General features: G+C 34.4%; 4 protein-coding genes, 2 long non-coding RNA genes and 1 other non-coding gene across 17 annotated transcripts in view; 1 reads left to right on the top strand and 6 right to left on the bottom strand.

Moving 5' to 3' along the window:
• Positions 1-620: 620 nt before the first annotated feature.
• Positions 621-2,454, bottom strand: LOC132178524 (uncharacterized). The gene is made up of 5 exons (XR_009439832.1): positions 2,191-2,454; positions 1,965-2,077; positions 1,755-1,844; positions 1,161-1,244; positions 621-1,025 (listed from the first exon to the last, which is right to left on the bottom strand). It is a non-coding gene; the product is annotated as an uncharacterized LOC132178524 (long non-coding RNA).
• A 6-nt stretch (positions 2,455-2,460) lies between these two features.
• Positions 2,461-5,701, bottom strand: LOC132171767 (putative disease resistance protein RGA3). The gene is made up of 2 exons (XM_059583168.1): positions 2,665-5,701; positions 2,461-2,594 (listed from the first exon to the last, which is right to left on the bottom strand). The coding sequence occupies exons 1-2, from the start codon at positions 5,699-5,701 to the stop codon at positions 2,461-2,463; spliced, it is 3,171 nt and encodes a 1,056-aa protein (XP_059439151.1).
• Positions 5,702-24,803: 19,102 nt separating this feature from the next.
• LOC132178463 (uncharacterized) lies at positions 24,804-34,630 on the bottom strand. Of its 11 annotated transcripts, none has more exons than XR_009439814.1 (19): positions 33,276-34,625; positions 33,061-33,163; positions 32,858-32,947; positions 32,576-32,631; positions 32,189-32,377; positions 31,764-31,863; positions 30,265-31,359; positions 29,713-29,829; positions 29,488-29,558; positions 29,253-29,351; positions 28,889-28,997; positions 28,547-28,787; positions 27,648-27,701; positions 26,965-27,052; positions 26,059-26,118; positions 25,890-25,960; positions 25,404-25,485; positions 25,243-25,302; positions 24,804-25,144 (listed from the first exon to the last, which is right to left on the bottom strand). It is a non-coding gene; the product is annotated as an uncharacterized LOC132178463 (long non-coding RNA). The 11 variants fall into 11 exon arrangements; XR_009439815.1 differs by having other exon boundaries at positions 31,251-31,359; positions 33,276-34,611; XR_009439819.1 differs by having other exon boundaries at positions 25,886-25,960; positions 29,713-31,359; positions 33,276-34,630.
• Positions 34,631-34,686: 56 nt separating this feature from the next.
• Positions 34,687-41,047, bottom strand: LOC132171760 (putative disease resistance protein RGA3). Its single transcript, XM_059583159.1, has 3 exons — positions 40,748-41,047; positions 34,882-36,481; positions 34,687-34,718 (listed from the first exon to the last, which is right to left on the bottom strand). The coding sequence occupies exons 1-3, from the start codon at positions 41,045-41,047 to the stop codon at positions 34,687-34,689; spliced, it is 1,932 nt and encodes a 643-aa protein (XP_059439142.1).
• A 3,945-nt stretch (positions 41,048-44,992) lies between these two features.
• Positions 44,993-49,524, top strand: LOC132187142 (mRNA cap guanine-N7 methyltransferase 2). Its single transcript, XM_059601342.1, has 10 exons — positions 44,993-45,237; positions 45,330-45,424; positions 46,513-46,584; positions 46,689-46,798; positions 47,501-47,623; positions 47,707-47,799; positions 48,311-48,379; positions 48,544-48,632; positions 48,749-48,846; positions 49,127-49,524. Exons 1-10 carry the CDS (start codon positions 45,057-45,059, stop codon positions 49,265-49,267), a joined length of 1,071 nt encoding a protein of 356 aa, XP_059457325.1. The 5' UTR covers positions 44,993-45,056; the 3' UTR covers positions 49,268-49,524.
• A 1,154-nt stretch (positions 49,525-50,678) lies between these two features.
• TRNAR-UCU (transfer RNA arginine (anticodon UCU)) lies at positions 50,679-50,751 on the bottom strand. Its single transcript has one exon. It is a non-coding gene; the product is annotated as a tRNA-Arg (tRNA).
• A 2,684-nt stretch (positions 50,752-53,435) lies between these two features.
• Positions 53,436-61,805, bottom strand: part of LOC132164024 (pyruvate kinase 1, cytosolic-like) — a 13,601-nt gene continuing 5,231 nt past the window's right edge. Inside the window, exons 10-16 of the mRNA XM_059574434.1 lie at positions 61,491-61,635; positions 61,177-61,265; positions 60,534-60,629; positions 59,934-60,001; positions 56,421-56,520; positions 55,287-55,346; positions 53,436-53,873 (exon numbers count right to left, since the gene is read on the bottom strand). Of these exons, the coding sequence (XP_059430417.1) occupies positions 53,721-53,873; positions 55,287-55,346; positions 56,421-56,520; positions 59,934-60,001; positions 60,534-60,629; positions 61,177-61,265; positions 61,491-61,635 (711 nt within the window). The 3' untranslated portion in view covers positions 53,436-53,720. The remainder of the gene's footprint in view (positions 53,874-55,286; positions 55,347-56,420; positions 56,521-59,933; positions 60,002-60,533; positions 60,630-61,176; positions 61,266-61,490; positions 61,636-61,805) is intronic.

Here is a 61,805-nt window from a genome sequence, read left to right as displayed (position 1 = left end):
AAATTTTTTTAAAAAATTCTGTTTTTTTTGTTGTTATAAAAAAATATTTTCTAATAACTTTTTAAAATAAAATTTTCTGTTTAAAAAAAAAAAACTAACAATTTTCGTTTAAGAAAATAAAAGATTTCGTTTCTAAAACATTTTTTTTTTTTAAATGTTTCTTTTTGTTTAGAGAAAAAATTGTTTTAAAAAAAATTCGTTTGTAAAAAAAAAAATTAAAAATTTTCGTTTATATATATATATATATATTTTTTTTTAAAAAAAAAAAAATCAAAAATTATTTCTTTATTTATTTTTTTGAATTTATAGGGGTATTTTTGTCTTATTGAAAAATACATAGGGGCATTTTTATATTTTTACTAGCCTTGGGGGGGACATTGACAATGTTTTGGTAGTTTGGGGAGGAAATTGTCACAATTAAAAGTTTGGGGAATACATTGTCAATTGGGTGATAGTTTGAGGAGGGTATGTGGGCTGTACCCTGTGTTTAATTTAGCGAATCACTTCAAAGATGAATGCAATAGCATGATTATGTTGTTAAAGCCCTTACCAAATGCCACCTTTAAACGTTTTAGTCTTAAGAGCCATCTCAATTGAGTAATCACATATTTTCCTGCAAAAACAGCTAATTAATCAGTCTAATATCAACAACTCATGTTCTTATTACATGAACTAATTAAAGGCCTTTATCACCAATTCATTCTCTTCCATGTTTGGATTTCACACAAAAGGGAAAGCTAATGAAAATAAGAACTTCACAAACTTGCTGAAATGATCAATTCACATGTCTAGTAGTTGTTCATTATTAAAATTATTGCAGTTGGAAAAGCATAAGATGAAAATAATTGAGAATTTGTTTTACAAGCATATTGAGAAAAATTAACACAATATTGATTCACAATATTTAAACGTGAACCTATGCTTCACAAGGAATCATATCCAAGAACTAGCTACGTTCTCCTTGATTTATGGTTCATTCCTTGATTTAGGCTGCTTTTGTACATGGCATTTCCTCTTTGAGTACTCTGTAGAAGTTTCAGTTATAAATCAGAACTCTACACACTATTTTGGTAAGTTAACCAAATCAGTGCTTCTCAAATTTTTTCATTGAGTCCTTTCCAAACCAATTAATGATATGCATGCGACAAGTTAATTCTTACCATTCAATTGCCAAATTTGACCCTCCCAAGAAAATGACATCACTCTGTTTTGATTCAAGAAGCCCCTGAATTCTCATGAGAAACCTAAACCATTCAAAGCCAAAGTGCCATGCAACAACTCAATTAACAGCACGATGTAAGGTAAAAATGAGAACAGAAATATAGGATATCCTTCAGAGCTCAATTGCATGCCTTCTCTGAAATCTTCTCGTGGAGTATTTTAGCCTCTAACTAAGATAATCTTAAATGGACTTTTTGATAAAAGAAAATGCCCAAAAATTTCAAATTTCATATTAAGAAGTACATAACAGAAGCAACTTATTAATACAATCATTGCACAAATCCCCCATAATTCTCGTACCCCATTCTGCTTTCATATGCATTTCCCTCTAAAATTCAGAAACTCAAGAGAATAAAAGAAACAATAGCTCAAAAATTATAATGCAAATAAAAAACTAAGCTAATTAACCAAAAATAGGCATTGATATTTAGAATGGAATTATTCAAGAGCCAAATATTTTAATTGAATATTTGTAGATAAAGTGACATGTGGATCTTCAATTATGTAACAAATAATTGAACCAAAATGAATACCAGTGCAGCAAGGCTGTTCTCCGAGTGTTGTTTACAGATTGGATCTTCCGTAAAATATTTGCTCGAGTTCATCAAGTGCTAGTTTTCACTCTGTTAAAACAATGAGAAATAAAGCAGTAAAGCACCAAGAATTCATCACCTCATCAACTCTGTTTCCACAAAACTATGTATCCATAGAAGTGAAGAAATGAAATAAAAATAATAATTTACCAACTATTTCTCCTAAAATGTGAAGAATCACGTATGCAGTGCCCTATATTTTTTTAACAACCTTCCAATCCCCTGTTTCGCCTATGCTTCAATTTGTTATACCGCTTCTGCATCTGAAAATTAACGACCAAGAAATATTGAGAGATAAAAATAAAGAAAACGAAGGTGTAGAAGGTGGGCACTTTAATTTCTATAAAGCATTCAAATAAAATGAAGAGTAATATACCTGAATCAGTCGAAAGTACATGGGTGATCAAATTTTCTTCTTGCTGAGGTGGATACTGTAAGTCTAACTCTGGAATGTGAGCGATCTTGGGCCAATCCTCACCTGTGTGTCTCTTGCATCTTTGCAATAGGATGGGACAATCTACAATTGTTAGCTTCTGCAAAGACGTTAGCCTACGCATTCCTTCGGGGAGTGATGCCAATCTGGAGCATCCACAAATTTCAAGCACTTGAAGTGATTCGCAGTTGTGGATCCACTCTGGTATAGCCGTCAAGCTTTCACAATTTGAAATCTTGAGCTTCTGTAGAGTGGTAGCATGTTGCAGCCCCGAGGGGAGAGACGCCAATTTTGGAAGACTTGAGAAGCAAAGGGAGAGGAGGCCTTGCCATTGCATCCCATCCTCACTGTTGGCTAGCTCAAGATTAGGACAATCCCCAAGATAAAGGTCTTGAAGGGAAATGAGATGTTGTATACCTAGGGAGAGAGACTTTAATCTATGGCAATCAGATATCGTCAAAGACTCAAGAGAAGTGAGATTTTGCAGTGACAAAGTTTCTAGATCGGGAATGAAAGTCAATTTTATATTCTTCAATTTTGAAAGAGGTGTGAATGAAGAGGAGTATGTTGCTGTTGACGTTGGGCTTTGCGGTGCTGCCATATTCATCATCATTGTCTGTTGCAGTGGCTTTGAGCTAGCTTTGTAAAGGAACAACTCTTCTTCAAGATGTGGAAACATTGGCATGGAAGTCAACATAGGGCAATTCCTGGCTTTTAATTCTGAAAGACGAGGAAAAGAAGGGAGTAAACGATGCTCCGTTATTTCAACGGAATTATCACTATCACTAATTACCTCCACAGCAGAATCCCTCCTCCTCCTCCACCCCTTGAGATTAGGGCATTTAGAGAGCCGGATATACTTGAGGGATGGGAAAAATGGTGTTGGTGCCATTGAAGAAGAATAGAACTCATTGCTATCACCGTCGTCTGATATGTACTCAATAGCCTCCAATTCTATAAGAGAAAGCTTCTTGAGGGAAGGCAGTTGACTCAATGGTGGCAGATATTGGCATCTATTACACCTAGTTAATTGAAATATAACAAGATTTTTGAGTAACAAAATCCAACTCGGAAGCTTTGAACCACGATAGCATTTTAAGAATAGATTTTTCAAATTTGGGTGTGGTTGGAAGCCTTTCAATGACGCTTCATCCTCAGCAACATCTGAATCATTGACACGTCCTTTAGCACTCCACCGTATACGCAAAGTATGAAGATGTTGTTTCTTATTTAGACTTGCAGCCTTACATTCTGATGCAACACCTTTCTCATGTCCTAGATTTACAATCTTTAGCTCTCCTCTCAGCTTATTTAATCCCTTTAGTTCTTGTAAACCACTGTTACCACTATGTCTGGAAAGAGAATCCGAATAGACAAAAAATGTGGATAATGTCTGAAGATTAGTTAGTTGCCCCAATCCAAGTGGCATATACGTTAAACCACATCCATCTATCTCAAGATGCCTAAGGTTGACTAATTTTTTAATATCTCTCGGCAATTCTTTTAGTGACAAACAATAGGAGAGTCTTAGTGTTTGCAAATTTTGCAAACTGGTTATAGAATCAGGCAACTTCTCCAGATTTCTGTTTTCAGAAAGATCGAGATATCTTAAATGCTTCAACTTCCTGATAAACCTTAAATTTTGAAACCTATCAAGAGGCTGCTCAAGACTAAAATCATAAAACTTTTTCAAATCCAACACGCGTAAGAACTTGGAACTTGAAAAAGTTGCATCACAATCAATATTATCCTCAAAGTATTGTCCAAAGCAAAGAAATGTTCGCATCCTACTTGCTTTACACAATAATGTTGAAACTCCACGTGAAATATTTATATTGTAAGCAACTGATACATGACGAGTTTTCTCACCAATGTTTCTCTTCTTATCATCTAATGTGGTGATCAACGTTCCTGCCACTGATATGGCAAGATCATGCATGAGGTCATGCATTTTGCATTCAATTACGTTACCAAACTCATCCATCTTAGCTTCCTGAAAGAATGATCTCAAAAGTAAATCCATAAAATATTCATTACCAACATCTTCCATTTTAGCTTCTTGATCATCACATGACTTGACAAACCCTTGCGCTATCCAAAGTTTAATCAGAGTTGATTTTTCAATCTCGTAATCCTTTGGAAACAAACTACAATATGCAAAGCAGTGCTTCAAATGTGAAGGAAGATGATTATAACTTAGCTTCAAAGTTGGTAAGATGCCATTTTCTTTTGGATATATTTTTGAGAGTTCATTATTCTTAAAAGACAACCACTCTGTTTCAGGATTTTTGGAGCCTAGTAAACTTCCGATTGTCCTTATGGCTAGAGGGACACCTAAACACTTTTGTAGGATCTCCCTCCCAAGTGCTACGATGCTCGAATTCTCCAGCTCTTGTCCATTCTTAAATGCCTTCTGCTTAAATAAAGACCATGACGCTTCTTCGTCTAAACCCCTTAAGGAATATGATTCAACTGTCCCAATAATCCTTGCAACGCTTTCCTGGCGGATGGTCCTTGCAACGATTTCATTGCGGGTAGTCACCAATATTCTACTGCCTCTTGTACCACCCATCAGCACTTTTTTCAAGCGACACCATTTTTCATCATCCTCATTCCACACATCATCCAACACGAGAAAGTATTTCTTACCATCGATTTCTTTTTTAAGATAACCTATCAATGTATCCATTTCAACGGTTTCTGGTTTCTTCTTTGTTGCAGATTCTAAGATTTTTTCAACAATATTTTTAACATCAAAGGTATCAGACACACACACCCACATTCTAAGCTCAAAATGCTTTTGGATTTTGTCATCGTTAAAAATGAGTTGAGCGAATGTGGTTTTTCCTAATCCACCAATGCCAACAATCGGAAGGATTGAAACATTCTCTTCAACGTTGGAGTTCATCAGACGGTGTACAACTGCATTCTTATCATCCTCTCGCCCAATAACTTCTTCCGCAAGTACAAAAGAATGAGTGTTATCCCTCACCCTGTTCCCAACTTGTGTCTCTATAGGGCGCACCTCCAAGTTGAATCTCTGCCTCTCGATGTCGATGGCAGCTAACCTCAGTCTCATGCCCTTAATCTTGTGGGCCATTTTATGACGAAAGGCAAACTGGTTTGATTCGGAAAAAAAAATGCGTACCTTTTTGGCCTTCTTATCACGGGTCATTATATCTCTTCGTAGAGCTTCAGTTGAAACCTCATCTAACAAGTCATCAGCATCGTACATGGCATCTTCTAGCCTTTCAAGCCAACGTGTGACAGCACGGTCTCCATCAGCCTGTTTGTCCTCCGCATCCAGAAGCACATCTTTGATTGTTGAAACGGTGTTGGTGAGGCTTTGAAGCTCATCTTTGACACCCCATAGCAGTCCGATCTCTTTGGCAGCCAGTGAGCCCAAAGTCCCAATGATTCGCTCGGCAACAACGGAGAGAAGCAGTTCCGCCATTTCCTGATGGTGAGTGAAAGAATGCTCAAACTCTTGAAGAAGCAGCTGAAGGGTAGAATGAAGAAATGGTTTGACAAGATATCGACAGGGGAGGTAAAACCAGAAATAAGATATGTTAAACAGTTTTTTTTTTTTTTTTTTTTTTTATGCCGTAGATGAGATAGGCCACATATTACGCATAATTAATTGATTTTTATTAGGCCTATAACGATAAGAACAATTTTGGACCGTCGTTTAAACTATTGGAAAGGCAAATCCATGATATTTTATTATTTTCGTTGAGAGGGGTGCGAGATCTCCACTATCTCTGCCAGATTTGATGCAAACAAATAACAGCTATGAAAACAAATAACAAATTTAATTCCACCGTCCAATCCTCGATTGTTAATCCTGGGAAACCTTGTTAATCATATTACAAGTGGTGCATACCTTCCACCGTCCTATCCTCCGTTGTTAACATCCACAAGGAACAAACTGCAGCAGGCCTAGAAAGCCCCTTGCAGTTCCAAGATAGAATTTTCATGATAGCTTGGGTGACATTTCATTGTCCCCTGAATCAGAGAATGTGCTGTGGGAAGGTAGAGCAACAGATGAGACCTGCTTGCCCTTGCGAGCTGCTTTGAAGAAATGGCAAGTTGATTGGTTAAGAGGGGGGCTAGGCAGAGTGGAGATGGAGTCATACTAGTATGAGGTGTCCATATCATCAGAATCCAATAGAGTAGGGTGAGAGGATCCTGGGCCTTAATACTAATTGCTTTTCTTTTTTTTTCTAAAAAAATCCCAACGTGAAACATTTTCACAGTTTTAGTTTTTATTTCACATTATTCACTTTTTATATCACATTATTTACTTTTTACTATTATTTTTAAAAAAATTACTACAAAACAAAACTTTTTCATTTTTTTATACCACTTTTTCACTTTTTTGTACTAAAAATTTTGACTCTTTTGTTTTTTTTTTTTTTTTGTTCCACATCAATTCACTTTAACTACGGTGTCTATGGAAAAAAAGGTTTAACAAACATACCCTTGGTTTTGGTATAGGAAGAAAAAGTATTTCATCATTCGGTTATTAATAACGTACAGTAGGTGTTATATTGGGATAGCCAAAATAACAAAAGAGTTATTTTTATTAGCTTTAATTATAACAAAAATTACTAAAAAAAACACAAAATTTTTTTTTCATCCGCCTAAGTTACTTTGGCTTAAAAATTGGCTAGTTACTGCGTACTGTGACTAGCAAATTTGTTGAGCAATTTAGCTCAACAATATTAAATTAATTTAATAAAAAAAATCAATTTGATTCTTTATCTTTTTCGAAAATAGTTAAAAAATATTTGTAATGAAATAGTGAGAGTAGAATAACTAAAATGCTGAGTGTAGCTAGTGGTATTTTTGTGATAACTGCAGGTCTCTCGAGTCTTGGGTAAAAAGTAAGTCACGTAATCTAATCGGGTATTAGAAGCATAAAATATAAGGTATAGAATTAGAAAGCTAGAAATATTTTACCATCACTTCCAATTACTGGTTGAATAACTTTGTTGCCTCTACCAACAGCTAGCAAGGATACCAGCCTGTAGGAAATGAACAAATTTATATCAGACACAATAGCAATAACGGATTGGAGGCTCGAGCAAGTCAACCTAAATTCGACATGCTAGCCCGTTTTGCCAATCTTTACCACTGATCATGGTCTTTTTGATGGCAAAGTTGGAGGTACAATCTTTTCTGTCCCACAAATTTATATGACAGATAAATAAGAGACAACAAATGAGATAGATATAACAATAAATTAATGCATCTACAAGAGTAAAGATAATAGATTAGATTAAGTACATGAACATGTATATGAATAAATAGTATATATATATATCAAAATCCAAACTTGAATTCTTCTCCTTGCATGTGTTTATCCTCCAAAGTTTCTTCTATACATAATTTGTGTAGTACTACACTTCTGGGTTATCGCAAAAACATAAAGTAGCAAATGGGCATGTGATATATATGCTACATTTTAATGTATGGTTATCTGCACATATTTTATGCAATAAAAGCTTTGCTTCCAACTCTGGACGTTTACAAAACAGTGGGCTTACAAAATCCTTTAGCTAGCCCATCCAACCAACTCTCTGGGGGAAATGACTAGCTAGATGATCTTTGAGTCAGAATTCGAATAATTTTTACCACGTTGACAAGCATCACATACTGAGTTTCTTTCATGGCAGACTGCTTTACGGCCTTGCTTTAAGCCCTTTGTAACCGAGATTTCACAGAATAAGAACTTGAGTTACTCAAGGCTAGTTTTTTTTTTTTTTTTTTTTTTGAGTTGTTATTTTTGTTAGAATATATGGAAAATATATAATATTTTTCGTATATTCCATAATTATGCTCATATCAAATATTTTCTATTTATGGGTTGATTGTAATCATATATTGAGATTGTAATCAAATCAAGGGGATTTGATTACCAAACTTGTATTTAGACATTACCCTATAAATAGGGACATTTATATTGTAGACAAATCAAGTTAATGAGCACAATGTAGGAGTATTCCGTGTGGTAGACGTAGGTGTCTAACACCGAACCACCCGTAAGTTCTTTGTGTTTATTTTCTATATTGCTTCCGCTTATATTCTCTCATATTTATTATTTCAACATGGTATCAGAGCTATTGGCTTATGCTAGTCTATCTAATGGTCCTGTGAATTATATATTTTTTCTTCAATTTATTGTCTATTTCCAAAAAAAAAAAAAAAAACAGATTTGCAGCACACACGGCTGCTTCCCATGTCTACACACACCATTCAGGAACGGGACGGGCACAATGACTAGGTCTCTCTTGCGTGCGCTTCTACCCCAACACGCTCCAGCCCACCATCATCATTCACCGGCCAGTCACTGTGTTGAGTGGCTTGCCGATCTTGTTCCTCCAGCTTCCGTCTTCGGGCAAATCTAGCCACCGCAACCAGCCACTCCGGGAGCAGCCCTAGCCTTTTCAATGGTTTCGTTCCATCTCTCTCCACAATAGACCATAGTCATCCTCTTCGGCGTCAACTTCTCCACCGTCTTCGTCTCCCTCAGATTTCATCTCCGTTCATGTGCCTTCTCCGGTTGTCAAAGCCCACCACCGGCGCGAGCAGCGTTTCCGTATGCCTCCGACTTCAAACAGCGTGTTCTGGCGTCCTACGAGACTGATGTACGTGGTAGGAGGCTAGGAGATGCGTTTGCTGGAAATTTGGGTAAGAAATTCAAGGAGTATGTTTGGTTACAGGTGTGAGTTATCTTACTTGAGTGCAAAGCTATTCCTATTCTAGTATAGGAATATGATATCTTAGTTTAGTTGTTATACCTGGAGTTGTTTGGTTACGGGAATAAGGTGATCCTTATCCCAACTTATATAGTACGAAAAAAAAAAAAAAAAAATGCTGCATGTGGCGTGGAGTGAGGAAAGAGAAAAGAAAGAAAAGAAAAGGGAGAAAAGAGATGGCGTCAGCCAACAGGAAGAAGAAATAGTCCAAGTGGACCACATCACGCGCCCCACGCGCCGGTCAGATTCGGTATGCCGATTTCAGAACCGCCCAAGTGGGCTCATTTTCTTTCTATTTTTGGCCCAAGTCGGCCCTTTTTGTTTTTGGCTCATAGTCAGCCCTGGCCCGTTGTCGGCCCTTTTTTAAGTTTGGCTCATTGTCAGCCTTGGCCCGTTGTCGGCCCCTTTCGAAGTTTGGCTCGTTGTCAGCCATGGCCCGTTGTCAGCCCATTTTGAAGTTTGACTCCTTGTTAGTCCTAGCCCGTTGTCGGCCCATTTTGAAGTTTGGCCTGTTGTCAGGCCTTTAGAATCTGCATTCACCAACCACCTACCGCCGTCTCTGGCCGCCCGCTAGCCTCTATCTCCTCCGGCAGTCGCCACCATCTACGGCTTGTTCTCGGCCTCTGCCATCGCCATCATCATTATTTTGGATCTAAAACTCAAGGTTCAAGAATATTCCACCTTGAGTTTGAGGGGGGATGTTAGAGTATATGGAAAATATATAATATTTTCCATAATTATGCTGATATCAAATATTCTCTATTTATGGGTTGATTGTAATCATATATTGAGATTGTAATCAAATCAAGGAGATTTGTTTACCAAACTTGTATTTAGACATTATCCTATAAATAGGGACCTTTGTATTGTAGACAAATCAAGTTAATGAGCACAATGTAGCCCTTAGGGGTATTTCTAGTGATGGATGTAGGTGTCTAACACCGAATCACCCGTAAGTTTTTTGTGCTCATTCTCTCTCTTGCTTCCGCTATTATTCCCACATTATCATTATTTTAACATGGTATCAAAGCTATTTAATAATTTTTATTTTATTAAGTGTATTTTCGAAATTGGAAAGCACGAGTAATGTAACATGTTGTAAGTGCATTTGTGAATGTAGAGTCTCACATTAAGAAAATATAAAAGAAAAAAGTAATTAATATACCTAAGTGAACCTTAGCCCATTAGCTTAAGCTTTTGGGCGAGAGCTATGTTCAACTATGTATATTAATGTACTCTGAGTAAAAACTTTATAACTACTTTATCTCCTAACAAGTGGTATTAAAGCCATGGTTAGTTTCCTAGGATGGGTGTACGGAAACACTCTTTGAAATGTAAAGAGACTCACAAGTGAGGGAGAGTTTGGTCAATGTGAAGAAACTCACAACTCACAAGTGAGGGGGAGTGATTGTGGTATTTTTGTGACCAAAAACATCAATTATAAAAATAATCACTCGCAATAGGACGAATCTTTGTAGGATACGGCTATAGAGAGGGTGTCGAACCTCAAGAACTGCAAGGGTTTTATTATCAAAATTCGAAAGATTAAAATTAACTTAATTAAAAAGAGAATTAATTTGATTTTCTTTAAAAGTAAAGTGCATGACAATAAAAGAGATTTAAAATAAGAGAGAGAGAGTGTAGGGTATTGATTTCACCTCTATCCGTACAACAATGGCTAATCATAATTAATCTCATAAATTCATTCTATGCATGTTATAAATAAACAAGAAATTACCTTATTAAAAAATAAGTATAATCTATCTTTGGTTGGCACAGATCGTTCACCTAACCACTAAGATGCGATACTACCCATCTTCCCTAGATATAAATTATCAAATTCTTTAACAAGATACATAAAATCAATGAATAAGTGTAACCCATCTTCGGTTGGCACGGACTGTCAACCTAAATTACACTAAACTAAGGTGTAGTACAACCCATCTTCCCTAGGCATGGCCTATCAAATCCTATTGATCATATATCAATTAAACCCATTGTATAACCATCATCCTTATAATCACAGAAAACAATAATGATTTGATTTCAATAAAAGTAAAATACTTTCTAAGACAAGATAAGAATTTCACAAATATTGATTTTGGAATTTAAGAACAATTTCATTTAATAATTAAGAACATAATCAAAAGGTAGCAATTCTTATAATTATGCAATCAACATGCATAAATTAAAAATCCGAAATTAAATACAATCAAACCATTATGCTTGGATAGGGTTACATCAACACCCCACGAAGGGGTTTAGCCATTCATGATCTTCTAAGCTCCAAAGACAATTTTTTGATTTCTAGCACTAGGAAGTGGTGTGTTCTTTTTCTCAATGCTTGGAGGCCTATTTATAGGGCTTAGGAGAGTCATACAAGCCCTAGTAATCCTAGAAATTTCGGAGATTTAAGTCCAAGTCCAATTAGAATAAAGAAAACCTAAGTCTAAATCGGAATAGGATTCACCCAAAATTGCATTCCTATCTTTCGGGGCGATTTTGGCATTGCGGTGCTCCGAATTAGGAAAATACTATTTCACAATGATTTGTAGAAATTTTAGTTATATTTCCAATACCGCTAGAATCACCTCAATCGGATATTTTAGCTGAAAGTTATGGCCAAAATACCGAGACATATGCATAATCCAAATTTGAATCCAATCCGATTTTAACTCCAATTTGAGAAATTTCAAATTAATCATTTTCTTTATTTGATTAAACTTAACCACAACATATAGGTCTTCTGTTATGATTGGCTAAGCGTAATCATCTCAAAATGTGCTTTTAAGCCCAAAATCAATGGAATTAATTGCCTCTTTATTTATAACTTGAAAACACAAAAACAAAACAAAATCAAACAAATAACAACGCTAAGGAATTAACATATGCAAATTAAGGGGCTTGAATGTGTAATATTTGGCACTTATCACACCCCCAAACTTACATATTGCTAGTCCCTTAGCAATACAAAACAGAAAATAAACTGAAAAACAAAAAGATAAGTCCATCTTTCGTGGGATGTACGATTGCATTTAGTGTATGCAACAAGCCTTTTAAACCCCTAGGCATTCCCTAGAGGACGAGTGAAGTCTCGTGAGGGTTTTCCAGAAATGTTACCCACAAACATCATGCAAGAGTTCATGTTATTTAAAACTTAAGGTATTACTCAAAACCATGATTTTTCATTCATTAGCAAACTTAAAAAGATAAACTCCATCTTCACAATGAATTGGAATTTTAAAATTTAATTACTTACAAAAGACATGATAAGTTATCACAAGTTCAAAACAATGTAAGGTGAACTAACACATAAATATGAAGCTTTCAAGTATTTCCAATGTGCAATGTCTCATATCTTAAAGTTCACTGAAATCTCTATTAGAAAGAACAACAATGGCATATTTGTCTCTTTTTTTTTTTTTTTATCAGGTTATGCAATGTTTGGTTCCCTTAAGCTTTCTAATTGACCCATGTAACGAGTGTTAAGTCAATGACTTCCAAACCAAATGGTTTTAGGGCTTTAGGTGTAGACACCCCTAGGACTTACTAACTCGAGTCAAAAAGGGTACGAAACGAAACTAACCATGACATCAATCAAATCAAAAAATTTCACCTTTTGACGTGAACACTCAATGCTTTGAGGCAAGAGGCCCAATTACTTAGTGAAAAGCTTATCAATGATTTCTTTTTTCTTTTTTTTATCACATATGTATATGCCAAAGTATCAATCTAATAAATAATCCAGTTTCACCCAAGACATAGAAACACACACATTAGACTTCATATCATACCACACAAATGATGTGCTAATGTGCTTGTATAAGATTAGATCAAACATGTGAATTTTCAACTGTCCTAAGCAAGTAACCAAACTGAAAAACTCAATTATCAGATCATGTGTTTAAAATTTTAAGCTGACCAATGAAATCAAATCACAATTTTTAAGATCAACCAAAATTTTAAGACAAACATGAAAATGCATATATTTTTTTCTTTTTGATTTTTCACAAATAAAAATAAAATAAAACTAGGACAAAGTGTGTGTAAAGTGTCCCCCATACCTCCAAACTTAAACTACACATTGTCCCCAATGTGTGTATAATATGGAAAGAATTTACCCGGGAGATGGACGAACTGTTTGAAATACCATGGCTCATTGCACACCCCCAAACTTGAATTGAAGCACACTTGTCCCTGCAAAACAAAGTGATACTCCAACCAAATACCAATCAAGTGCACACATTGTTGTAAAAATATAATCAAGGAAGGAAACAACAATGGATAAAGTAAACCTGGATGGAGATCATGTACCCTGGTGGAATGAGGAGTCGAGCGCACAGGGTCTGCGCTCGATCTTATGAAACTGACTCATCTAGTCAAAATATATGGAATCTGCTAAGTCAACGGAATCCACATCCTTGATTCATACAGTATTCTCTGACCCTTAAGTTTAAATTTGAAGCACCAATCTTTTCTTCTCTTGGACCAAAGAGAATAAATTTTACCCACAAATGGGTAATTCCAAATGTCAGCATATCGAGGTAAATCATTCTGAGTATTCCCAAACAATTTCTCATCCGAAAAGGAATCATGAATTGGAATAAAATGGGGAAAATACTTGGGGAGTTTTTCTACCTTGATGGTCTCTTTTTGCTTGTCTAACAGCCCTAACAGACTATCCTCCTGGCCTTTTGGTAAGTCATAAGAAAAAATGACCGGGATAGTGTCATCTGTCCCTAAAAATGAAGATTTCAGATTACCTGGAACAGGGGCTTGGGGCTCATATGGCATCTTGGAAATAGGAGATGATGGTGAAGAAGCCTTAGTGCTCGCTTCCTTGCTTTTTTCTCGATGTAGATCCTGTGGGACCTCAATTTGCTCCTCCTTCCTTTCTTCCATGTGGTTTTCGACCACCTCTCCACTCCTCAATGTAGTGATAACTTGCTCATGACAAGAAGTACTTTCTTCCTCCATGTAGTGTCCATTAGGATTGGCCATCGGCTGACTTTGAAACTCTTCTTCTTCCATCCTATTGAGGTGGTTGATGATTTGTTCAACATGAGCTTCCATCTTGGTGTCTATCTTGGCGAAGAATTGAGGGGTATAAAGTTTCTGTTGCGACTCCATAATCTGATTAGCTTCCTTCATTTTGCTAATAGCTTTCAACACTTTATTTTGAAAGTCAGCATCTGAGAGAGGAGGTGACTCCTCTTGGTATTGTTGTTGTGGAGGCCAATAGATGGGTGATGGCTCCTCTTCGTGAGCTTCTATCTTGGCAATGGATTGAGAGTTCACCATCTCCTAAACAACCTGACTCACCTCGCTCACAAGTTTCGACATCTTTTCTAAAAAAATTTCCTGAGAAGCGGACATTTTTTCTTGACAGTCAGAACCCATCGAAGGAGGTGGTTCGGTTTGGTATTTCTGCATTGGAGTTGCTTGATATTGAGAGGAATATGATTGATCATTGAACTGCGGATCGGCTTGATGGTGCAATTCATGAAATCATGAAGCATAATTTCCAAGAGCTTGAACATGCCACGAGAGATTAGACTGGTTGCTCCAAACCGGGTTATAGGGATCAGAATAAAGATCATTCCCCGGTCTAAAGAACGGTCTGTTCATATGCTCATAAGAATAATTAAAAAATTGTCCTGCTATAGGACAATCTCTAATATGTTGATAAGGACTATAGCAATATGAACATGGTCCATGGGGTGTTGGAATGCCTCCTCACATGAACTAAACTAATAGAATTAACATAAAATAACAACAAAAAAATAAAAATAAAAACTCACAAACGGCCCTTAGGTGCGCTGAAAATTTGGATGCCGACTACTACTAATGCGCTCGATCACACGGTAGGGTACGCTCGAGTGTACTGCCGTCGATGGGTGCGAGCGTAGGCGTGGAAGGATCGAGAGTAGAAAGTGGAGTGCGTACGTGGGTTCGATCGCACGCGGGCTGCGCTCAATCGCAGTCACAAAGATGGGCAGCTACAGACTTGTTTGAGAATTCTAAAAAATAAATAAATAAAAATAAAAATAAAACACAAAAAAAAAAAAAAAAAAAAAAAAAATTAAAGTTAGCAACGGAAAACGGGAAAATAGATTATTAAGCTAAAATTAATCCTTAAAATTTGACAATAAAAACGTTAAGCAGTCCCCGACAACGGCGCCAAAAATTGATGTGGTATTTTTGTGACCAAAAATATCAATTATAAAAATAACCACTCACAATAGGACGAATCTTTGTAGAATACGGCTATAGAGAGGGTGTCGAACCTCAAGGACTGTAAGGGTTTTACTATCAAAATTCGAAAGATTAAAATTAACTTAATTAAAAAGAGAATTGATTTGATTTTTTTTTAAAAGTAAAGTGTATGAAAATAAAAGAGATTTAAAATAAGAGAGAGAGTGTAGGGTATTGACTTCACATCTATCCGCACAACAATGGCTAATCATTATTAATCCCATAAATTCATTCTATGCATGTTATAAATAAACAATAAATTACCTTATTAAAGAATAAGCATAATCTATCTTTGGTTGGCACGGATCGTCCACCTAACCACTAAGATGCGGTACAACCCGTCTTCCCTAGGTATAAATTATCAAATTGTTTAACAGGATACATACAATCAATGAATAAGTGTAACCCATCTTCGGTTGGCACGGACTGTTTACCTAAATTACACTAAACTAGGGTGTAGGACAATTAATCTTTCCTAGGCATGGTCTATCAAATCCTATTGATCATATGTCAATTAAACCCATTGTATAACCATCATCTTCATAATCACAGAAAACAAAAATGATTTGATTTCAATAAAAGTAAAATACTTTCTAAGACAAAAGAAGAATTTCATAAATATTGATTTTGGAATTTAAAAACAATTGCATTTAATAATTAATAACAGAATCAAAGGGTAGCAATTCTCATAGTTATACAATCAACATGCATAAATTGAAAAATTTAGAAATTAAATACAATCAAACCATTATGCTTGGATAGAGTTACATCAACACCCCACGAAGGGGTTTAGGCACTCATGATCTTCTAAGTTCCAAAGACAATTTTCTGATTTCTAGTTCTAGGAAGCGGTGTGTCCTTTTTCTCCATGCTTAGAGGCCTATTTATAGGGCTTAAGAGAGTCATAGAAGCCCTAGTAATCCTAGAAATTTCGGAGATTTAAGTCCAAGTCCAATTAGGATAAAGAAAACCTAAGTCCAAATCGGAATTGGATTCGCCCAGAATTGCATTCCTATCTTGCAGGGCGATTTTGGCATTGCAGCGCTCCGAATTAGGAAAATGATATTTCACAATGATTTGTAGAAACTTGAGTTAGCTTTCCAATTCCGCTTGAATCACCTCAATCGGATATTTTAGCTGAAAGTTATGGCCAAAATACCGAGACTTATGCAGAATCCAAATTTGAATCCAATCTAATTTTGACTCCAATTTGAGAAATTCCGAATTAATCATTTTCTTTATTTGATTGAACTTAACCACAACATATAGGTCCTCTATTATGATTGGCCAAGCTTAATCATCTCAAAGTGTGCTTTTAAGCCCAAAATCAATGAAATTAATTGCATCTTTATTTATAACCTAAAAACACAAAAACAAAACAAAATCAAAGAAATAACAACGCTAAGGAATTAACATATGCAAATAAAGGGGCTTGAATATGCAACATTTGGCACTTATCATGGAGATTGTTGTGAATACATACACTCTCACTTTTTTCACATTCATTTTCACACTTTCTAGCTTTAAAAACTACCATTGAATTTAGAATGAATCTTTAATCCAATAACTTTAAAAGCCACCTAATTAAGTTGTTATAAAAATAATAGAAAGCAAGAAATAAAAATTACTCCTAAAGTGAGTTACAATGTCGGTTTCTTTAAGAAATTATTTGCCCCCACCATAATTGATATGCAAAGGGTTACTGCAAATATTTCTTCAAGATACAATAGAGTCCATAAATCTTTTGTAGTTTAGTTGCATTTTGCACAAACAAAGCTAAACCCAAACATTCAGATTTTTTATTTTAGCAAGAGACAGAGACTCAAATTTTAAGCATAGAAGGTGTTTGAAATGAAACAAAAGAATTGAAAATTGTCTTTTAATAGTGTTAAAATAGCAAGTATTCACGTTTGTTCACCAACAGTCACATAATTTCGAGACTGTTAGATTAAATAATTATCGTCCTAAATTGAATGGTCATATGGTCCTATCACTTCAAGGCTTCGAGCTCTGATGCTTCGTGCCAAATGCGTCATCAACGTGCCATAAAAGCACTACTAGCTAGCGCCCATTGTAACACACACAAGTGCAAATACCCAAGCATTGCTTTAAAGCTAATGCTTGAAGTATGCCAAGCATTTTAAATGCCAACTACGATTTCTCTTACTGCCAACTCATTTTACTAGTCGCCTCAAATTCTGCTTTGCAAATTGCAATTCAAATGAAAATTGCAAGACTGCCTATAAATATAAAGAATGAAAATTGTTCCACAAGGGACACTGCATATGTTAGACAACACGTATAACAAGCACTAATAAAGACTTGACTCAAAATGAGATGAATCATATTATCACTTACAAGAAATAACAACACTGATAAAACAAGACGCCAACACTGATAGCTAAGGGGGTGTATTTTCTTTCTCTTATGAATAACAATCTAAGACTAATAATATTTGCTCCATTTCCTCTGTTAGTATCTTGTTGGCTTAATTCGGTTCCAAAATACAGAGGTTGTTGTCCACGGGCTCAAACACTAGTAGAGAATGCTTAGAATCCAATCTCCACCATTCACAATGAGGATTCATGTGTCATGAACATACCTGCAAAGTTTCAGCACAATCAGACCACAAACGCCATCGATCAGAGCTATTGATCAAGGCCCGACAGAAGTTTTAGAATGCGATTTTCACTCTCTACAGGCCCTGTCTGGACATGCCTTCCCCCTGTTGGGACAGCAGTTCAATAAACTCAGTTTCTGCTCCGCAAGGCCCTGTCCGGACAGCCCATTAACCTATCCGGACACCCCGTAAGTTTTATGCCCAAAAATATGATTTTAAGTGTGCTAGGTCTAGGGTTTTGTCGGGGGTATATATACATCTTTATAGAGAGAGATGTATGAAATTCTACCCCAAATTTTGTGAGAGGATGTGCTTAGAAAGAAAATCTTTGTGAGCCTAATTCTTCCTCTTAAAGGATTATTGTTAGTTTCATGGTGCTTAATTGAAAAGTCTATCGGAAGGATTCGGTAAAGGAGAATCACATTGAAGAAGATTGTGAGTAAGGAGGCGAGTTGTAGGCTTGTCGATCTTACAAAGCCAAGGTCTTGCAAAGGGTTGTAAGTGTTCCTAGTGTCTGTAATTTCTGGATAATCTTTTGATAGTGATTTCATGGGTTTGGCTGCCCCGGAGAGGTTTTACTTTTAGATCGTTTTCTAAAAGGTTTCCTCTTCATCACCAAAATATTTGTGTTTGATTGCTGTATTGCTTTACTTATTTTTGGTGCTTGAATTGTTTGCATATTGATTAATATCTATTAATTCCGCATAAATTGGGGTTTTGGAGTCGTTAAGCATTTTTCAATTAGTATCAGAGCGGGTTCACTTTGTTTGGCTTAAATTCCTAAGTGAGATCCTTGACTCCTTTTAACTATGAATACATCTCAGTCTGACTCTTTTAGTTTTGATGATCTTAACAATGTGTACAAGATTATATTTGATGAGTATAGTCAACTGTCTTACAAATACAAAAAGATTTGTAAAAATTTTAAAACTGTAGAACGGGAAAAAGAATCCTTGATATTCAAATTGTTTGAATCACATCCCTTGATTGATTCTTTGAATTCTAAGATGTCTATGCTAGTTGAAAAGAATATATCACTTAAGAATGATTTGAAAGTTTTTAAAGGACTCTCACAAAAATCCTCTAGTGATAATCAGAATAGCTTTTTCTGTGTTGATAATAAGCATAGTATGATTGTTGATAATGTTGGTAGCTCTACTTCACATGCTTCTAAATTTGAAAGAAAGACCTTGTTTGTCAAGCCTGTGAATGTTAAAGAAGTCAAGGCTAATATTAGGGGTGCAAAGGCGGGCGGTTTTTAACCGCCCGCTAACCGCTAACCGCTATAACCGCCAACCGCCTAACCGCCTAACCGTCTAACCGCATTAACCGCTAACCGCCTAACCGCCATAACCGCCTAGCGGTTAGCGGTTAGCGGTTATTGGGTCTACTAACCGTAACCGCTAACCGCTAACCTTTTTATATAATATATTTTTATAATTATAATTATAAAAATATTTATACATATAACATAATCACTTGATCATTAAATCACAATTTTTTTTTAAAATAATTAAATCACAATTTGAGTATTAATATATTATCACTATAATTTATATGATTATATCATATAATCACTTGATCATTAAATCACAATTTTTTTTAAAAAATAATTAAATCACAATTTGAGTATTAATATATTATCACTATAATTTATATGATTATATCACATGAGATTGATTATTAAATCATTTGATTATATAATAACAAATTATACATATATAATATGACATAACTCATAAGTATACTAATTCATACTAATACAACAATTAAATATCTAGAGACTTATTTCCAATGTATGTTATAAACCTATAAGTCTATATAAGTCTACATATGTATATGAATAATATAAATGTATAATATCAATAGTTAATCATATGATTCAATGACAATTCAAATACTTTATTCAAGACTTCAAGTGAATCATATTATTAATGTACAATGATGATATGATTCGTATAATATCAAATTAAGTAATTGACATTGGATTAAACAATGACCAATGTGTTACTTATAAACATAATTTAAGTATTAATGTATTATCATTATAATTTTAGTAATTTATATATTATCACTATAATTGATATGATTATATCACATGATGACTTGATCATTAAATCATATGATTATATAATAATAAATAATACATATATAATATGACATAACTCATAAGTCATAAGTCTACAAGTTAATCATATGATTCATGTACAATGATAATCACAATTGATTCAATTGAATTAAACAATATGTTACTTATAACTACAAGTCTACAATTTAATTAAAGCATTATTAGATACTTTAGGAATTTAGGATTTAGGAGTTTGAACATTACCATTTACCATTAGATATTAAGTTCAATTCAAAGAAAAAAGATTATAAGTAAATATGATAAGAATTTAAATAATTAATCATATGAATCATATGATATAATTTAATGAGACTATATGATTATATAATATCAAATTAAGTAATTGACATTAGATTCAACAATGTGTTACTTATAATCACAATTGAAGTATTAATGTATTTTTTGAACATTTTTTAGAAAAAGAAATTTAACCATTTTTTGAAAGAAAAAAAAAAAGAAAATTAACAATTTTGAACAATTTTGAATTTTATATATATATATATATATATATATATATATAATTGCTTATAGTTATATTATATGCATATTGAATAATATAAATGTATAAGATAAATATTTAACTATATGATCCAATTACAATTCCAATACTTAATCAATTATTCATGTACAATGACAATGACAATGTGATTCATATAATATCAAATTAAGTAATTGACATTGGATTAAACAATGTGTTACTTATAACTACAATTGAAATATTTTTGTTTGTAAGTTTATAAGATCAAAACTTAATCATATGATCCAATGACAATTCAAATATTTATAGCAATTGGGCTCAAGAAGATATTAAAAATACAAGAAAAAAAAAATGAGGATAAAAAAAAGCCCAAAAAAATAAGCAAAAAAAAAAGCCCAATTTAAAAAAAGCGGTTAGCGGGCGGTTATCTATTTCACTAACCGCTAACCGGCCACTAACCGCTAACCGCTAACCGTTAGGCGGTTAGCGGTTGCGGTTAGTGAAATTTACTAACCGCTAGGGCGGTTACGGTTAGCGGTTATTGCCACTAACCGCTAACCGTAACCGCCTTTGCACCCCTAGCTAATATAGTCAGTTTGGATAAGGGCAAAACTTCGTGTTTGAATAATTGTATGAAGCCAAAATCCAAGACTTCTTCTAAGAAACAAACTCTAGTTAAGTTTGTTCCTATATGCCACCATTGTGGGATTATTGGTCACATCAGATCAAACTGTTTTCAGTTTAAATCCCAAAGACTTTGGAAAAACCCGACTGCCCCTAAGAAAGAAAAATGTGATATAGAGTCGTGCTTACCTAAATCAAAGTCTAAATATACCCCTACTCATAAAAGACAACATTCTCAAAGGTTTGTTCCCACCTCTCATCATTGTAGCAAAGTTGGTCATATTTGACCAAATTGTTTTAAATTGAGACCTCATATGTGTCATAAATCTGATCCTAAGATTGTACAAGAGTGGGTTAGGAAGGATGATACCCTTCACCCATTGAGGGGGAGTGATAGTGATCTCACCTTAATTTAGGTGAGTCAATAACATGCCTAGAATTGGTTGTTTTGTTTATTTTTGAATCCTAGAGCATGTTGTTTTTCTTTGCTTTGCAGTTTTTTGTTTTTGCTTTCTAGTTTATACATTGCAATTTCTTTTTCTTTTTTTTTTTTTGTTACACTTTTTGTGTGAAGAGTGTAGACATGTTTGTTTTGACATTTTTGTTATGAGGCATATTCATAAAGGACTTTTCAAGAAATTCATACGTTCTACTCTTTGAAAGGCTTATAGATGAGATGTTGAGTGCGAACTACCAAGATTTTTGTATATTTGCTAATCAAGTGTTTATGAATGTGTAATGTCTTGTGAAGACTTAAAAGTATTTATTAAACCAAATCATTATTTTGTAGTGGAACTTATAAGATGTGATGAAAGTTTAATGCTAAAGAATATTCATGTATTGCCTGTTGTAATCTCAATTCAAACATGTTGTTTTTCTTTGCTACCCTTCTTTGTGGTTTATTTGTGTTAATAAATTTTTTAGAAAGGAATTGGTGTTGCAAAGATGTTTGAAATTTTAAGATGGATATATGTTTTAATTGCTTAATTGGAAATCCTCTTAATTTATGTACCTATGGAATACACCTATCATACTTGAGTTGATTATCTTTATAATGAACTGTCATTGATCCATTCAAGTAAGTGTTATTGTGGTACATTTCATTTATGCTAACTCTATGCACTTAAGCTTCAAGAAGGAATGTCAATCAATAGCAAATTTGTTGTGTTGGACAAATCATATGCATAGGATGAATTTTTTTGTAGGTTAAGATTGAGCAAATGCTGGTTGAACCTAGAACCTATAAATTCTAGTTCAAACCCTTATGTCTTGTACTTTAATTTTTATGAAAGACACGTTCTCAAAGAGAAAATCTAAAGTGAAATGTGCAAAATGCCAAAATATTAAAAAAAAAATAGAATTTTCACTGTGTCAATTTTTTGTGCTTAGCTCATCCATAATTAAAATTCCAGATATAGTTTTGAACCTTGTGATAAGACTAAGGGGGAGAATATTGGATGAGGGTGACTAGGCCCTAGTAAGGTTTGACTTTTAACCTTAACCTAACAAGATATGAATTTCTTTCATATGGTTTAAAAGTTTTAATGTACCTTCTTTGTCAATATATGTTTATCCATTGCTTGACTCTTGACTGTGGCTTATCACACACAATACATATAGCATAAATAGTGATGGTACATAATGTCATGACATGAGTTACAACAATGATTTTGTTTATTCATCTTTTGATACTCTTGCATGCTTTGGATTTTTTTTTTTTTTTGGCACATTCAACAAGAGTTTCTCCTAATCTGCAATTTTTGATCATTTATTGGATATACTCTTCTTATGAATACTCCTGTTTGAAATATTTTTTCCCTTGTTGATATTGAGTCACACATTGAGGGAGAGTTTTTGCTGATATTTCTTCATGATCTTGCATTACTTCATGCATGTTCTGTTATCTGTGATCATGAGTTTTATTTTTATATTCATGTTCCACATATGCCTTGATGTATTTTGTGAGTGTTTCAGGAAATACGAAGACCTTTTGTCATTCTGTAACAAAAAGGGGGAGATGATGGAATGTATCAGCTAATTGGTTTTGTCACCGAATTGCCAAAGGGAGAGTTTGTTAGTATCTTGTTGGCTTAATTTGGTTCCAAAATACAGAGGCTGCTGTCCACGAGCTCCAACATTGGTATAGAATGCTCAAAATCCAATCTCTACCGTTCACAATGAGGATTCACATGTCATGAACATGCCTGCAAAGTTTCAGCTCAATTGGACCACAAACGCTCATCGATCGGAGCTATTGATCAAGGCCTGACATAAGTTTCAAAATGCGATTTTCACTCTCTGCAGACCCTATCCAGACAGCAGTTCCAAAAACTCAGTTTCTGCTCCTCAATGCCCTGTCCGAACAGCCCATTAACCTATCCGAACACCCCGTAAGTTTTACACCCAAAAACGTGATTTTAAGTGTCAGGTCTATGGTTTTGTCAGGGGTATATATACATCTTTATAAAGAGAGATGTACGAAATTCTACCCCAGGTTTCATGAGAGGCTGTGCTAAGAAAGAAAATATTTGTGAGCCTTATTATTCCTCTTAGAGGATTATTGTTAGTTTCATTGTGCTTAATTGAAGTCTATCGGAAGGGTTTGATAAAGGAGAATCACGTTGAAGAAGATTGTGAGTAAAAAGACAAGTTGTAAGTTTGTCGATCTTATAGAGTCAAGGTCTTGCAAAGAGTTGTAAATGTTCTTAGTGTCTGTAATCTCTGGATAACCTTTTGATAGTGATTTCCTGAGTTTTGTAGCCCCAAAAAGGTTTTACTTTTAGATCGTTTTCTAAAAGGTTTTCTCTTCGTCATTAAAATATTTGTGTATGATTGCTTTATTGCTTTACATATTTTTTATGCTTGAATTGTTTGCATATTGATTAATATTTGTTAATTCCGCATAAATTGGGGTTTTGCAATCGTTAAGCGTTTTTTCACCCTCTAACCCTTTTTTTATGCAATTAGAAAAAAAAAAACAAAAAACAAAAAACAAAAAAACGAAAAAAAAAAAAAACAAAACAAAAACAAAAACAAAAATCTTTGCTATATAAATTTTGAGGTATATTCATTGTAAAATTTTGAAAAATAATCATATTTAACTTCTAAGTTTTCATTTAATTTGAATTTAGTTATTGGGTTTTCACTTTTCCATAATACAGTTATTTAAAATAAGTCTATCTATCACTTCACCATTAGAGTTAACGGGTTGTCCTATCCTACAAATAAATCAAACTATTATATAAAACCATCAATGAGATGGCGCGGGAGGCAGGGGATTCTACTGTACAAGTTCTGGAGGTCGAAGGTGTGGATAGAAAAGCAGAGAGGAGAGTTAAAGAACATGGGAATTTTTTTTTTTTTTTTTCGTCTCTGAAACATGTATATCCCCCGAGAAATAGCTATTCTTCCTTCTTCTCATTTTTAGAGATAGATAAATTTATTAGATCCGAGCATTTGAATGATGCTTTAGAGGATGCGTTTCGTTTGCTCAAGAAGTGGCAATTCTAAGGTGAATGGTATGTAATTCGTCTTTTACTTTAATTAATTAAATTCAAATCTGATAGTTTTGCGGTTCATGGCATGCGTTTACAATCTATAGAGAACGTTAGAATACTTGAATTTATAGGTGTTCACTCGTAGCAAACAACAAACAGCAAATTGCAAAGATCTACAAAATTTGCAGAGACGAAAATAAAACTTTCAAGAAAATTTGCTCATTGTGAAATTTGAATTACACAAAATGTATTTCAAGTATAGAATCCTTTTCAGCTCACCTCATGATAATGGATATACCAAAAGTGTAAAGCAAACAAGAATTATGAACGAGTCAAAGTTAAGAAGATACCCAAAAACTTAGAAAATGATCAAAATAAAAAAATCAAACTGAAAATTCAGGTCTGAATGAATTTGAAATGACTAAAATCTGGACAGGCAACTACTGTGAGTCCTCATTTCCATACAAGCCAACTGCAAGATCACTGATGTAGCGCCAGGATGACCAATCAAATACCACTCGTCTTCCTGTAAATCTGCAGCAAATCATATCCAAACTTGGTTAAATTTAAATTGGCTTGTATTGGTTAAATATCAAGATTGATATGTATCAAGTAGTCAAATTAATCCATACCAAGTTTGGTTCCTACTAGCACTATTGGCACAGTTGGGGGGATTCACTGGAACTTCCAGTCTGAAAGCCAAGAAATAGATGTGTCAGGCTGATAGTAGAGAATCACCCATAAATTAACCAAACAAATTAAGAACAAATGTGATTGGGTTTTGATGAAAAACCTTGTTGGAGATATTTTCATAGCTGGCTTTGCTGATGAGAGAGAAGGCCAACAAGAAAACTTCTGGTTATAATCCTCCTGTCCTGTATTCACCAACTTCGTTAAGTATATAGGGAATTACATAATTTTATTCACTATGAAAACTAAACATATAATGGGTGTGTGGTTTAAAAAAAAAACACCAACAAAAACAAATTTCTAATTCAAGTTGATAATGCCTAATTTTTACCCATTTATCGGTCTATAATTAAATTTCAAAGTGTGATAAACTCTCTCATGCAGAAGAGAAATGCCATTTTGTATACTCCCATCATTCTCCCATTCTCCTTGCTTGAAAATCAGATATTGAATATGTAGGACTCACAGGGTTTTTTTTTTTTTTTTTTTAAAGAAAAAAGATTGGAGAAGTATAAGAGTATTCTAAATAGTAGAACTACAGACAGAATTATAGCAGCAATCTGATGACACCCATGAAGCAATTACCTACCAGCAGTGTCCCATAAAGCATCAACCATGTTCATTAGCACTAAAGTTGTTGAACACAGTGGGCACATAATCCTATAAGAATTTGAAGTAAAACATATATCAAAATAGAATTGTTGAGGAGGTAATCTAGAAAGAAACAAAAAGACAGTTTCTTATAAACATCCAATTACCTTAATTCTCTACTCTGACAAAAATGCTACAAGAAATCAATCGAGTAATCACATATTTTCCTGCAAAAACAGCCAATTAATCAGTCTAATATCAACCACTCATGTTCTTAATACATGAACTAAAGGCCTTTATAACCAACTCATTCTCTTCCACGTTTAGACTTCACAAAAAGGAAAGCTAAAGAAAATAAGAACTTCACAAACTTGCTGGAATGATCAATTCACATGTCTAGTAATTCTTTATGATTAAAATGGTTACAGTTGGAAAAGCATAAAGATGATTAATTGACAGTTTGTTTTGCAAGCAAAACAAAGTATAATGAGATAAATTAACAAAAGATTGATTCACAATATTTCAACGTGAACCTATGCTTCACAAGGAATCATAGCCAAGAACTAGCTAGGTTCCTGAAATTAAAGATTTCCTTGAAGTTAGGTAGCATTCTTTACGTGCTAACACAAAAAGCTATCATAAAGGATGAAATAAAGCAAAATAAAGGATATTTCTAGCATATTGCTACAGATTTTTGACATCCAATACAAATGAAGCTATTCTGCTTAACCCAATTTATTAATATAAATTTAATTACGTAAGGAATCAGATACTTACACAATTGTTTGCAACTTGCTGCATAATATAAATTTACTTTGCATCAAGTAGAGCATAAAGTGAAAACTGAATAACATCTCTGATATGATACGCATCTAAACTAAATCTGCAAGCTATAGTTTTTATCCAAACTTCCCTACCAAACACCACTTACTATTTTTTGTTTATCATTTTATCCTAAAAAAATAATGCAAATCTCTCCTCAAAACTGCAATAACTACAACATCGTAGGACTATAGTCTATAGCTAATCAGCAAACAACTTCCACATTAGCTTGTTAGGAAAAGCTCGGTTACCAAATTGCAGTGCCCTGGATTTTGAATAAGCTTGGAATCTCCATCCAATGTTTCTTCTATGCTTCAACTGGTTCCTCTGCTTTTAAAACTGAAATTTAACAACCAGGAAATATTGAGAGAGAATAATAAATAAGGTGCAGGTGAAGAAGGGCTAAAATTTAATTAAGGCGGTGTCCTACTTGTATAACTTAACCATCAAAATACAAAGTTCTAATGAAAAGTAAATTCATGACATTTAGTCCCGCTTAATTTGTTGACTAATTAACAATAGGCTGTTTAAAAAGCCACTAGTCAACTAAGGGGTATCCCGTGACACTTTATTGTATGTAACATTGGCATTTTATTGACTATGTAGGAATTGAATAATAATTGATGTACATATTGCACAAATCCCCCATAATTCTCGTATCCCATTATGCTTTTATATGCATTTCCCTCTAAAATTCAGAAAATCAAATGAATACAAGAACCAATAGCTCAAAAATGATAATGCAAATAAAAATTGTTCTAAGAACACAAACACTTCAATCTGAATAGACAAATAGAATCTAAATAGAACGCAAAACTGAAAAGCAACCCTCCAAATGCGACATCTACCAAAGTGAAAATCACCCGCCTATATCTTTGTAGATGAAAAACAGATTGTGGTTTTAGGAGCTCCAACAAAGCCAAAAATAAACCACCTGGAAAATGGGAAGCCCTTGAATTTGTTGTATGCCATAAGCATCTACGTCAACCTATTGTTTTAAACCAAGACGATCAACATATAGAAGTCAGAAGCAATGAGAGTACAATGAAAAAACCCCTTCTGTTAACAATAAATCAACAGCACAAACTAAAGGATAATCAAGAAAAATCCCCCTCACGAAAACCCCCAAATTACCAAAAACCATAGTTTTATACTAAGTTTGGTGTGAATATACAAATTCAAAAGGGCAAAAACTTACCTCGTCAAAAACAATTGCAGAAAAGTTCAAATTTTTGGGTGGTTGTTGAGTGGTTGTAGTGGAAGTGGGTTCTCCTCTGTCGCCTCGCTTTCTCTCGTGAACTAGCTTGTTGAACTGGTAATTGTTGTTTAAGTGTTGGGAAAAAGTAAATGAAGGTTAGTATGGGTTGGGTTGGGCGTGGGTCGGATGGGTTTGGACGTGCGTGCGTGTTTTGCACTTGATGGGAGGCATTTTCAGTAGAAAAAGGTCAGAAGTGTCGCACGTGATCACTGTTCCGTCAATCAAAGCGGCTTTGACTGACGGAATGGCCGAATTGAGAAAATTGAAACTTTGGGGAGGTGGATTGCAAAAATTGAAACTTTAGAAGTCGAATTGAAAATGGCTCCAAACTTTTGGGGGGGAGGGGAGGGAGGTAAAGTGTAATTTTCCTTTGAATTAATGGTAAGAGATATCCAGTGAAATTGGAGCATAAACTAAAAATGCATCCCTAAAATCGTGCAAATCTAAACTCTGATATATCCAGTGAAATTTAACGACCAAGAAATACAGAGAGAGAGAAATGAAGAAAATGAAGGTGTAGAAGGTAGGCACTTTAATTTCTATGAAGGATTCAAATAAAATGATGAGTAATATACCTGAATCAGTCGAACCTGCATGGGTGATTAAATTTTCTTCTTGCTGAGTCGGACACCGTAAGCCTAACTCTAGAATGTGAGCGATCTTGGGCCAATCCTCACCTGTGTGTCTCTTGTGTCTTTGCAATAAGATAGGACAATACACAATTGTTACCCTCTGCAAAGACGTTAGCCTACACATTCCTTCGGGGAGTGATGCCAATCTGGAGGGATTCACTATTGGCACAGTTGAGGGGATTCACTAGAAGCCAAGAAATAGATGTGTCAGACTCATAATGAAAAATTACCCATAATTTAACCAAAGAAATTAAGAACAATTGTTATTGAGTTTTGATGAAAAACCTTGTTGGAGATATTTTCCTAGCAGGGTTTGCTGATGAGAGAGAAGGCAATAAGAAAACATCTGCACCTCTGTAACTCAAAGGCCTCAGCCTGTTATAATCCTCCTGTCCTGTATTCACTAACTTCGTTAAGTACATACTACATAGGGAATTACATAAATTTTTTCTCTATGAAAACTAAATATGTAAAGGGTGTGTCTGTGCAGTTGAAAAAACAAACACCAACAAAAAATATATATCTAATTCAAGTTGTCGATGCCTAATTTTTACCAATTTTTGAGTCTAAAATATAAATGTCTAAGTACAAGCTCTCTCAGACAGAATTATAGCAGCAAACTGATTTCACCTATGAAGCAATTGCTTACCAGCAGTGACCCATATTCCAAGGTTAGCTGTGCTACCATCAACCAACCACGACATTAGCACTAAATTTGTCGAACACAGTGGGCACTGGGCACATAATCCTATAAGAATTTGAAGAAAGAAAACAGATATCATAATGTATCATAATGTAATTACTAGAATATTTAGACTTGAGTTTATTCATTACTTATCAAAAAAAATATATATATTTAGACTTGAGTTTATTCTTATTCGTACATATTAAAGCTAGATTTGTGATGAATCTTGTTGTGCTTCGTTTCCTTCACCCTCCTAGCAAACCTTCGTCCCTATATTCTTTACCTCCATTAGTATAGGAGTTTCAAGCACGTGTTTGCATCAACAGAACATATACAGCATTCTTGAAAGAATTTACATGTTTTTTAGAGGTGGTAACCTAGAAAGAAACCAAAAAATACAGTTCTTTAATAAACATCCAATTACCTTAATCTTCCACTATGACAAAAATGGAAGTCCCTTTGAAATTGTAGAGGTGGCCATTGCACAGTTCCAACATATGATACAGCTGACTCTTGTCATCTTATTTGGAAAGTAAATTACCTGGCGTCAATTAGGACAAACATTTTTTCAGTCTCCAACTATTATATGTTTAATTTAATGAATTACATGCTTAATTATGTAGTTAAAATGTCCAAAACAACACCTATAGTGTTTTCAGCCTTAAAGAGTAGTATTACACGATGAGTGGTAGATGATATAATTAGTAATATGGCCATTTGGTCTTCCCCTCCCCCATCGGAAAGCTACTATTGTTTGAATTTTAATTTTAGAATCAGTTGAAGAGCTTTCTGACAAGTCAACAAGAAGCCTATGCTTCAGACAACAAAATTCAGGATTTTTATGATTTTTCATAAATGTCATATATCTAAGTGTCCATGGCTAGATTACAACTTTGTGGTGTGCTAAGCTTCCTTAAAAAGTAAGATCACTTCAAAGATGAAAGTAATATCATGCTTATATAGTTGAAGCACTTACCAAATGCTACCTTTAAAATTCTTAGTCCTTAAAAGCCATCTCAATTGAGTAATCACATATTTCTCTGCAAAAACAGCTAATAAGTCTAATATGATTCATTAAATTACCAATTGCTTATTCTTTGTAGTAAGCTATATCAACCACTCATCTTCTTAATCCATCAACTCAAGGCCTTTATCACCAACTTATTCTATTCCTTGTTTGGACTTCAGAAAAAGAAAATAAGAACTTCACAAATTCGTTGAAATGATTAATTCACATGTCTAGTAATTCTTTATGATTAAAATGGTTACAGTTGGAAAAACATAAAGATGAAAATAATTGACAATTTGTTTTACAAGCAAAACAAGTATAATGAGATAAATTAACGACATATTCATTTGCAATATTTCAATGTTAGGTAGCTGGGTTCTTGAAATTAAAGCTATCCTTAAAGTTAGGTAGCAGTCCTTAAGTTCTTACAAAAAAAGCTATCAGAAACGATGAAATAAAACAAAATAAATGATATTTCTAGCATATTGCAACAACTTTTTGACATCCATAACAAATGGGGATTCAGATATAAATAGAATTTTTTTTCCTACTCCTTTCATATTACTTTTTCCCATTCTCATTAAGTATTATCCATTAAGTACATTGTCAATTACAAACACGAAGTACATTGTAAACAACTATTTTGAATTCCCTGTATAAGACATATATTAGCCCCCTCTGTTTTTCCTATGCTTCATCGTCAGAATCCTGCACTACTCTACCCCTCTTCATCCTTTTGGCACAGGCACGAGAAACTACAAATTTCATATTATTAAGATATATAGAGCAGCAAAGGCATCAACTGGTGTTTCTAATATATATGGAAAGAATAGCTTCACCAACGAAAGGCTTTCACTAATACGCTGTCCATATATATTGCTAGTAATAATAGTCAATGGATCTCTAACGTTATAATGGATCATCTGTTAAAAGTGAAAACCAATTGCTTATACCTGAAGATGTATGATAGATTTTGCTGTAAAAGCTTCTAACAAGACAAAAATAAGAAGCTCTTGAACATCAACTTATGGTCTTAAACCAAGGCAGACTACCCTGTAATAACTGATATAAAAGTGAGAATAAATATTTAGGCACAATTTTCATTTAATTGAAATGACTATTTGAATTAATGATGAAAAGTCCAGTCAAATTGGAGCATAAAGTGAAATTCACCCCTAAAATCGTGCACAACTAACCTCTAAACTCTATAATATCTAGTTGTGTTTTTATTTCAAACTAAGCTAATTAAACAACATCAGGATTGATATTTACAGTGGAATCATTCAACTGCCATATCTTATAATTGATTATTTGAAGACAAAAAATGACATGTTGGAAGCTTATGTGTAACAAAGTATTGAACCAAATGAATACCTATGCAACAAGTTAGTTCTTACCATTTTTTCTATTCTTTTCTTTCTTTTTCTTTTTTTTTTTTTTTTTTTTTTTATTCAGTTAGTTCTTACCATTTAGTTACCAGAATTGACCCTCGCCACAATACTTAATCCGATTTCACTAATTGCCAGTTTTTTTTCTGAAGCATCCAGGTACATCATATCAACAACCCTGTGTATGCAAAACTGTATGTTATTAGAAATGAAGAAACAAAATTAAAAATAAAAAATAAAAAAAATAAAAAATGTAATTTACTTGCTGTTTCTTCTATGGTTCAACTGGTTGCTCCACTTTTAAAACAGAAATTTAACAACAACGAAATATAATTAAGGTCACTTAAGTACTCCTCAGCTTGTTTCAAGAAAATGACATTACTCTGTTTTGATTCAAGAAGCCCCTGAATCCCCATGAGAAACCCAAACCATTCCAAGCCAAAGTGCCATGCAATAACTCAATTAACAGCACAATGATATCTGTCTGAAAGTCAATTGCATACCTTGTTGATGTCATTTCAGAATTCATTTTTATATGGTTCAGAGCAGTATTGATCTGCGCTTTGCTCCTTGTAGCCCAAATCCTGATTGTAAGCCTTCTCTGAAATCTTCTCGTGGAGTATTTTAGCCTCAAACTTAGCCAGAGACCCAGAGTCATGTTCACCTCATCTCCCTCGTATAGGTACCAAAAGCTGTGAGGAACGAAACCTATAAAGTCACTAGTATTTTGTATTTTAACAGAAAATGGACTTTTTCTATAATAATGCAAATAAAAATTGTTCTAAGAACACAAGCACCTCAATCTGAATAGACAACTAGAATCTAAATAGAATGCAAAACTGAAAATAAACCCTCCAAATAAGACATCTACCAAAGTGAAAATCACCTACCTATATCTGTAGATGAAAAACAGATTGTGCTGTTAGGAGCTCCAACAATAAACCACCTGGAAAATTGGAAGCCCTTGAATTAATTGAATTAATGGTAAGAGATATAAACTAAAAATGCATCCACAAAATCGGAGCATAAACTTAAATGCATCCCCAAAATGGTGCAAATCTAAACTCTAAAGGGCTGAGCTAATTAACCAAAAATAGGCATTGATATTTTTGATTATTTGTAGATAAAGCGATGAGCTTATATGTAACAAATAATTGAACCAAAATGAATACCAGTGCAACAAGGTAGTTCTCGGAGTGTTGTTTACAGATTGGATCTTCCGCAAAGTATTTGCTCGAGTTCACCAAGAGCCAGTTTTCACTCTGTTAAAACAATGAGAAATAAAGCACCAAGAATTCATCACCTCATCAACTCTGTTTCCACAAAACTATGTATCCTTAGAAATGAAGAAATGAAATAAAAAATAGTAATTTACCAACTATTTCTCCTAAAATGTGAAGAATCACATATACATCCATCTTTGTTCAATAAGCTTAGAATCCCCTGTTTTCGTTTGTGCATCGTTGTGGCTACTGCCTCTGAAATTTAACGACCAAGAAATACTGAGAGAGAAAAATGAAGAAAACAAAGGTGTAGAAGGTGTGCACTTTAATTTCTATGAAGGATTCAATAGAAAGATGAGCAATATACCTGAAGGTGTGGAAGCTGTCGAAGGTGGACCTTTCAGTTTTTATGGTGATTGGCGGATACTGTAAGTCTAACTCTGGAATGTGAGCAATCTTGTCCCAATCCTCACCTGTGTCTCTCTTGCATCTTTGCAATAGGATGGGACAATCCCTAATTGTTAGATTCTGCAAAGACGTTAGCCTACGCATTCCTTCGGGTAGTGATGCCAATCTGGAGCATCCACCAATTTGAAGCACTTGGAGTGATTTGCAGTTGTGGATCCACTCTGGTATAGCCGTCAAGCTTTCACAAGATATAATCTGAAGCTTTTGTAGAGTGGTAGCACATTGAAGCCCCGAGGGAAGGGACACCAAATTTGGAAGGTATGAGAAGGAAAGGGAGAAGAGGCTCGTAAGGCCTTGCCATTGCATCCCATCCTCATCATTGGCTAGCTCAAGATCTGGACAATCCGCAATATCTAGGAATTGAAGGGCAGTGAGATGTTGTATACCTAGGGAGAGAGGCTTTAATATATGGCAACTCCATATCTTCAAAGACTCAAGAGAAGTGAGATTTTGCAGTGGCAAAGTTTCTAGATCGGTAATGGAACCCAATTTTATATTCTTCAATTTTGAGAGAGGAGTGAATGAAGAGGAATCTGTTGCTGTTGACGTTGGGCTTTGAAGTGCTGCCATATTCATCATCATTGTCTGTTGCAGTGGCTTTGAGCTAGCAATATTGTCAAGGACCAACTCTTCTTCAAGATGTGGAAACATTGGCATGGAAGTCAACATAGGGCAATTGCGGATGTTTAATTTTGAAAGACGAGGAAAGGAAGGGAGTAAACAATGCTCCGTTATTTCAACGGAATTATCACTATCACTATCACTATTTACCTCCACAGAAGAATCTCTCCTCCTCCACCACCCTTTCAGATTAGGGCAATAAGAGAGCGCGATATACTTGAGGGATGGAAAAAATGGTGTTGGTGTCGTTGAAGAAGAAAATAACTCATTTCTATCACCGTCGTCTGATATGTACTCAATAGCCTCCAACTTTAAAAGAAAAAGCTCCTTGAGGAAAGGCAGTTGACTCAATTGTGGTAGATATTGGATTTTCCGACAAGACTCTAATCGAAATCTAACAAGATTTGTGATTAACGAAATCCAACTCGGAAGCTTTGAACCCCGATAGTATTCTAAGAAAAGAATTTTCAAATTTGGGTGTGGTTGGAAGCCATTCAATGACGCTTCATCCTCAACAACATCCGAATTATCGACATCTCCTTTAGTACTCCACCATATATTCCACCGTATATTCAAAGTATGAAGATGTTGTTTGTCATTTAGACTTGCAGCCTTACATTCTGACGCAACACCTTTGTCATGTCCCAGATTTACAATCTCTAGCTTTCCTCTTAGCTTATTTAATCCCTTTAGTTCTTGTAAACCACTGCTACCACTATGTCTGGAATGAGAATCTGAGTGAACAAAAAATGTTGATAACGTGTGAAGATTAGTCAGTTGCTCCAATCCAAGTGGCATATAAGTTAAGCCACATCCATCTATCTCAAGATGCATAAGGTTGACTAATTTTTTAATGTCTCTTGGCAATTCTTTTAGTGACCAACAATTGGAGAGTCTTAGTGTTTGCAAATTTTGCAAATTGGTTATAGAATCAGGCAACTTCTTCATAATTTTGTTTCCAGATAGATCAAGATACCTTAAATGCTTCAACTTCCCGATAGAGCTTAAATTTGGCAAACTATCAAAAGTAGAATAAACTGTAAAATCATGATGCAAATCCAACACGCGTAAGAACTTGGAACTCGAAAAAGTTGAATCACAATCAATATTATCCTCGACTGACAATCCAAAGCAAAGAAATGTTCGCATCCTATTTGCTTTACACAATAAAGTTGGAACTCCACGTGAAATATTTATACCGTAAGCAACTGATACATGACGAGCTTTCTCATCAATGTTTCTCTTCTTATCATCTAATGTGGTGATCCACGATCCTGCCACTGATGTGGCAAGATCATGCATGAGGTCATGCATTTTGCATTCAATTACATTACCAAACTCATCCATCTTAGCTTCTTGAAAGAATGATCTCAAAAGTAAATCCATAAAATATTCATTACCAACATCTTCCAAGCATTGATTTTGATCATCAGATGACTTAACAAACCCATGTGCTATCCAAAGCTTAATAAGTGTTGATATATCAATCTTGTAATCCTTTGGAAACAAACTACAAAAAGCAAAGCAGTACTTCAAGTGTGATGGAAGATAATCATAACTCAGCTTAAGCGTCGGTAAGATGTCATTTTCTTTTTGAGTTATTTTTGGGAGTTCATTATTCTTAAAAGTCAACCACTCTGTTTCTGAAGTTTTAGAGTACAATAAGCTTCCCATTGTCCTTATAGCGAGAGGGACACCTGCACACTTTTTTACAATCTCCCTCCCACTTTCCACGATGATTGAATTTTTCGGCTCTTGTCCTTTCTCAAATGCAGTCTGCTTAAATAAAAACCATGATGCAGGCTCATTTAAACCACTTAATAAATGTGGTTTAATTGTGTGGGTAATATTTGCAACCTTTTCACTGCGTGTAGTTACTAATATTTTACTGCCTCTTGCACCACCCATCAACAATTCTTTCAACTTAAGCCACTGGTTAATATCCTCACTCCACACATCATCCAGAACGAGTAAGAATTTCTTTTCATCAATATTTTTTCGAAGTTCTTTAACCAAAGTATTCATTGCAAGCTTTTTTGTTTTTTTATTTGTTGCAGATTCTAAGATTTTTTCAACAATGATTTTAACATCAAAGTTATCGGAGACACAAACCCACATTTTTAGCTCAAAATGCTTTTCAATCTCCTTACTAGTGAATATGAGTTGAGCTAGTGTAGTCTTTCCTAATCCCCCGATGCCAACAATTGGAAGGATTGAAACATTCTCTTTGACACTAGAGTCCATCAGATGGCTTATAACTGCCTTCTTATCACACTCTCGACCAATAATTGCTTCAGCTTGTACAAAAGAATGAGTGTTATCCCTCTTCTTATTCATGACTGGTGTCTCTTTAGTGCGCAACTTTAAGTTGAAATTCATTGCGTCTGCATTAATAGCATCTAACCTCTTTCTTATCACCTTAATCTTATGGCCCATTTTAAGAGCATATAAAAGCTGGTTTGATTTGGAAAAGAAGATGCATACCTGTAACATCCAACCCTAAAAAGTAGGTTAATCTAGTTTACATGCATCAAACTCATTAATGTGACATTACTAATATTATTAATTTTATTATTCAAAAAAAAAAAAAAAAAAAAACAAGAAGCGTAGATATAATGGAACCCTAGCAGCATGTTGCATGGTTTTACAGGATTTTAATTCTAAGTGTTTTATTTTTATCCAAGTCCTACTTCGAGAAGTAAATTGTAGGTGTTTAATTGTTAGAAATTATTTTGAAATAAATTTTACCCTAACTGCAAGGGGTATTTTTGTCCAAACTTTAATTTTAAGCCCTAACTGAAATCCTAATGAAACTTGGAATAAAACCCTAATCCTTTTTTAATTAGAAGAGAGAAACTCTAACCTTAAACAAACTGTATTCGATCGACCCTATAGTCCCCTCACTTTTTTTCTTTCTTTCGAGATTTTAGGTAAAAATATACTTTTAACCCCTTAATTTACCACCACTTTTGTACTTATGCTATCAAAATTTCAAAATGACATTTGGACCCCTTAAACTACTCTCCTATGTCAAATAAGTTACAATGGTATCAACTATCAATTGGTGTCAAAATAGACCGAAAAGCAATCATGCGTGCTACGTATGACTACTTTTAAATATTTATTACCAAAATATCCCTAAAAATTATTAAAAATTAAAAACCAAAACAAAATGAAAATAAATAAATAAGTAAAGTTTTGAACTGAGTTAAAAAAATAAATAAATAAATAAGGAAAAAATATAAAAAAGCCCCCTAAACTACTAACTGTTTTCGATTTAACCCCCTAATGTTCCAAAAGTGATAAAGTAGCCCCCCAAACTACCAAATTATTGCATTTTGGTCACTCTGTTAGTCAAAACCGTCAGTTTGGACGAAAATTCAAAACGACGTCATTTTGTTGGAGGGCTACTTTATCACTTTCTGAACATTAGGGGGCTAAAATGAAAACGACTGGTAGTTTGGGGGGCTTTTTAATATTTTTCCCAAAAAAAAAAAAAAAAATTCATAAAAGGGCATTGTAATAACTTACCCATAACAAAACAATGTCGTTTTGCAGTTTCCGTCCAAATTGATGGTTATGATTAATGGAGTGGCCAAAATGCAATAGTTTGGTAGTTTGGAGGGCTACTTTATTACTTTTAGAACATTAGGGGGCTAAATCGAAAACGGTTGGTAGTTTGGGGGGCTTTTTTATATTTTTCTCAACAAAAAAAAATGGAAACAAAACGCTACCAAAATCCAAAAGGGGTGGTCGAACCACACCCTACCCATTTCTTTTTTAGAAGTTGTTTTTTTTTTTGAAATATTTTTAATTTTTATTTTTTTTTATCTATTTCTTTTACATAATTTCATTTTTTGTTTATTTGATTTTTATTTATTTATTAAATAAATCAAGGGTATTTTTGGAAGTTAAATGAAAAAATCTCCATGTGCACTTCACATGACTGCATTCGGTCTATTTTGACCCCAATTATTAACAAAGTGGCTTATTTCATATCGGATGATAGTTTAAGAGGGTTAAATGTCACTTTTTCGAGTTTAGTGGTATAAGTATAAAAATAATGCTAATTCAGAGAGTTAAAGTGTATTTTCTCCAAACACCTATTCGGCTACCCTCTATTTTCTCAAGAAAACTTCATACTTCTCTCCAAGATTTCATACCACATGGCCAAGGGAATTCAAGCAACAAGTTTTCTCATCAATCTCTTGTGTGAGTATTTCAATTTTCTTGAGCTATTTATGCAAGTTTAATGTTTTAGTTTTAGTTTATTAAGCTTATGTAAGTTTATATAATTATATCAATTATGTGATTTTGTATGAAATGGCTATGGTTGTGTTTTTAGTTGATAATATGCATGACAAACATTAGAGACACAAATGACAAAACTTTGTCAGATTATCATGATTTAACATGAGCTCGGCCATGGCAAAGTCTTGCAATGCGGGAAATTTCATATGAATATCTCCAAACAAACTTTAGGACTAATTATTAATTATAACTATGTATTTAAAGGAAGATCAGTTTTAAATGATGTAAATTTCCGCCAAAAAAAAAAAAATCTAAGAAAAGATACTGATTTGAATTTACTTTCAGAAAATTTGTTAGACATGTTAGAGAAGTGTGTTTGATCCATTGTAATTAGATTATGGGCCTCAAAAGGTGTTTTAGGATAATTAAGCCAAAAACTAGCATGGTATGTTTTTTTTAAGTCCGTTTAAGTTGTATATAGCTTTAGCATTGAGAAACTAGTTAGGAGAAGATGCAACTAATTAAGTGGGAGGCAATTCCCCAACTTAAAACTCAGAAAATTAGTTTTAAAATTTTTGACAATCTTCTTAAGTAAACATAGGAAGATAAATTATTTTCTAACTAAAAATGGTTTTACAAATCATTAAATAGAAATAAAAGGTATTTGCATGGAGCTGATATTTATTTAAAGTAAAATTAATGTTTATTTTCAGAGTAAAACCCCAAGAAAAAGGGGTTTAATCAAGATTAAGCCCTAAGCCTCTTTCTAACAAAGAAATATTTTTTATAATTAGGAGGAAAAGCCAGGAAGGGTCAATGATTATGACCAACTAGGGTTAGTACGATTAGAATGTAAAGTTAAGGCTAACATGTCTAAACTCTGTGGCTTAGGTAGTCTGGCCTTATTTGTGATGCTCCAACATTTCAACACCCGAAAAGAAATACAACCATTCGAAAGAAAAAACAAAAAAAAAAAAAAAAAAACATTTTTGTTAAACACTTTCATAATGTAACGGTTACTTGCGATGGTTTTAAAACCTTTTTATTTAAAAAGCAACAAAAAAAAAAAAAAAATCAACTTTTAGCTTATGGCCAAACGTTTGATGAGGGAACACCGAACGTTCGACGTTAACCCTTAGCACGAACGTTCAAGACTGGACCATACCGAACGTTCGACCTGCAACCCTAGAGCCGTAGGGTAATAGTACATTGAACATTCGAGCATAATATTGAACGTTCAATGACAGTCTGAAAAGCAAGTTTAACTCATTATCCACTTTTTCAGCGTGCTACATGCCCTTTCCCTTATAAATACCCCTCTCCTCCGCCCTTCAGTCTTCATTCCTCACTCCCACACCCCATCAACCCTAAACACTTCATGTTTTCTTAGGGTTGCATGTTGTTATGGTTTACTATGTTTTATGAACCTATTAAAGATTTGTTATGTGCTGGTTTAGACATAGGAGCCTTGCATTATATTTTTGTTTTAAAAATTATAAAAATAAATGAAATAAATTTTTTATTAAAAAAATCGATTTTTTTTACTATTTTTTTCTTATAAAAAGGAATTTGGTTTTTTTTTTTTTAATTTTTATATTTGGCCACCCCTTGGATTATATATATTTATTTATTTATTTAGTTTTAGTATTTTTTTTTTATTTTACTAAGGGTAATTTTGTCATTGGGGGAAATATTGACCATGTTTTTGTAGTTTGAGGGACATTATCAGTTGGGTAGTAATTTGAAGGGGGTATGCGACTTTCTCCTATATTTTTTTTATAACTACTATGTAAAATTTATGCATAAGTAGATGGGGGAGATGAATGCCATGTTATGTTTCATTCCACTCTATTTTCATAATGTGTTGAAGGGCAAAAGAGAGAGAATTTTAAGAACTCTTATGAATTTATATTTTATGACTTTACTTCTCGACATTTAAGTTTAATAAAGTTTTGGAAAAACTTCATAAAACTCTTTGAACTCCGACTCCTTTTGACCCCACCCTCCCGAAATTTAAAAACTCTCAATTAAGGGTATCGAACTTTCAATTTTTTTTCAATTACCCCATTCCGTTAAGATTTTATGTTAATTTTTGTCAAAATGCCTAAAATATCTCTATCTTTTTTTATAAAACAAAACAAAAAAATTGCAAAGATGTTGTAAAAATGTTTTTTTTTTTTTCTAACAAAAATAAACACCTGAATCTTTAAAAAAAAAATTTGTTTTATTTTTTTATAGTAAAAAACATGGGTATTTTGAAAATTTAGACAAGATTTAACAGAAAATTCTAACGGAATGTGGTAGTTGAAAGAAATTGAAAGTTCGATACTCATAATTGAGAGTTTTTAAACTTTAGAGAACTACTTTCAAAACGCATAAAAATTCATGGGAGTTTTGTGAAATTTCCCATGCATTTATTATGTTTAGTTAATATTATAATTCTCACAATTATAAAAAGAAAACATATATAGTTCCAACGGATTGAGAGTGTTACAGTACCTCTTTTGCCGTCTTATCACGGGTCATAATCTCTCTCCGCAGAGCTTCAATGGAGAAATCATCTAGCAAGTCGTCTGCATCATACATGGCATCCTCTAGCTTTTCCAGCCAATTTCTAACTGCATGACTCCCAACCTGTTGCTCCTCCGCATCCAGAAGCACAGCTTGAATTGTGAAAACTGTGCCCTTAAGCTTTTTAAGCTCATCTTTGAAACCCCAGAGCTGATTGATCTCTTTGAAAGCCAGAGGACTCAAATTCCCAAGGATCCCCTGAGCAATGTTGAAGAGAACTCCTGCCATTTCTTGGTCCTGAGTGAAGGAATGCTAATTAAAGATATGTGTTTTTGGTAAGTGATAGGAATTAAGGCGTAGGGTGGCCTATATATATATATATATATATATATATAACACCCCTTGCTTGCATGTTACACATGAAATATAGAAAACAAATTAAAAGGTGAATTAGGTTCTTGGCTTTTTGTTGAAGGATGTTAAGGATATAAATTCAGATAAGACAATGAATAGTTTCGACTTTTTTGGTTAATCAGTTAGTTGATTAATAGGTGGTCGGTTAATTGTCAGTTTCAAGTTTTTATGTTAAGATTTATCAACTTTCTTGTTACTATATAACCAATAAAGCATATCATTTATAAATTAAAAGAAAAAAGTAAATTCATGGAACATGGTCGACCAAAAAGACAATCACAAATCAATTAGACAAACACAATAAAGAAACCTATGGATAAAATTTAAAATTCACTTGAAAAATCGGTTAAGTTAATTAATTGACAAAAAAAAAATTCTACCACCTATCGGAACAAACCAATATCGAAATAGTATGTTTATTCCACCTACTGACCTCCAGAAGTCAGCTGTCGGTTGATGGCGGTCAATAGGCGGTAAACAGTTAATCTGTTCACCCCTAATGTAGCCTATAAGATTTTAACATGTGGATATAGAGAATATGCCGAACCATCTTAATCTTTGTGTCTTTCTATTTTTTTCTTTATTTATTATTATTTCACTTTATATTAATCATATTATGTGTTTCTATAAAGGAAGCCACCGAGCAGTCAAGTCGCCAAATGAGCATTTTCTTTAATCTCAAAATTATTATGACATTGTTATTTTTAAATGTAAAATTAAAAAAATAAATAAATAAAAAATAAAAAATAAAAAATAAAACTTACGAAGAAAAAGGAAGATTATACAAAACTCATGATCTTTTTTTTGGGTTGATTTTCTTGAATTCCTTAAGGTGTTGAAGTTGGTTTCCTCATTTTTTTTTTTCTTTTTTCCATCGTTTGTAAATACCTTTCTTGAATTCTTTCAAGTATTGGATTCTTTGCCCTTTCTTGATATCTACGAAATCGAAAAATTTCTCCCAAAAGAGATGTGTGGAATAGCGTGACAAATAACTTATCATGTGTGAAAATAAATAAATAAACAAATAAATAACTTGTCATGTGTTGTTGAGATTTGAACCTTTTTCTTTAATCTCAAAATCTTTATGATGTTGTTTTAAATGTAAATTTTTTTTTTAAAAAAAAAAAAAAAAAAAAAAAAAGAAAAGAAAACTTACGAAGAGAAAGGACGATTATGCAAAACTCATGATCATTAGCTATAACCTAATGATTAATTTGTACTCTTGTAATCTTTTATAAATATTCTTGTTTTCTTGTCATTGCTGAAGATCAGAAGATGCTTTCACTGTTTGGGATACTTTTCTTGAATTCCTTGAGGCGTTGAAGTTGCTTTCTTTATTCTTCTTCTTCTTTTTTCAATCGTTTGTAAATACTTTTCTTGAATTATTTCAAGTATTGGAATTCTTTGCCCTTTCTTGACATCTGTTGATGATGATGCGAAAATATGAGCGGAAACAATATAAAAAAGGAATACAAAGAAGTATAGTAATTAAATCCCATTGATTTGATTACAATCTCAATATTTGATTACAATCAACTCATAAATAGAAAATATTTGATATCAACATAATTGTGGAATATATGAAAAATAGAAAATACAAGGTAGAATATTTTGAAACCTTGAGTTTGAAATCTGAAACAATGATAACGGAGATGGCGGACGCTAGGAACGAGCCGTAGATGGTTATGACTGCCGGAGGAGATAGAGACTGGTGGGCGGCCAGCGACGGCAGCAAGTGGTTGGTGAATGCAGATTCAAAATGGCCGACAATGGGTCAAGACTGACAATGGCAAGTAACCAGTTGTGGTACCGGTTATAAGCATTTAGAAGTCTAATTAATGATCGGGTAACCGAATTTTTTTATTATATATATATATATATATATATATATATATATATTAAATTTTATTAAACTACTTTAAAAATGTAGGTCCAGCCGTAGATCCATTGTCATCAACATCCACTTTTGAATTTGTAATTTTTTTTTATGTTTTGGATTTGTAATGTTTTTTTAATGGAAGCCTTGTAGAGGAAACTAGTTTTAGATTGATTTTGGATTTGTAATTGTTTTGAATTATGAATTTACATATACAATTCTTTTATCACTTTTTCTTTTTTTCTTTTTTTTCTTTTTTTAAGTGAAATCTCATTCATTCAATCATTCAAAAAGTATCAAAGATTACAACATTTGGCATGTACAATTTCATTGAGAATATTCTTTCATCCATATTTCCTCCATTGATGTCTTGAGCACCCCCTTTGCTAACAAATGTGTTACCATATTTGCTTCCTTTTTTGTAGGCATCACGACCCAAGATTGGAAACTATGCAAAACAATATTTGCATCTTCAATCGGCGTACCGTAACTCTGGCACAATTGGTCTTTCGACTGAAAAGCATAAACAATCTCTAGAGCATCACCTTCCAAAATAACATTACGTGGGCCGAGATCTCAACCAAACAATACTGCCTTCCAAGCCGGATAAGTCTTAGCCATTGTTGGATTGATGATATACAGAAAAGACATTTGAGATATGAGATATGAGATATGAGATAAATAACAAATAAATAATGGTATTAATACTTTAGTAGTTTAAATTAACAATATATTATGTAATATGAACATTGTTTCTCATTTGAATTAACAAATTTGAAGTTTTATAATTAAAAAAATTATGAAATTGTTTATGAAAACAGGTTTATAACCGGTCTTCAATAACCGCATAATTGCCAGTAGCGGTTAAATGTAGGCCTAGCGGTTGCGGTTATTTAAAAAGGAATAATTGCCTAAACCGGTTGCACTTACGGTTATAAGGAAATAACTGATACTGCAACTAGTTGTACACCTCTAATATTCATGCATTGACACGATCCGAATTCGACACGCGAACATGAATTGCTACCCATACTAAAGAGGTGGTTTAATCACCCCAAAACATTTTTTTTTTCTTTTCATTTTGTATTATTGTAATGATTAAAAAGAAGGGAAATTATATACTCACTTCTAACTACCATGCAATTTACAATATCTTATCGAACTTTCAATTGATACAATGCCCCTCCAAAATACAATTGATGTTGCAAGGTACTCCATCCCCATAAAAATAAATAAATAAATAAATAATAAAATAAAATTCCCAAAATGACAGTTTGCTAGATAGTGCAAATCTTTTATTTTTAGGGTTGACAATTTTTGACACAACTCGTAAACTCGACACGAGTTCAATACGAAATTAAATGGTTATGACTGAGGAGTTTGACCCCGTTAATTAAATGAGTCAGGTTAGTGCTGACCTATATAGTCTTATATCCATGTTTTGACACGATTCGAATCTAACACGCGACATAGATAATGACATGCAATTTTTGATATGAATCGCAAACTTGACACAAACCCAATACAAAATTAGAGAGTTAGGATTAAGGGGTTTGACTCATTTAATGAAATGGGTCGGATTAAAGTTAACATATACAGTCTTACATCTATATTTCGACACGACTTAAACCTGACATACGACATAATGACATGCAATTTTTGATAGGACTCTTGAACTCAACACGAATTGAATACAAAATTAGAGGGTTAAGGTTGAAGGGTTTGATTCGTTTAATTAAATGGGTCATGTTATAATTGACCTATATATACACATGTCTCGACACGACCAAACCCAACATGGGAATTCGAATTGCTACCCCCTACTTTTTTGTCTCAAAGTGATGGGAATTTTGAAATTATTATTAGATTCGGTATATTGGAGCGGTATATGAACTTACAAATAAAAATAAAATAAAAAATAAAAAAGCATTGCATCCGTCCAATTCGAATTGCAAAACCTCTCTATTCTTGCTCTGTTCCAAGTCCACGCCACTGTTCTCATTTACGATGAGTCAACTCGCGGTCCCCAGGAGCGAGTCGACTCACCAGAGGCTCTACGAATTCGCCAGAACCGGCCTCGTCAAGATCTTCGCCCCCCCCTACGCCACGGTGTGCGAGTTGTATTGTGGAGGAGGATTGGACGCTGACAAGTGGGACGATGCCCAAATCGGCCACTACATGGGAATCGGTATCCAAGTTTTTTTTTTTTTCTCTCAGATTTTGGGTTTTGGGTCTGGTTATTCAGCTTTTATTGCAAGTGAAAATTTGATAATCCTGTAGATGTTTCGTCATCTGGAATAACCCAAATAAGAGAAGCTTGGCAGAGCCTGAGGAAGGCTTACACTGCTGAGTTCTTTGAGCTTGACCCTTGCTTGGTGAGTGCTTTCTTTCATTCTTTCTTTCTTTTTTGGTGTGCTAATCTTTCATTTTGTCTTGTTTTTATGTGTTAATATTTTAATGGGTTGCTAGTATTTGTTTTGATAGCTCTATTGCTATGAATTATTGGGTTGTAGTGCTGGAATACTGCATTTGGTAATTGGAAGATATTTAATCGATCAAGGCATTTGCTAGTTGTAAGATAATCATTATCCAATATGTCCACTATAGATGATCGTACAAATTCCTTTTGGGGTTACCCTGAGAAAAGTGTTATTCTTTAGTGTGCCTCTAAAATGATGGTAGTGAGTGAGATGTCTTCTGGCACTTTTATTGTCAATATGCAAAGGCTGTAAATGAGTGCATCAAATGATGATTTTGCAATTACAATGAAGTTAAGTCGGCCTTGCAATTAGCTGGGAGATTACTAATTAGGCAAGCCATTGCATAGGCCAATGTGATTTTGATGGCATTGAACATCATTTTCCAACGGTGTTTCCGTCGGCTCTAGAAGCCTTTATACATAGCTCTTAATTCATTACCATTTTGTTTGATAACAAACATTGTTTCAACAAATAAAGATACGGAGCCAAGTTAATTGTTTACTTTTGGGCCTACTCTCGTCTTAATCAAACCTTGCTGTTTGTGACAGCTTTGCTTAAGTCAGCCTGATATAGACATTTTTTTTTTTTAAGTAATCGAAATTTCATCGAAAAGCAAAGTCGTAACCCAGTTACACAAGAAGTATACAAGAGAGAAAGGAGAAAAAAGAACAAAATCATAAAAAGTAACCACATTAGGAAAAACATGAAAGATCTTTTTTCTTTTTCTTTTTTTGCTTTTTCACCTTCTCTGTATAGAGCTCAAGTTTTTTTTTTTTTTTTTTTCAAAAAAAAAAAAATTTCTTAAGTGGGCTTATTAATGTTCTATAAGGCGTATGAGTCTTTGCCACAAAAGATCTATTAATCATACAAATTTCATACATATAAAGTTTATATGTATTTTTGTTGGGACTTTGGTCCTTCTAATCTGAATTCAGGCAGTCCCCCACTTCCCCTCCTTACTTGACAGTGTATTGCTTTGGCAGGAAAATATAGAGATGCATTTGCAGGAGAAGACCAATCAGGCTGATGTAGTGTGCTGCTTGCAGCATTTGCAGGTTTTCTATTTGTTTTCCTCATCGTCTCTGTTTTTCTCTCTCATGGTTCTGTACTTCCCTTCAGAGTATCAGATTCCAAATCTTAGAAGCATTTATACATGCAGTTGTGCTTCGAAACTGAAGAGAGAGCAAGGAAACTTCTACAAAATGTGTCGTTGTTGCTGAAACCGGGGGGTTATTTTTTTGGTATTACTCCTGACTCATCTACAATATGGTATGAAATGGTGATTGTTGTAGACCTATTGTTCTTGGAGTTATTTGTTAATTTCATTGGGATTTATGTGCATTCTTATTTCTATGTATTCAGATAAATAGTTGGTGCTTTCATTTGTTTATCACAATTTGATGATTTTCTTAATTGTTTATGTATATTGGTAGCTTTTCTTGGTACTGAAACTAAGATAATGGGGCCTGCATCTAGTCACTGCTCACTCTCTCTCTCCTTCAGTTGATTTGGTATCCTGGACTGAGGTTGATGCTTTAACCAAATTATTATGGACAACTTTAAGTTGATTTCGATTTCTATATATATAACCATAGACATGTTCTTGGCTTGCCATTTGAATTAGAAAGATTCCGTATTGGAATTACCAAACATTTGTAATTTCATTTTATTTAACATGTTAGGTATTGAGGCAATTTTCAGGTCAAGTCTGAGATTGTCAACCTTCAACTTCTTTGAAGGAAAACAAAACTTTCTTTGCAGTGATTGACACTATCTCTGGCTGTGTATTAATTCAGTCCTTTAACATTGCTGTTTGAGCCAGGACTCCTCTAGCTTTGAGCTCAGGTTTCTATGACTTTTCTTCTATTCATGACATTACTAATTTCTGATCATGGTGATCAATGTTGTATGAGATCTTTCTTATGATAAAATGAGAGCTGTACTACCAATATTAACATTACGGCTATGCAGGGCAAAGTACCAGAAGAATGTTGAAGCATACCACAACAAAAGTAGCAGCATGAAGCCAAACATTGTTCCCAATTGCATTCGATCAGAGAGCTACATGATCACCTTTGAAGTTGAGGAAGAAAAGTATGTGTGAATTTTATATCTCATGCACGTTTGCTTGTTCCTTATTTTCACTTATTCCAATTAAATATACTGTACATTTCTAGGTTCCCGTTATTTGGAAAGAAATACCAGCTGAAATTTGCCAGTGATATTTCTGCTGAAACCCATTGCCTGGTTCATTTTCCAAGTTTCATCAGGTTTGTTTCTAGCTTATGATTTGTGAAAGAATTGACACTGGTTATAGGTTTTTTGGCTTGGTTAGTGCGATGTCAATACCACTTTCTGGTCCAACCATGTTACCAAAATTACCCATGTCGATGTTTGAAAGCTTTCATAGCAAGGTATCTATTTTGGTTCTATACTTTGTTCAATCCTATAAACTGCCATAAATCCTTTCTGCCTCCAAAGTGAGTGCAGATTAGGCAGGATTTAAGTTTAGAACTTTGGTTGGAACGGGTGTGTTTAAAAGTGGAGGGTGCTAATTACAGTCCACTATGGATCACCAACATATCATTGAGCTTCTCCCCTTTTCTGTAGATTCTTCTAATTGTTAGGTTTAAAGACTTCAAGTTTGGCTTTTTTTGTTTGGTATTCTCATATTTCTTTGGGTTGCTGGAAGTGAAATGGTTTTATTATTTGAAATGCTCTCTAGCTTTGATGTTGGCTCGGAAATGTTCTAATGATCAACTTCTCTGATATGCAATTCAGGTTGGCAAGAGAAGCTGGTCTTGAGTATGTCGAAATGCAAAACTTAACTGAATTTTATGATGACAACAGGTTTGCGGATTTGTCTTTTTGTCTTTAATTCCTTGCAAATTTCTGAAAGGAACTAAAATATGAATGGTCCCTCCACTATAAATTTACTTTGCGTAGTTGTCATTGCCGTTGTTTGATCGAGTAAATCTTATTATTCATTGTCCTTATTCGGTTGTCGCCAAAAGAGCCCAATTCGCAGGCATGCTATTGAATTCCGGTCCAAACCTTGTTGATCTAAGAGGGAGACTGCTTCCTCGATCGTATGATGTGTTAGGTGATGCAGTCACACTCCATTATCTACTCTGCAACCTTCCCCTTTACCATTTATCATTTGCTACTTCCCCGTTCAGCAGTTTACTAATGGGTTCTTTTGGCATTTCCCTTTTACAGGTCTTTATACCACTTTTATATTTCAAAAGCCAGATCCAGATGTTGCCCCCCCAATAATGACCCCTTTATTGCAGGAGAGTAGTTACAATCATGATGAGGCAAGTATTTCTAATATTTATCGAAGGCTATATAATAAGAGCATCATGTAAAAGGCATAATGTCATGTTCTCTTCCCATATCCAAACCCGAGAATGACTTCTTTAAACCGAGTTAGAAGGAAATCTTGAGGTTATTTCGATCTGATTGTAGTGATGGACTCTCAAATAGTCTCTCTTTATAGCGTTTGCTCGTCTGATGCAGAAAATCAATGTCTCTGTTTGGCCTGATAATCTTTTTCCTATTTCCCCAATAATTTATTTATTTGCTTTGATGTTGTAGAGAGAGTGGCAGGGGAGTGGCTGGAGAGATGATGAGAAGAGTGGACACATAGAGCCACCTGTTTCCCTAGGCAAGATTAACGACCAGAAAGGAATTTTGGGTCCCGGCCCGGCGGATTTACGTTTTTCAGAGGCACTTTGAGCAGAATGGGTTGAAGACAAGCAAGAGGGATGTGGATAGCAAAGGGAAGCAGCAGGATGTGGTATTGGGGAGGTCCATCTCATTAGTGGGTCAATTCTAGTTTTGATTAGATTCATTTTTATGTGTAGGTTGTATATTCAAATTAAAGCTGAATGAATGTGAAATGGGTGGCCTAATTTCCATTTTGTTTTCCATTGAGGAGCTGCAAGTATTTTAGGCTTGTGGCCATTTAGTGAATTCTGGTCTATTCTCTATCATTCCCAAGGGTGCCATTTCAGTAAGGACCAACACCCATTCTCGATTCTCAATTATCTGTCTTTATATACTGTTATGTTTTCCTTGACCATTTGAAGTATTTTTCAAGAACGTGGCAGAACCCCAAGGATTTGGCTTAAGTGGTGAAGGCCTTAAACTTAGTGGCATCCTCATCAGAAGGTTTGAATCTCTTAGAGTGCAAACAATTCCCAAGGGCCATGTTCACGGCAAAACCGAGTTCTACCTTATCCATGTTGGGGGCGGGAGGTGCCTTGCACAGGTCTAGAGTTTGTCTTTCAGGAATGGGCGCACAAAGTGGCTATACCTTATAGAGGTTTCTAATCATAAAAATATAAATAAAGTGGCAATATTATCCTTCCATAGTGTTGGTTTCGATTTCAATCTAGGAAAAAAATCAAATTCAGCTCCTAAGTTTTCATGTGATTTTAGTTAAGTCCTCAAGTTTTAATTTCGAGAATTAGATACTTAGTTTTCCCTTGGTTTAAAATAGGTCATTTCATCAACTTATCATCCAATATAATTAACAAATGATATGTCATGTCAGACCAATTAATTAATGTCATATGGCTTTTGTTTGACATGTTACATGTCAACTATACGTGTCATGTGACTTAATTACTTAAAATTATAAAATTTATAATTTAATGTAATTGTGCCACGTAACATGTACAATTGGCACAAGACATATTAAATGAGAGTTACATGACGTTAATTGATTGCTTTGACGTGGCGTGCTATTAATTCATGAGACGATACAATGACAGAAAGACCTATTTAAAATCAAAGGAAAACTTAAGGATCTAATTCTTAAAATTAAGAACCTAAGTATTAAATTAAAATCGCATAAAACCCTATGGACTAAATTTGATTTTTCATTTCTATATATCATGAACTTCCAAATTGTATAGCCAAAGGTTTTTTTATTATTATTATTATTTTTCCTAATCAAATGGCTACAAGGGTATAGCCAAAGGTTAATAATCTATATCATTGATTAATTAAAGTTTACCAATATTTGGTGAACCATAGAGAAATATTAAAAAAGGCAGTGAAAGGGTCGATGTATTTTTTGTCAATGCCAGTTGAAAGGCAAATGTTAAAAAACATAAATAAATAAAAAGGAAAAAAGTATAAGCACGCCCAGTGGGACTCGAACCCACAATCGCCTGATTAGAAGTCAGACGCCTTATCCATTAGGCCATGGGCGCTTGTTGTTTATATGTCCCTACTAAAATATGAAGTATTTAATATTCCTCAATCGAATCGAGTGGACCAGTCTTCTTCCTCCGGTTTAAATAACCTGCCGGCTGTTCTCGGGTATCAGAATCGGAAGCTTATGTGATTTAAGAAGCTGCTTTTCACTTTCATTCTCCAATGAAGCCTGAAATCAATGGTTTTGAGTCCCACTGGCAGAGCTGAGAGAGTTCTCTCGCCTTCACGTCTTCTCGTTGGAATGAGACTACAATCGAAGCTTTCTTGAAGATCGTGACTACGATTGAGACATTTAAAAACTTGATCTTGAATAGTCTTTATGCTTGCGATTGAGACATTCTAAGACTTTTGTTAAAAAAACTTGATGCACATTCTCGTTGGAACAAGACCTTCGCTTCAATTTCTCAACTCTAGCAATAAATTTCCACTTAATCAACTCTAGACTTAAACCTTACAATTTATCTTGTTTTTGACACTCAATTTGCCAACTCTAAACCTAACACATTCACAAACACAACTTATTTATATTTCTTACTTTAGTAAACAAGTCAAGCTCACACTTATCTTTAGACCTTGATTAATGAAACAAGCCGACATTTTAACATTATATATATCCACAAACAGACCCAGGAACATGGGAATCCACATATCTAATGAATTCAACCTACCTCATGTTAGCTATAACAAAATATTAGTATAGATTCGTGAAGGAGTACATAACTTTAATCCTGATATTCATTTTGCATGAGAATATAGTAAACTAAACAAATCATATATATATATATAAAAGCCGAATCACTCTTTAAAGGTAGTCTAAAATTATGATACATGGCATAAACCCATTTTTTAAAAAAACTGAACTGGTTAAAATTAAATCGGTTCATGCGTTTTAAGTGAAAAACGGAGGGTTTGAAACTGTACATTTAGTATCACACTAGACTCTCACACTGACTTAGTCTCTATATATAACTCAACCATGCAAACAGGGTTTTCTCCGTTCTCCACCATCTCTTTTATCTCTGTCTCTCTTTCTTGCTTCTAGCCTCTAGGTTAGTTTTTCTATGTTATTTATTTATTTACTTTAATTCAATGTGTTATCTTTTTTTCATGGTTATTATATTCAGATTAATTCTTTATGCGTTTTGTATTAATTCTTTGTGTTTTTGCACAAACCACATTAAGAAGTGATCCTTAGGCAGTTGGAGTGTGTCTTTTCTTAAATTTTGGCACAAAAGCATCATATGGGCTCTTCCAAAAAAAGAAGAAGAAGAAAACACAAGGACACAAACCACGTTTTTAAATGAGGTTGATCACTGATGATCATGGTCTGGCAAAATGATTTTACTTCAAAGGATCGTCTGTCATGGCTCTTGGTCTTGGGCTTGCAGTAGGTTTCCTGGCTTTCCTCGATGTGCTTGGCCATGGAAAAGCCAGAATCAACTAACATTTTTTGATGTAGGAGAGTATGAAATTTCATTCCAACTTCAGATATACTATGGGTTTTAAGTACAATTGTCTCTAAAACCTACAACCACGTCCCTAAAAATATGGTTATGCACAAGCCATCTTTCCTGCCACACCTAAGGACCTAACCCACCAGGCCACCACACAGGTTGACTCCCTTTCACTAATATTTTCTACTCTCTTTTAGTTCATGACCACACACATTATCATCAAGCTTTCATATTTTCTACTCTCTTTTAGTTTCCATCAAGCCTAAAACGTAGGGGTTTTATGATAGCATAAAAATTTTAATATAATTCAAAGAATTCTATTAAAAATTTTACTTTTACTTCTTTTTTTTTTCATGTGATTATGTTTTTCCATTTTTGTTTTTTTCCCCTTAAATTTCATATTGATTTATATATTATTTTTTATTCAAATTGATTATTTTTATTTGGTAAATTTTACATTAAATTCAGGAAAATAATAGTGAAAGAGAGTTTCCTATTGTTATTTTCGTACTACGAATGACGGTTTTTTTTTTTTTATTGTTATTACATTTATGATTATTGAGTATTTTTTTTTCCTGTGTCCTAAAAGTAGTTCATGTTAAGTTATATATACTATTATGTTATTTCATTCTTCGTTTTTTTTTTCTTATATTTTGTTTTAATTTATATTTTTTTATTCAAATTGGTTATTTTTCTTTTATAAATTTTACATTGAATTCAAGAAAATGACAGTGAAAAAGAGTTTCCTATCCTCATTTTTGTTATGAGGTATGACTTTTTTTTAGATTATGTTGATGTTCATTGATATATATATTTTAATTTCTTCTGTTTGTCCTAAAAGTAGTTTCTTTTACATTATATATGTGAAGGATAGTAGAAAGATAAAGATAAAAAAAATAAAATAAAACTTTATTTGATGAAACTTTTTCCTATACCTCTGGAACTAGGAAAAATGTAGAAAAATAGATTAAATTACACATGAGAATTTTTTAACACGTTTTAATTTATATAGATTAAAACTAAAATTATATATGGTTCTTATGATTTTTTTAAACAACTTTTTTAACGTATAATAAAAAATACGATGAAAATATGTTTTAAATTTTGAAATTAAATTATAATGAATAATGCTGCCGGCGCAATGCGCAGGTTATGAGCTAGTAACTCATAAACAAGCTCAAGCCTATTCCAAACATAAATGAATCAAACTTGAACTAAGCCCAATCTCAATTTATGCATGAAACAAAATTAAATTAAAAAAAATAATAATAATAACTGTCAATATTCAACTCTATTCACCTCGATTGCAACCTTATAGTAAACTATAAGGGGTTATCTCTTCATTTAATAGTTTTGCTCTCTTTTATGCCCATAAAAGGAAGAAAAGAAGAGAAAAAAGATAAGCTCAAAAAGCTGTGTAGAGATTTATGCAAGAAACGTTACATAATTCCAACTATAGGTGTCTTGATGCACAAATTTATATATAATCTTCAGAGTGGGGAATATTAATTCTAATCTTCAAGCTCAATGATCTTCACCACAGAAGCATCACCAACTTTCTGGCAGACAACTACACGATCATGTGATTTTATAAGACCAGAGGCCTTGCCATGATCCAAAGCAACCTTTAGAATCGACTCATTCGTTGCATTTCTAGTCTCGGCCTGCAAAACGAGCATGTTTCAATTCATCTAATCAGGTTGCGAGGCAAAAGCCCTAGGAAAGGGACATATCAGTCATTTTACAACAGAAAAATTCAAGTCAAATTTTAGTATATGTGAAACTTTGCCTTCAGTTCACAACCAAAAATGTTTGTACACCTAAAGTTGTAATAACAATAGCAGTTAATTAATGTCGGATCGTAAGTTGCCATTCCACCTTGGGGCGGAACCACCCCGAGCCTTGGGGGGTCCCAGGCCCTCCCAAAATTTTAAAATGTCACAAAAATTTAAAAATTTCTTCTAGATTTTAGGTATGCTTATGAAATGAACCCCCAAAAAATTTTATTTTTTTAGTTTTGTCCCCCCTCTCATAAAATTCTAGTTTCGCTCCTGATTCCACCTAAAACCAATTGGTGCTAAGGGAGACAAACTCAAATCTTTTATGGACCTTGACATCGCGCCCAGCGGCGTGTTTTTGGAGCGGCCACAGGAAGTGGTATTGTGTCCCAACATTTAAGATTGAATGCATATTAAATATGAATCAAAAGAAAAGAAAAAAGGTGAAGAATATGGGCAATGATAGAATACAGGAGTTAAAAAATTTTAGTTCAGCAAAACACTGTCTCGTTGTAAAATGAGTTCCATAAAGTGGCTTCATCAGATCATTGAAATTCCATTTGCAAAACTTCTTTGATTTTGTACTTTTGAGAGAGAGAGAGAGAGAGAGAGAGAGGAAAAGCTAGATCCCATCTTCGCTTAAGAAGTATCTCAAGTAACAAGGAGCTGTTTGCCGAAGTATCTCAAGTATCTCAAGTTGCAGAAGAACAAGGAGCTGTTTGCCGACGTTGTAGCGGAACCCTCCGAGAAGGGGGCAGGGAACTATTCGGAGGTGGTTATAGATGCGGCGAATTTCGCCCCCAGTGTGGGTTTGTCTAATGGTGAAGGAGGTGATGAGAAGAGTCTTCTGAATCTCTTCTCGAATATTGAAGGGGAGCGGGAGCCCTTTACCTCTAAGGCAAAAGGGAAGCGAGAAATCAAGAATTTAGAATGCTCCATCAACTATGAAGTTAGAGAGAGACTTTCTCCGAAGCGGTACTATCGTCGTCGGGGTTGTGTTGGAACCAAAAATGCATTCTCCTTTCCTCCAGAGGTGCATTAGGGTTCTAGTTTTTTTAGGGCTGGTGGTGGGTTCTGTGGGCTACAGTGTTTGGGTTCTTTGGGTTCTTGCTTTGGTTTTTTCGCTTGGTGGTGGTTATAGTTGGGATGGGTTTCTTTGGGATCTGTTTTTTGGGGTTTTTTGGGCTACCTATGTATACTTCTTTTGTGTACTTAGAGGCGCTTTGCGCTTTTTTTGGTATATACAATTTACTTATCAAAAAAAAAAAAAGTATCTCAAGTAACAAATGTAGCTCTTACCGGATGTCGAGGATCTGCAAGCATAGGAAAGAGGCCTCTAACAATTAGTGATTGCCTCGCCTGCCACAAAATCATGAAAAAGAACAGATATCAATGATTAGAGTCAGTTTCTGTCAGACGATGCAATGCTTAAGGCAAGAACTACTGTAGACAGAATGAAATAATAACATATTCAAATAGAAATATATAACAAAGCAGAACATATAGGACACCAAAAAAAAAAAAAGAGGAACATATTTCTTTGATAAAACATAAGTTCCAGGACAGTTAGGGGTAATTGAATATTCATGCATGCAATTCAAAAAATTCAAACGGTTCATGCACAATAGAATATGCCACAAATTGCTCTTCAGATATCACTTATGAATCCTGTCAAACTTCAACACTACTGGACAAGAAAGAAAGAAAAAATGAGTATCCAAAATAACACCATACTATAACAACTTGCACATGCTAAACAGAGTAGAAGGAAATCTTGCAAGAATCCCTTGAAGACCAAAAGCAATAACCCAGTTACTTATTTGCTTATCACTTACAGTGAAACAACACAAAACACAAGACGGGGCGTTCTTGGTGGGGTTACTAATTGCAGTAGCAATATGACACAAAACTCACCTTAATTGTATGGGCCCACTGAAGCAAAAAAATGTTCTTGTCCCCACTGCCCCCAAAATGGATGGAGAGAAATGAAACAGCGGGCGGAGATTTATGAAAAAAAGAAATTTAGTTGTTGAACAAAAGTGTAGAGCCTGATCTCCTCATATAATAACCATTTTATCTTTTGGCATGAACATTGGACATGAGAAAAACTAGCAACTACGAGTAACTGCTCGTTTCTCCAATTCTATAAAATCAAGTTCAACCTCATTCACAACAAAGCAGTATACTAATAAAAAACAATGAAATTTCTCAATAAGAATTACTTCCCAACAAGTCGGGGAACATTACTATGCCTGGAAAGAAGAAAATGGAGGGTGACCTTGAGAAATCAAGACCCAGCACGTGCTGTATAACTTAGCAATAACAGGGGGAGGAAAAGAACATTACTATGGCTTATTCTAATATCCACAAAACACATGGAAAAATAAAGTTGCTGCAACAGAATCCCTAAATAAATCGAAGTCAATAATATACCTCAAAAGCACCAGTAAAAGTCCAGCGGAGTTGATTTGTTTTAAGCTGGGGGATTACAACAGATAAGACAGGCATTGTCGGCCTGTACTTTGCAATTAACCTGCATTAAAAGAAAACAATATAAAAGGTTCAATTACTAGACATGTAAGAGTATGGAAGTTGCAGCAAAATTATATATAACAATGTTGATCATCAAAACCTAACCTCTAAGAAAGAGCGAAAGTATATATAAAACCTAACATCCAAAGATACAGAACTCATATGCAAATGCAATTTTTTCTATTTCTTTTTTCATACAAGTAAAACAACTTTACTAGACAAAGGAGAAAACTCCAAAATACAAGGAGTGTAGTAAAACTACTCTTAAAGAATTACAATAAAAATTCATAAAATCTAGTAAATTAAGTGAAGTAATAAGATGGACACTACCTAAACAGCCATCCAGCCATACAACAATCTCAAAAATAAAGACTTGATAACATGTCTTGCATGTTCTACACCATAAAAAATCCTGCTATTCCTGTGTTTCCAAACTTTCCAATTACACACAAACAACATTCCAAACTTTTATACTTTTATTGATGACCAAATTTTCCCCATCAAGCACCATGGGGTGTCGATGAACCGGCCAAAGGTACCACCTTCCAATTGGGAGTTCCTGGCGCGAGTCCCCACAGAAAAGAAAAGAAAAAAAAACTCGCAACTTTCCTGATGCCTGAGGGTGACGGACAGCTCCAGGTATCCGACGTTTATCTATGCATTAACAGGGTACCTCATCTAATTTGTGGGCCGTGTGTACAAGGTTTGCCTCAATATGTAAGCCGTCGAATCACATTATTTAGCATTTCCCATAAGATGCCAAAAAGGGAAAAGCAAATGACAATATCCCCCTTGTTACCAAACAGTGAAGGAAAAGATGAATAGCTAATTCCCCACCATTTTACAAAACCATATTATGATCAATATATTCCTCCTAAGATTGCCTACCATTCAAATCCTATTAACGCCCACTGCCCAAAAGAAAAAGTAACCTTCCAAGGCACATTTGCCCCATATACTCTTCAAGGAAACTCACACCAATAGACCCTGTTAAAGCATCATAAAACGATCAAACCTTAAATTTTCCAGATCGTGTTAATTTTTTAATACATATCTAATAGAGTATATCGACCTGAACTTTGAGAGTTGATTTGTATTTTGTTACTATGTATTATTCTTTGTACTTATGTACTAACATTAGTACAGTATTTAACATATGTAAAAACAATAGTCTAACCCTAGTAGGGGTTGTGCCACATCAAAGACATCTCCTTTCATGGTATTAGAGCCACTACCAATGGATATTTTGAATCTCTCTTTCTCTCTATCAGCTCCCTTGGATATCAACATGAACTCACCACTCACATTCTCAATGGTCTTCAAAATGACTTGGCCGTTGCTCCAACTGGTTCACAAATTATGGAGAAAGCCCTAGTCAGAATCAACCGGGGCCAAGGTAGTCAATGTGGGCAACGCCTAGATGGAGAGATAGCTGTGGTGGCTGGCAAAATTCACGAGATAGGCAAAATCAGAGTCAAAGTAATGGATGTCTAATGGTCAAAATTTTCATTTCTCCAACACCCCTACTCAGCAGACACAGGGTCCTTATCTTTTAAGGCAAGCTTTCGCTCTCTACTGACCATAATAACAGTCATGCGGTCGGTCAAATTGGTTGAATGCAGGACATGCTGCAACTAATAGTCAAGTTCGGTGTACTCATGATTTTCACCCCATGATTGCACAGTCAAGATATGGGACTTGTCAACCTAAAGCGATTCTCTAGCAAACATGTTCTCCCTTGTGCTGACACAGCTTAGTTACATTCTGCAATTTCTGAACAAGCAACCTTTAAGCAGATAATCAATGATTCTTGTTGGCGTCAAGCTATGGAAGACATGCATGATGCTCATACTCAGAAAAAACTGTATGTTCCTTAACACCTTCCTATGGATGTTGTTGGGTATGGTGGTTTAAAGTCAAAGAGAGTTCATAATGTATCATTGAGCACTTTAAGGCTTGCCTTTGGCATTCCCTTAGCAGGCACGACTTGATTTTGATCAGACATTCAGCTTGTGGTTAATGCTACTGCAATTCGTAAGAGTGCTATCTCTTACAACTGGCCTATCCAACTACCCAAAGCGAAGAATACCTTTTTTCTTGGGCATCCTTCAGAGAAGGTTTATGTGTCACAACCCCTTGGTTTTATTGATCCTTCTTAACACACTGATGTGTGCAAGCTACATAGAGCTATTTATGGACTTTACCAAGCTCCATGACCATGGATTCGTCACTTCTTTCTTCAGGTTTTAACGTGCTGATCCCTCCATGATTGTCCCTCATCGTAGTGAAGACATTGTATTTCCCTTACTATAAGTTGATGATATTATCTTGACAGGTTCATCTGACACTTCATCTGTTGTTCATAATTTCTCTACTCAATTTGCAATAAAGGACCTGGGGGTAATTTGCATTTCTTTGGTGGTTTTGAAGCTAATCAGTCTTGCTCTACACTTATTCTTACTCAGACTATGTCTGTGTTCTCTATTCTTCGTTGGATAATATGCTCGGCTGTAAGAAGCCTTACCCGATACCAATCCCTGGTCGTATGCTGTCTACACTTGATGGTCAACTATTGCATGAGCCTCCTCACCAACTTCTTGGTGTGCTTTGGCATCCAACTTTCACATCTAAACTAGTCACATCTGTGTTACTAACCCAAAAGGATTAGTCGCAATACAATTGGAGTTACTTAGAAAGCTCAATCTCACATTATAAGAAACCAATGAGACTTGACACCTATGTAATATCCCACCCAATATGAGACTTAATTTCAAGAGTGTCACAATCTCCCTCACTCAAATCCCTGTCATCCATGTTAGGGCCCATGTCATGCTGCAGAGTCCTAGGCTCCTAGCGCTATAGGATGTTACGTGATTGACTCTGATACCATTTTTCACGACTTAGGGAAAGCGTTAACCACATCTGCACTATTTACTCAAAATGACTAGTCAAAATTACAATTCGAGCTCATTGAAATAACTTATAAAGCTCAATTTCACCTAGTAAGAAATCAATTTGGAACTTAGCACCCATACAACACTTTTAAATCCACCTACCTAATGTAGGACTAATTTTTTAAGGTGTCACACAAATATTTTCTATGTTGTCAACAAGCTTTCCAATTTATGTAGTCTCCTCTTAGTATTCATTTTTGTACTGACAAATGTATTTCATGCTACCTTAAGGGTAACTCAAAACATGGTTTATGTTTTTGGACTGAGGAATGCTACACGCAATCCAAGTGCACACGAGTACAACAGTCCGACCCTATTTTGAGTTGTGCAACCGTCAGACACATTCAATTCTTTCAATTTTATCTCCATATGTATTTGCATTTGAAAGTACACTTATATTTGACAATAAAAACATGAAAAGGATGGGGTTGAGGGGGCAGGGAGAGAGAGAGAAAAGGACCTTGCAGCTCTTCCAGATGATGTGAAGCAAATGATTATAGAGGCCTTTACCTTGATGGCTGCACGTACCTAAAATTTAAGGGGGGGTAATTATGAGTATATTTGGTAATGATTTAGAGAAGTTTTTTTTTGTGTTTTAATTTGAAATATTTTTTGATGTGATATAAACTTAAGAAGTGTTTTTGGTGGGGTCCACATTTAAAAAAATTAAGCACCCATTTTCTCAAAATATTCTTATAAGATGGTGTGAAAAGTCTTCTAAAAAAAAGTTTTCCAAAAAGTGTGTTGTGTTTTTGTTTGTTGAAAAGTGTTTTTTGGTTTTTTTTTTTTAAAAAAAAAAGTGTTTTGTGTTCTGGTTTTTTAAGTGTTTTGTGCTTTGTGTTTTGGAAAGCGAAATATTCGTTAAATATTTTGAGAAAAGTGTGTTTTTGGTTTTGAAAAGAGAAAAAGACTTTTTGAAACCAAACATAGCCTATATTTTCAAAAGAGACTCAACTTATCTTTGATTAACAAAAATAAAGAAAAAACTCTTGTTGGCCAGTAATCTACATCATGGTAACAAGTAGGATAGATTTAACCCAGAAACATAACAAGAAAGTACCGCAGAGGAAGTGATAGATTCCAAGTGGGTCATTGGTTCTCCAACATATTTGACAGTCTTCTTGAAATACAGATCTTGATTGAAAACCTTCTCTGCCTGCAGACAACATTTTAATTAAATACTCAATCCAAAGTGGACCAAAAAACAGGGTCAATTGCAGAAGCAAGAATTTCTTGTGATGATCCAGACCATGGTGTGTACATCATAACAAGACTTTCTCAAATCGTGACTTGTAAGGAGCCATTGACGGCAAACAAGATTACAAAGAAGCTGATTAGGCTACAGAGTGTAGATTTTGAATTGAACTACCCCTGATGCCTGTACAATGTCATGAGTTAAGCTGGGAAAACTTTATCTTAGAATTATAGACATGCTTCAGCTTAATACCTTTCTCCTTCCAACAATAACAAAGAAGAGAGAGAGAGAGAGAGAGAGAGAGAGTGATGCAGGAGGAAGTCAGAGAGAGAGAGATTAAATATTGAAGAGTACTACTTCAACTCCAGTAAATGGAGTTACACAATCAAAATAGGGTCGCAAGGCATTGACTTACCCAACAAAGAGGGAAAGAAAAGAGGAAAGAGGACAGAAAGAGAATGGCAGGGGGTTAAGAAATGGACTATTGAGAAACAATGGCAAGACTTACCTCTGCACATATCTTTCCAACAATGGAAATGCTCTCAACTGGGTACAATCCCCGAAGGGTCTCTGCACCTAGAAGAATCGCATCACTCCCTAACAAAAAAAGAGGTCAACAACTATAAGATTCCAGACTGGTGAACATCCATACCTGTAGTGACAGTGGTGCTCAAGAAAATGCAATAGGTGCAACAAGACAATGCTAGAGCAATATAGTCTTTCATATCAACAGACAGAATAGACATCCAGAACAACAGTGAATACAATGGCTATCCACCAAAAGTAATAATAGCATAATTCTGTCTGAATTCTGAAAGTTACCATCCAATACTGCATTGGCAACATCTGTTGCTTCGGCCCGAGTAGGTCTCAAGTTGTCAGTCATACTGTCCACAACACGAGTAACCACAGCAGGCTTTCCAGCCATGTTGCACTTGTAAACAGCAGCCTTTTGAAATAAAAACACCTGCAAAATCCACAGATGAACATTACCAGCAAGTCATAACAGGTTCACCAATGGTACACAAACATACACCCACCAGTAAAAAGAGACTCGCGATAATGCCTATTCTTATTAATAAAAGTATCTTCCTTAATTGGATTGGCATCAGATAAAAAACAACCTTTTGATGTCAG

The sequence above is a fragment of the Corylus avellana genome, chromosome ca1 (genome assembly GCF_901000735.1).
Source record: "Corylus avellana chromosome ca1, CavTom2PMs-1.0".
Classification (NCBI taxonomy): Eukaryota; Viridiplantae; Streptophyta; class Magnoliopsida; order Fagales; family Betulaceae; genus Corylus; species Corylus avellana.
The sequence above is the reverse complement of the archived record's forward strand: the minus strand, read 5'-3'. Positions and strand labels throughout refer to the sequence as shown.

Coding starts and splice junctions, on each gene's coding strand:
- LOC132171767 (XM_059583168.1), bottom strand. CDS start 5,701: ATGGCGGAACTGCTTCTCTCCGTTGTTGCCGAGCGAATCATTGGGACT. Junction 2,595..2,664: donor ATTAAAGTCTCTCTCCCTAG/GTATACAACATC, acceptor GCTAGCCAACAG/TGAGGATGGGATGCAATGGC.
- LOC132171760 (XM_059583159.1), bottom strand. CDS start 41,047: ATGGCAGGAGTTCTCTTCAACATTGCTCAGGGGATCCTTGGGAATTTG. Junction 36,482..40,747: donor GTGATAAGACGGCAAAAGAG/GTACTGTAACAC, acceptor TGGATGTTACAG/GTATGCATCTTCTTTTCCAA. Junction 34,719..34,881: donor AACACTAAGACTCTCCAATT/GTTGGTCACTAA, acceptor TTCTCATTCCAG/ACATAGTGGTAGCAGTGGTT.
- LOC132187142 (XM_059601342.1), top strand. CDS start 45,057: ATGAGTCAACTCGCGGTCCCCAGGAGCGAGTCGACTCACCAGAGGCTC. Junction 45,238..45,329: donor CGGCCACTACATGGGAATCG/GTATCCAAGTTT, acceptor ATAATCCTGTAG/ATGTTTCGTCATCTGGAATA. Junction 47,624..47,706: donor TTTGAAGTTGAGGAAGAAAA/GTATGTGTGAAT, acceptor GTACATTTCTAG/GTTCCCGTTATTTGGAAAGA.